The following is a 72,089-nucleotide window of genomic DNA, read 5'->3' on the forward strand; positions in this document are numbered from 1 at the left end:
CTGCAATGAGGGTTTCCAGATGAATCCTTTCTCTAGATTTGCCGCAACATAGTCTGACATGACCTGGGTCTCTGGGATGGAAAGGGGGTAGGTACGACCCCTGGGCAGAGTTGTTACGGGAACAAGGTCAATGGCACAGTCAACGGACCTGTGAGGAGGAAGCACCTCAGCTGATTTTTTTGCAGAACACATCCTGGAAATCGCTATATGTAGCAAGAAGAGCAGAAGATACTGAGGTGGTGGCAACAGGAAGTCTCTCTTTAGGGGCAACCTTAAGTAGGCAGGATGAGAAACAGGAGGAACCCCAAGCCAGGATCTGCCCAGAAGTAACCAAGGAAGGCTCAATACGATAGGGGTTGAGGCCTTAGGTAGGATAAGGAAGGATATCCACTCCTGGTGGAGTATCCCTACTGACATCTTAAGAGGGAGGGTCTGGAAGCGGATAGGGCCCCTTGGAAGAAGATAAATGATGAAGAAACTCCTGCGCTGTCAGAAATACCTATGCTAAGGGGCACTGCTGCAACACCTAAATGGCTGATCCAAACAGACAAAAGTGGTATGAATAAAGTGAGTGGTGATTGCGCTGTGATAAAAAGGGGAAGGGGGGAAGAGGAAGGGGAAGGGGCTAGCTCAAATGTATAGAGAGGTGAGTGAAAAAATAAAAACATTTATTTAAAAAAGTATAATAAGCATGAGGGCTAGTATCATACTAGCACATGAAAAATATTGTAAATACTGAAACAAAAGAAAAGAAAGTTCTCAGTGCAAAAGGGCTAGTATCATACTAGCACATATGCGGTAACTCAGCAAATACTTATTAGAAGAAAAATCTCAGTGCAAAAGGGCTAGTATCATACTAGCACATATGTGGTAACTCAGCAAATAGTTATTGGTGACTCCAAGTAAATAAATAAATGGTGAACAATCCCACCACCTAGTAGTACAAAGTGCTCAAACAATGAGTCATCAGTTCCAAAAAGGCAAAATGAAAAAATTATACAAAATATAACAGTATAATGAAATGTAATAAAGTGCAGTCACATGGGTACTAAATCCGAATAGACTGTGGAAACAAAATTGCCTAAAACATATAAAAAGCTATAAAATGAGTGACAAATACAGTGTGGGTACAAAAAAATATATATATATATATATATATATATATATATATATATATATATATATATATATATATATATATATATTGAACCAAATAAAAATATAAATCAAAAAAAAGTCCATGTGCATGAGGGCTAGTATCATACTAGCACATAAAAAATATTCTAAATACTGAAACGAAAAAAAAAAGGAATCTCAGTGCAAAAGGGCTAGTATCAGCACATATGTGGTAACTCAGCACATTCTTATTAGTGACTCCAAGTAAATAAATAAATGGTGAACAGTCCCACCACCTTGTAGTACAAAGTGCTCAAACAATGAGTCATCAGTTCCAAAAAGGCAAGTCCACAAGCCACAGGAAAGGAAAAAATGTCTTCAGTGGGGACACCTCTGTGCTCGCAAGCAGCTCACCTTACTGCTGCAAGACAACAGCTTGTAATCCATTAACAAATCACCAGACGATAGGATACGAGCTCGGTGCTTGTGGATGCTTTTTACTATAGCCTTCTGCCAAATGTAAGTGTACTATGTTGTTTTTAACCTAATAAACTGATTTATATACGGGATCACGCTATGTGCACTCTCTTCCAACACTCCACATATATTCATCCTATTGTGACGAGCATTGAGGAAATGGGGACGGTTTGAAGACACCCTTTTGAGGTATACGTACTCAGCGTTCGTTGGATTGACGCCCACCATCATTTTACAAAAGTGAGTGCATCCCCCTTCCTCTTCCCCCCTTCCCCTGGAAGAAGGGTGCCATCGATTGCTGAGACCACCAATGGAGTAGTGAGGGGCGAAAGGGTAAGGTTCATGGAAGATACAGTTCTCCAGTCCATAAAATTGCCAGCGTCTCCGGAATCCAGATAAGCCAAGACCGAGTGGGAGGAAGCACCAACATGAAAGAACACCGAAAGGAGATGGAAAAGGTGATTTTTCTGGGTCCAATACTCCCCCTTCCAGATGTAATAGTCCCGAGCGTTTCCTGGACGAAGTGAGCATGTGTCATGAAAATAACCTTTGCCCCCACAATAGAGATACAGGCCCACAGTTCTGTGCCTAGCACGTTCCTGGGGGGATAGCTGTTCAAAGTGGGAAGCCAAATCCTGAAGGAATCGCATCACCTGGGTCTGATTAGATTCCTGGGTCTCGAGTCTGCAGACTATGCCCTGCAGCTGATTATTGGCAGGTAGCGGTACGTCAGCCAGGTCCGAGCAAACTGTGAGGTCATCTGAGTCCAGGTGACAGATGCACACCGCTGGGGTCAGCAGTGCACCACTAAGCTAGTGGACCCTTCGCTGAGTGCTACGGATGTAGCTCTGGGTGGTTCAGGAAAGCAGCTCCACGTGAGCACCAACACTGATCGAACAGTGTCTAAGAGCCAGCAGGTTTTCCCCAGGGCCTCTGATGGTGAGGAGGGCCTCTGCTGCAGCTGACTCCAGCCCGCCCCCAGGGTCTCCCAGCTCACGGCAGGCTCTGGTGGATTGAGAGGAAGCAGCAGTGCAGGGCAACACGAGTCAGAAGGGCAAGCCAGGGGTTGGGCTAACAAGCAGAAAGGGATGGATAGGAGAACACGCCAAAGGTCGGGGCTACAAGCAGACAGGGATAGTCAGAAAACAAGCCAAAGTCGGTACATGGAAACAAACTTAAAGCACACAGCAAAAATACACACTATTGCTCGGGCAAGGTAGGCTTGGAGTGCACGGTGTTAAATAGTGTTTCCTGTTAAAGGCTTGGGTGGAGCCACGCTGAGAGAACATTACTTAAACATGCAGGTGTGAGAGTTCTGTCCATAAAGCTGATACACATACCAGAGGTAAGCAGACAGACAGGGCATGAAACATTACTGCATATTCATGACTAGAGCAGTTTGACATCCAGTCTGAAATAGCCACATTGAAGGCACATATGCTCCAGAATATGAAGATGGTGACTCAACTAACAAAAAGAGCCGTGGTGCAATGTGAAGAGATATCACAGATCATTCCAGCAATGAAATTCTCAGGCTCAGTGATCTGTTACAATTGTGAAGGTGTAGGTCATTACCAACAAGAATACCCAAGTCCGTTGAAGAAGATGGAATGCTGGCGGAAGTCACAGAGGAAAATTGGAGGGCCCTGGGTGAAGCATCTAGGTGGTTGCCAGGCCAGCTCATCTTTCGGAGGGTGCCGCATGAAATCACCAGGCAGGTGCCAGACCAACGCAGTTACTTCAGCTAGCTCTCAGTCAAGACGTGATGCAAGAGTGAAGAGAAGAAGAAAAACCCTTTCTGATACTATAAAGAAACAACTTAGGACCCCTGTATCAACTTATGCCGTTCAAGTGAGAAATGTCCACCAACCTCCAAAACATCACCAGAAACATCATTTTAAACACTGTAGGAGAAAAGAGATGTGAGTCCAGCCAGCCAAACCTGTTACTTCAAATGCTTCTACCAAACTTCCTGAAGGGGCTGTTAGCTCCTTTTGCCTTCAGATGTGATTCCTTGCCAGAGAGTGTGCACCCCCAGTTGCAGCCAGTGTACCAGTGTCAGGGCTCAGGGCTGCAAGAAGCCACAGGACTGTTGTTGTGACCTGCTGACCACATGCTGTTGCCAGAGGATCTGTTCTGCCAGGATTCAAGTGTGCTGCACTTGAATCACATGTAAAACTGTGTGCAGAGACCAAGCTGTGGGCTGTTGCTATGCTGAACACTACTTAATGCAGTGAGGGAGGACAGACTGTGCTTCCATTCCAGTGCATTCCAGTTGCTCCAGTGACCACGTGTTCCAGCTACCTGCTAAAGCTGCAGAGAGCTGGCTCAAGAGGAAGGACTCTTTCACCAGCCACAGAGGAACCCATCAGGACTAGAATCCGTCCTCAGTGGTGAGAGGTTTCCAGCCACAATCTTGTTTACTTTAGTGAGTACTCCCACGGAAGGGCCCAGCTGCCGGAAGACTCTCTACATAGTCCCACTGGCCAATGGTTAGGCAGGGCAACTCTGCATTAGGTAGTAGGTAGGCTGTATTGCCTTTAAAAAATGCCATTTGTATTGCTGTACTGTGTTGGATTGTCGTTAATCTACAATTACAAGCCAGCATCTCTCACTAGCACGTGCCTAGTGCACCAGTTGCTTCCCAGGCGGATGTGGTGAATGAACAGTGACACCCTGTGAATTGTTTTACATTTCACCCATTGGTCAGATCAAAAGAAGACTTCCCTAGCAGCACACGACTCTTTCATTGATAGACAGATGTCTCACTGCCTGTTGTTCCTCTTGAAAAATCTGTCATGATATAGTCAACTTGAAAACATAATGATGACATCTAATATTTTCGGGAACCTTACTAAAGCTGTTCATCACTAGAAGGCCTCATGCATACTGGACATTATAAAAACGGCAGTAGCTTTGCAGTGAGTTTTTCAACATTTTTGCAATAACGTTCTTTAATGTTTTTCGGCTATTTTTAGCATTAGCGTTTTTTTTTTTTCAATGGGATCAAAAACATTAAACGCTGGTGAGCCACGTTTTTGAGCGTTTATCAGCGCTTTTTGACGTTAGAGCATTTTTACAGCTGAAAACTCCTCTCAGAACCCACCAGTTTTGGGTTTTGGCTGTTGAAAAAAACAGCAGCTGTAAAAACATCCAAAAATGTCCAGTGTGTATGAGGCCGAATGTTTGAAAATGTTAGTTAACTGAACATTCGTTTAATTTGTGAGTGGGGTCAAATCGGCATTGGTTTTAGACCACAGTGAAAAGAAAATTTAAAGGGTAACTCCACTTTTGTGGGAAAAAAAATTAGCAAATAAAAAACAATTAATATAGCTTATACAAATGCGACACAAGTCATATTGTAATTGAATTTTATTAAAAATTACCTTTCCTTTTTAATTTGTAGCGCTGTCATTTTCTGTAAAATGCAATGCAGAATGTGTACAGAACACCCTGCAGATATGTCCGTTCCTGCTTTTGTAATTGGCTTACTGATTTACCCAGAAGTCTGCACTAAGTTCCATTTTTAGAATCCTCTGCAACAAACATTTCATTTTTGGTGAGATGCACTCAAACGACTCGTCTAAGGCCGGGTTCACACTAGTACAACACGACTGTTGTACTACTGTCATCCTACTTTGCCCTGCAACATTGGTCCTACTTTGGCCCTACTTCCATCCGACTTGAATGAACAGGATTAGATTTTGCTCCAACTTTGAGATAGTCTGACTTGTCCTTTGACCAATCAAAACAATCCCAGTGTGACATAAATTCCTTTTACTGCTGCTGTAATCACCATCTCAGATGTCACAAGTCTGATGGTTAGGACAAGTTAGGACAAGGATCCAAGTTTGATCCAACTTCAATGATATTCAATGGACTGAAGTAGGACCAAAGTCGGACCATAGTAGTGCAGGAACCTTTTTCAAAGTGGTACCGGCTTGCGTCGACTTGTGATATGTTTAAAAAATAAGATGGCTCTCATAGGTTACCATTGATTTACACACGTCATGCGACATGTTCTCCCAAAGTCGGAGCGCATGTTGTACCAGTCTGAACCCTGTCTTAAGGGAAGCAGACCCTGCAGCTTAACTGATTAATGCCGTGCAGGTGCAGCAGCTGATTGATAATTATAAAACCACTCCCATACAGATTCCCAGAGCACATGGACACAGACAAACAAAATAACAAAGTTAGGAATCTGCAGCAAGGTTTGTTAAAATCCTTACAATGCACATACAGTAGATCATCACCAAGAAGGGAATGTTTTTTTCCTCAACAAAAGTGGAGTAACTCTTTAAAGGAGAAAGATGGAATTTTTTTTTTTTGGATAAATTAAACTCTAAATGCATTTTTTATTGCGGAAAAGTCATCTACACCGATCAGCCATAACATTATGACCACTGACAGGTAAAGGGAATATCTTGTTACAATGGCATCTGAAAATTGGTGGGATATATTAGGCAGCAAGTGAATAAGTTGTCAATGAAGTTGATTGGTGAAAGCAGAGAGAAATGGGCATCGCAATTGTTGTTTATGGGGCTGTGAAGCCCATGGTGACCCATGTCCACAGCCAAAAGCTTCTACAATGGTCACATGAACATCAGAACTGGACTACGAAGAAATGGAAGAAGTTGTACGGTCTGATGAATCATGTTTTTTCTTTTACATCATGTGGATGGCCGGGTGCGTGTGCGTCACTTACCTGGGGAAGAGATGGCACCAGGAAGCGTTATAAGAAGGCAAGTTGGCAGAAGCAGTGTGATGCTTTGGGCAATGTTCTGCTGAGAAACCTTGGATCCTGCCATTCATGTTGATGTTACTCTGGTGTTTACGCTTTAATGGGTCAGGGCTGTTTTAACAAAAGTGGCAATACTCAATATTAGGTGGGTGGTCATAATGTTATGGCTGATCGGTGTATATTGTAATGAAACCTGTTTAATTCCATTCAAATAGCAGATCTGGGGGAAGGGCTTTCAAATTAAATAGACTCAATATTGGCAAGAAGGATTGTTCTGACAAATGATTTTTCTATGAATGTTTAAATGGAAATCTAACCGTGTATGGCCAGCTTAAGTCTACCTTTTGTTCTAAAACGCCTAGAGAAGAGAAAGCTACAATGTTATCTCAAGTCATTCTTATCTAAGGAATGTCATTGGGTCATGAAACTCAACTGGAATGCTGTCTGTCAGCTAAAGAAATTTATGACCATATCCAGGGGGATTGTGTTATGTAATTGAAATTGTTTTTTTGTTTTTCATGTTACATCTAATGCCATGGCATGCTGTTTATACAGCTATAGGATTGGCGTGTATCAATTCATTTCACTGGATTCCAATAAAACACAACCGCAAGGTAACATAATGTAGTCACCAGCTGGGTAGAATTCCTTCTGGTAGATGAGCAGGAGATGCAGAACCTCCCTTGTGATGATGCATATTGCCACAGGGGTCTAATCTTATCTTCCATGCTGTTTGCAGTGTGCCTGCTACCAGTAGGTGGTATTATCAGATGACATGACCTAGGCAGGTTATCAGTGCAATGCAAATGTCACAACAACTCCCAGATTTATTTCACATTCTCTGCACCAGAGACCTGGTCCCACCATTCCAGGCTTGTTAATAGAAGCACTAATGTACAGTGGGCCACAAAAATACCAGGTTTTGTCGGTGTCCTTTATGTGGTCTCAAAGCAAAAGTTTACTTTATTTATGTTGGGGGGGGGTTTTAGGATGACATTATTGATAACAAGGGCTGTGCCATAAAAACTACAGCTGGCAGTGCTTTGGCAGATCCCACTTCTTGGCAAAAGATAGTGTACATAGACATTCTGTGAATGCTGAGATGGAACCTTAAATAGCATTCATAGAATACTTTGGTAAGGATGCCTGCTAGCACATACACAAGGTCCTTTTATCCTAACTATTAATTCCTGTGTGAAAGGAGTGATTCTTCTAAGTTTCAAATCGCCATTTGTCACCTTTAGGACTCAAAAAGCTTCATAGTTTTACTATTTTGGAACTCTAAATAGTGGAGGACAAAACATTCGACAGGGGTGGAAAATCTCACAAAACCCATGTACAGCTTCTTAAATTAGTAAATTTTTACTACCAATTTCCTTTTACCTGTTTTTGGCACCTAATTTAGACTAGACTGGCTCTTAGTAGGGTTAATATACTTACGTATTTAGAATATGATAATGCATGACATGCACATTTGTAATTGTAACTGCTGTATTTCCTATTGATTTCAGTTTGGTAATTATGTTACAAATTAGTTTTCTTTAAAATGTATAGTGCAGGCCAACTGCTTAAAGCTGAACCTGGAGCAGAAACTTCTTTCTTTCTTTCTTTCTTTCTTTCTTTCTTATAGGTACACTAGATGTGAGATATGGTGTTTGTGTCATGTGGCCAGTGGCGGCTGGTGCCCTATTTTTTTGGGGGGACGGCAAACAACACCCCCCCGTTCGGTCGGTTGGTCCAACCCCCCATCCCCCCTGTCACTCGGTCGATCACCTGTCTCTCCGTCCACTCACCAGCCCTGCACTCACCCCATCCAGGTTGCGGGCAGCTTTGGCGGCTTCCCCCTGCGTCTCCTCAGTGCTTCCCCCCACTCCTGGCCAATACGGCCGCTCCTGCTCTCAGCCAATGGGGTCTTAAGACCCACTTCCTGATTGGCCAGGAGGAGAAGCAGGAAGACAATAGCCAATATTAATTTGCTATTGTCACACAACTGTGTGGGCTCAGGGCACAGTGCCTCAGGCTCTAATCACATGCTTCAAAAAAAAAAAAAACCCATTAAAATCCATGTGTCCGGTGCCCTGCATGTAGATTATAGGGGCCAGGCGCATGGAATAGGGGAGCAGTGCCCCTGCATCCCTAATGGGGTGGCCGCCACTGCATGTGGCTGTTTTCAGGTGACAATCTCCTGACTAAAGCTGGCCATACTTGGATAGAAATTAGACCAGTTCAGCAGGGACTTTTGATTCATGTGTATCTACCGATCAACTTTTGTTTAACAGCCCTGATGGGATTTTCACGCTCGATCAGAGTTCTGATCTGTGTATTCTGACAGTGGGGAGGATTCCCCCATCCACATTGAGTGTGTGGATAGGAGAATGAAGTTATTTTTTTAACGTTCAGCCCACTGGTTAAATAAAAAAGACGGACTCATCTATGACCAGCTTAAGCTTTTTGCAGATATGGTTGTCCATCAGCAATCAGAGGAAATGCTGACAAGGTTAGAAAATGTCGTCTGTTCTCCATTGTTTTCCAGTTTTCCAATAAAGAGCAAACAATATGAGGTATTTACATATGCCTCCCCCATCTTCTCCACATAGGTAAAAAGCAAACACTTGTCAAATGTTTACGTTTGGAGACTTGCATGCAGACATGGGTGCTTAAAGGTTAACGGATATGCAGCAGGCATGATATGGCCTCTATGAGCAGATTATGGAATCACACTATATGTACTACTATGGTTAGTATGCAATATATAAAGTGTATGTGTGTTGAACAGCTGCATGACTGCATGACTGAAAAGCCGCTCAATTCCCCCATCAACACTGAAGCCTGGTACACACGGGCCGAATGTCGGCTGTGTGTATGGCAGCCGGCTTCTGTCGAGGGCTCATGACCGAAAACGGTCTGTCGTCCGGCTCCAGATCAGGAGTGTTCTGGCAGGGGGGCGACCTCCTGTCAGAACACAATAGAACAGCAGGGGAGATCACTGTACTAACATTGGATTGTTAGTACAGTGGCTCCGTCAGGTTTTATCTTTAGCTCATCCCATACCATATACTTGGCAGAGACCTGCTGCGTGTCTGCTTATGCACCGAATCCCCACACACATGCAGAGATACACTGCCTCTTGGGATGTATGGCTCAGAAATCCCAGGAGGTGGTGGTTACGTCATCAGCCAAAGAAAAGGGAAGTGTGTATGAAAAAGAAAAGGGTATTTGCAGTATAAAAAAAAAAATAAATCTGCAATTGTGTAAGAGGGAGAGGGGAGGAAACAGGGGGGGGGGGGGTTTATGCAAATGAATAAAGGTCCGCTTTAGGTTAATAATAAGTATTTAGGCATATTTTCTTTGTGCATTATACTGAGTTCTAAAAAATAAATTTATAAAAGATCATATATTTTACATACCGTATGTATAATAGGTATAAATAATAGATAAATATGAAGTACTGCATCATTTCATATCTACTATTTCCAGATAGATTAGGTGAGAATAACATTTACCATATTTATCGGCGTATAACACGTACAGGCGTATAACACGCACATTCATTTTAAGAGGGAAGTTTCAGGAAAAAAACCTACATTTTAAATAAGAAACTTTGAAGCAAAATAAGAGTCAGTGCCCATCTGCAGCCTGACCATTGCCATCAATGCAGCCTGATCAATGCCCATCTGCAGCCTCACAAAAGCCATCAATGCAGCAGCCTCACCATTGCCATCAATGCAGCAGCCTCAACATTGCCATCAATGCAGCAGCCTCACCATTGTCATCAATGCAGCAGCCTCACCATTGTCATCAATGCAGCAGCCTCACCATTGTCATCAATGCAGCAGCCTCACCATTGTCATCAATGCAGCAGCCTTACCATTGTCATCAATGCAGCAGCCTCACCATTGTCATCAATGCAGCAGCTTCACGATTGCCATCAGTGCAGCCTGATCGAACAGAACAGTGGTCCAATGGCGGCCCAGGAGACGGGGCTTCCTATTACAGAGGCCGCCAAGTAAACAGGAGATTCTCACTAAATGTAATCTGACGGCGCTCATCCCGCCCTGCTCTCTGTCCCCTCTGAGGCAGCTAAAATTGAAGTATTGGCGTATAACACGCACACGCTATTTGCACCCGATTTTTATGGTAAAAAAGTGAGTGTTATACGCCAATAAATACAGTATTTTTAATTTTATTCCTGTATGTGACTTCACTCCTTGAATTTCACTCTCTTCTCTGCCTGTGACACCCATACCTCCTATGGACGTTACCAGGACAGGAAGTAATGATCCTTCCTTGTGCTACTTAAAATGAGTTTTTGTATTTTTCTTTGACCCCATTGGATAGATTTCCCCTCACTTCCTGTACTGGCAGGTAGTGAGGGGAAATCATTCCAACAGGGAAACAGACAGCTATTAAAAAAGCCCTTTAACCCTTACCTACCAAAACAAGATAAACTAGACTTTAACAGCTTTGTTGAAAAAAAATCTGTTTTCTACAGGATAGGTGAATCTCGGATTACACACACAGCTTAATGAATCAGAGACTCACTATTTGTACATTAGAAAGTGACAGTCTGAGAGTTAAAATAAATACTACTGGGCCATTTCTTTAGGAAATCCAAAACCTGTGTTATAGGTACCACTTGTATTAAAAATGTTTACTTGTAAGAGAACAATTTTAAAGAAGTAAATAATAAAAAATATAAAACATCGGTTAAAAACCTACAAACTTAAAAAGAAAAACAATACATTGGCCATGATTACTTCCCTTTAAAGGCTGACTATTGTTTTTTTTTTTTTTCAGTTCTCATTTTTAGATGTGACTTTTACATTAGCTTATAGTCCAATAAATGAAAAACGAATACATTTTTCACCGGCATATCCATTTTATTTCAATATAAACAAATAAATCACTATGAGGAGTTCTCAGAGTTCAAGCATTAGACTATGTTTGCTACCATTTCCATTTCTTGTGCAAGGTAATATTATAATAAAGTTTTTCATATTGTAAAATAGGTCTGTGCAAGCATTAACCATCCCATAAAAGACCCTACATGCCAATACCAACAACAACACAAGGATTGCTGTGGCAATGAAAATAGAAATGCAATGAAATTTGAGAATGGACCATTAAACTTTAGTATGTGTATAAAACCCTGTATCCATATACAGTATCTCACAAAAGTGAGTACACCCCTCACATTTTTGTAAATATTTTATTATATCTTTTCATGTGACAACACTGAAGAAATGACACTTTGCTACAATGTAAAGTAGTGAGTGTACAGCTTGTATAACAGTGTAAAATAACTCATCACACAGCCATCAATGTCTAAACCACTGGCAACAAAAGTGAGTACACCCCTAAGTGAAAATGTTTAAATTGGGCCCAATTATCCATTTTCCCTCCCCATTGTCATGTGACTCGTTAGTGTTCTCAGGTGTGAATGGGAAGCAAGTGTGTTAAATTTGGTGTTATCGCTCTCACTCTCTCATACTGGTCACTGGAAGTTCAACATGGCACCTCATGGCAAAGAACTTTCTGAAGATCTGAAAAAAAGAATTGTTGCTTTACATAAAGATGGCCTAGGCCAGTGATGGCGAATCTTGGCACCCCATATGTTTTGGAACTGCATTTCCTATGATGCTCAACTACACTGCAGAGTGCTTGAGCATCATGGGTAGTGTAGTTCTAAAACATCTGGGGTGCCAAGGTTTGCCATCACTGGCCTAGGCTATAAGAAGATTGCCAAGACCCTGAAACTGAGCTGCAGCACAGTGGCCAAGACCACAGAGCGGTTTAACAGGACAGGTTCCACTCAGAACTCATATCCAGAGGTTGTCTTTGGGAAATAGACATATGAGTGCTGCCAACATTGCTGCAGAGGTTGAAGGGGTGGGGGGGGGTCAGCCTGTCAGTGCTCAGACCATACGCCGCACACTGCATCAAATTGGTTTGCATGGCTGTCGTCCCAGAAGGAAGCCTCTTCTAAAGATGATGCACAAGGTAGCCTGCAAACAGTTTGCTGAAGACAAGCAGACTAAGGACATGGATTACTGGAACCATGTCCTGTTGTCTGATGAGACCAAGATAAACTTATTTGGTTCAGATGGTGTCAAGCGTGTGTGATGGCAACCAGGTGAGGAGTACAAAGACAAGTGTGTCTTGCTTACAGTCAAGCATGGTGGTGGGAGTGTCATGGTCTGGGGCTGCATGAGTGCTGCCGGCACTGGGAAGCTACAGTTCATTGAGGGAACTATGAATGCCAACATGTACTGTGACATACTGAAGCAGAGCATGCTCCCCTCCCTTCGGAGACTGGGCTTCAGGGCAGTATTCCAACATGATAACGACCCCAAAGACACCTCCAAGATCACCATTGTCTTGCTAAAGAAGCTGAGGTAAAGGTGATTGACTGACCAAGCATATCTCCAGACCTAAACCCTATTGAGCATCTGTGGGGCAGCCTGAAACAGGAGGTGGAAGAGCGCAAGGTCTCTAACATCCACCAGCAATGTGATGTCTTCATGGAGTGGAAGGGGACTCCTGTGGCAGCCTGTGAAGCTCTGGTGAACTCCATGCCCAAGAGGGTTAAGGCAGTGCTGGAAAATAACGTTGGCCATACAAAATATTGACACTTTGGGTCCAATTTGGAAATATTCACTTAGGGGTGTACTCACTTTTGTTGCCAGCGGTTTAGATACTAATGGCTGTGTGTTGAGTTATTTTGAAGGGACAGCATATTTACACTGTCATACAAGCTGTACACTCACTACTTTACATTGTAGCAAAGTGTCATTTCCTCAGCGTTGTCACATGAAAAGATATAATAAAATATTTACAAAAATAGGAGGGGTGTACTCACTTTTGTGAGTTACTGTATAATCAAAAGATTGTACAATTCTACATTTGTATTACCTACTGCATCTATCTGTACTGTTTATTTGAATAATGACAATAAAAAGAACTGAATAAAAATGTAGTCAAACTGAGACTTATGTCTGGACTGAAGAAATCCTTCATTTTTAACATTAAAATAAAAATGTAGTCAAACTGAGACTTATGTCTGGACTGAAGAAATCCTTCATTTTTAACATTAAAATAAAAATGTAGTCAAACTGAGACTTATGTCGGGACTGAAGAAATCCTTCATTTTTAACACATTTCACATTTTTAAGAATAAATATATTTATTCTATATAAATAGAGTATATGGGATCTGCATCCTGGGATATTCTGTCCCCACATTGTAATTGCCCAGCTTTTCCAGTTATTTGGGAAATATAAGTTATTGCTGAACATTCCCATCTAGAAGTAAGGCTTCAGAATTCTATGAATGAGTTTGGAGTAGCCTTTCCACTGAACCCTAAAGTTTCTCCAAAAGGCTGCTGGGGGGCCCTTGAGCAATAAACCCTAGAGTTCCTCCATAAGTTGCTCGGAGTACCTTGAGTCTTAGATACATAACGACAGACACCGGTGATCATTTTAGCTATTTGTAAAAGGAACATTCTTCCCAATCAACATAAGGAGCATTCTTCCCACTTACCACCACGCTAATGTACTGTAAGCTGTGGATCAGCCATTCTCAACTAGGATTAGGTGGAACCCAAGGGTTCCTCTAGACACAGGTGTCAAACTGGTGGCCTGCCAGCCGTTGTGGAACTACAAGTCCCATGAGGCATTGCAAGGTTGAGCGTTACAAGCATGACTCCCACAGGCAAAGGCATGATGGGACTTGTAGTTCCGCAACAGCTGGAGGGCCACCAGTTTGACACCCCTACTCTAGAGGTTGGTAGGTAACGACACTTGAAAGAGCCAGTGGCATGACACCAATGATCTTTTTAGCTGTCTGCAAGGGTGGCATTTTCACTACCAGTGTAAAGGGAGGGGGGGCATTCTTCACACTAGCCACCAATGTATCTGGTATTTTTCCCACTTACCCCCGTGGACTAGTTTTGATCAGGGGTTCCTTGCGGTTAAAAGGCATGAGAAAGGCTGATGTAGATATAATAATTTTTGGAGGGGGTTACCTAAAACCAGAAAGTTATTTCAAGGGCTTCTCCATGTAAAAAAATGTAGAGAAAGTGTTTAGACTTAGCTCCATTTGGCTAATTCAATATAATGATGTTTTGCATTCAGGCAACCCAAACATGGCTCTTATGGATTACATTTTAAAACTGATCTTCATGTTTAATGTCCCTCCAAATAGTTCGTTTGGGCCAAGCTAACTAACAAGTGCGCTTGCTGAGTGCCCTGTATAAACTGTATGTAGCTTCAGCTACATATATATAAAAATATAATAGATTGTGAGAAGCCTACCTGCCCATGAATGACACCCATGCTATCAGACCTAATACTACTGACAAATACACAGTAAAAAAGTTTGTTTCCTTTTTTATAAAACATAAGAAACATTATTTATGTTAGGTTAGACAGAGATGTTCTGACATGTCGGAAATCACTTCCAAAAAATGGAGTGCTGGCTATCCTTTTGTAGACCTTAGCAGGCCTGCTTTTCACAGGTCAGGCTTTAGTCTGTTGCATCACTTGCAAATATTGGGGCATATATATTAATGATCAATGGATAGACAGTCGTTGTAACTGCTCTATTTTGAGTACTATGATAAGTATAATTGCTGAAAATTAAATAAGACAGAAACTGGTATGTCAGCCAAGTAATATTGCACATATATAATTGCCTTATTCAGCATTTCTTTATGTAACCTGGGATAAATAAAATCTTCATGCCAACATAGTCATCCAGTGTGCATTTCCAGCTGTCACTTAAAATGTAGTAAAAGCACATAAAGTAACTAAAACTGTCAGTTTTGTAAAATGTGAATATTTTAGTTTCAATGATAAATGCATGATCTATATGTAATAATACATTCTACAACTCTGACTGCACTAAATATGTTTCCAAACCATTTTTGATGCTGTGAAGCCTGTCTGACTATTTAAGTGTCATGCACACTGTTATTTTGTAAACGCTCTTTCTCCTGAAAGGAAAAAATCAGTGTTATAAACTCACCTAAGCTTAATTTTTTTCTCAAACCAGTTTAGGTGAGTTTAGCAGTGTTTGGCATTTGGAAGTTTATTTATTTCATTGGCCAGAATTTTAATTTATTCTGGCCATTGAAAGGAATAAATGCTGAGGTGCTAAATGCACCTAAAACGTAGGCGTGTTTAGCCATGTTTGCTGTTTTTATGCCCAAAAGCTCCTCTCCAGAACACGATTCTTCTTCATTCAGGAGAAAGAGCTTTGACTACCACTAAACTTTGCTGCTCCTAAATTCCTCTAAAAGCCTATGTGTGCACGGACACGGGCTTTTATTGAGGTGCATTCAAGGCTTTTACCCAAAAGGCCAAAAGCTCAAAAATGTCAGTTTAGAAGCAGCAGTGTGCATGAGGCCTTATTGATCATGTTTTCAAAAGTGATTTAGTAAATGTGCTACACAATATCTGCCCTGAAAAGCATAGTGTTTATGTGTCCTGACAGATTTATCTTGGGTAACATATTCTAGAGGATTTCATTTAATCCAAGCCAGTGAAGAAACGAAGCACAATGAATGAGTAAATACCTCTTTAAAATAAAATCAGTGATCTGATTTTTTATAATGCTTTGGAGTGGTCTCAATTTATCAATTTAGTTAAGCACAATATAAATTGTAAATAAAACGATATCATTAACATGACAATCTCTGTTAACTTTTCTGACAGCATGTCTTATACGAAACCAGCAAAAATGCCAACTAAACATTGAAGACAGATTGAAGATCTTATGAGGTCTACCACCACTGTCAACTGGCCATTACTGAATTCTGTTATGGTGGGGATGGATGAAATGGGGGCATACCATTGCCAGACAAGAACCTTTAAGCCCTTGACATACATAGAAACATGGAAGGGTAGATGAACTGGATTTTAGGAGAGATCTCCAAGATCTTTGAAACTTGCGAGCAAGTCCACCCAAAACTAATTTAAATGGGGCCTCACTTGCTCTTTAAACTGTTTTTTTTTTAGGAATGCAATTTGAGTCATGAAACACCTCTCCCACACACAGCTGTTTTAAACTGTTTGCCCTAGAAAACACTTGTGACTAGCTATTGCTCTAAACTGTTTGGTTTCAGTGGTAAGGAGCTGATTGGCTGGAATCCAGGTGGGGTGAACTGCGCAGTTACTGGCTCAGAAATAAAGTGTTATTTTATTGCTTGACATAGGAAAAACGTTTTTTTTTTTTTAACTACTGTAGGTAGCTTTTTGCATTTTTTAAATAAGGAAACAATATTACAACAGCAATGAATTTTATAAATTAGAATCCAAATAAGTCCTGCGTTTTGAAAAACTACACACACCTGTGCAGGCAAGGCATGTGCTAGACACAACATAGTCACTAGATGTGTCCCCAGTGTAAACATGCTCACATACACATGGGAGTTCATCGGTCTTCAGTGTTAGGAGAACAAATGGAGTGAACTGTAATAAAGAGTGTGCAATCTCTCTCAGCACTGGCTGAAACCACCTTTCTTTTTAATGAGCAAGCAGGCGTTGTGTTGGTGCTTGATTGTGTGCAGTTTTCTCCTCTTTTTCTTATATTTTCTTATTACTGTAACAGTTAACAAAAGAACTGAAGTGAAGAAAAGACAAAAGCTGAAGAAAATAAGGGGTTTTCTCTGCTGGACAAATGTACAGAAGTGACATGAGTCCTCTTCATTCGTTCTTCTGCATGGGTTCTCCACTTGGCCAGCTGGGAAGCCGTTTGCGGTAATGATTGTAGTGTATTTAGCTACAGAAGCCTTGGCTTTCATGTTGTAAATGGCAGAGCTATAGTAGCCATACTGTGGTTTTGTTTTATCGGTTAGTTTAAAAGCGTAGTATCCTTTGAGGTTGATGTTATCTTGTAGGTAGGCTGGAAGAGAAACCATCGATAAGAGGCAAAGTACAAGTTATAAGTTATTAATTTTTTCTGGCAATAACGCAGTTCAAATATTGTAAGATTGTAGTTGCCCATCTCATTTGGCACTTGGGAGAGTGAGTGGGAGATTTAAATATTTGGCGATACACTAAATTAATTATGAGGAATGGTTCTAATGGTTTAATATAAAGGTGTGAATTGCACAAGATACTGTCGTCATTTAACTAGATTTTCCATTCTGTCTGAATATTTGCTGAAACAATTAAGCAGTCCATGGCCATCACATGGCTGGACTGCGGGGTCATATCATCAGATCTGTACTGAGCAAATGATGCCTAAATTACCAAACCCTTTTCACCAAGTTATGCTTAAATTACTAGACTCCTCTTCCTCTCCCTCTGTTTAACATTTAGGTATGTCGTTAAATGTTATGAATAACTCTTTAAAGCGGAAATAAGGCCATCAGTTTAAATGTTTGCCAAAACAGTTATATTCAAGACATGCCGTGAATAATAACTGTCACAGTTTCTTGTATTTGCAACTTGACTGTCAAGCCATTAAATAGCTGGTTTCATAACTGATCGAATGTGCAAAGCCATGACAACTGCAGATCAAATGGAGGCTAAGTTGGCAGCTTCCTGTAAATGATAGAATGGTTTAGTTCCGCTTTGACATGTAATCAATTTTAAATAAAGGGTCAGTCCACATAAAGATTGTACTGAGTTTTGAATAGACACTGCTAATTTGAAATAATAATTTTCTGTTTTTTAAGATACTAATTCTATCCACCAAGAGCAGGGACAAGGTTTAATGGCATCCAAATCAAAAGTACACCCACCCCACAGATCATGCTACAACCTCTCGTGGAGTTGCGTGGCTAACACAGTTTGAAAAAGAATGTCTGCAGGCCCTGTGGTTGCCAAAATTTAGTTCCTGGATTCTACACTATGGTCAGTTTGGTCTAAATAAACATGATAAAACAAAGATGGGTTTTCATTAACATCACCATCTAGAAACAAACCCCTCAAAAGTATGAATTTTATTCTGTGACCTGTCTCTTTTGTAAAGGTGCTAAAACTATCTTTTTATTACAAAGCAAGGTGGCATTATTTCTAAATGAAATAGTGGCTTTTTTAACCATACGTCTACCAAGATACATTTTTTAAATGGCATATCAGACAAGTTGTGTACTATCTTTGCAGCTGTGAGCCTGGTACCTGGTTTTAGAGTTAGGGAAGGGCTTTCATGTGAAAGAATAATTTTATGGGGCTCTCAAAGGGGCATGTTTGGTATTTATTTACTCAATGCAACCCCATCTTTTATATCTTACCAAAAATTTGGATATGAAACTTAGTTTGCACTAAAATTAATTTTAGTGTATTTTTTTCCTGAAGAGATGTGTTTGATAAATAACTGCAAATATTGTGAGACATAAAAAATTGCAACTACCACCATTTTATTCTTTAGAGTCTCTGCTTTCAGAGAATATATACACTTTGTATATTTGGGAGTTTACACTAATAGCAATACTAATACTAGCAAACTAATATCTAGCAAAAATGCAGATCTTAACAAAGATTGAAAAAATGCATGTCCAGGTGTACATTGCAGGTCACCGTCACAACACATCAAATCATCCACATCCTGCCCTCCTGCAGTGAAGTATGCACAAGTCAAGAGAAGAGGAACTGGGAAGACCATGTTATATGGGCATGTGACATCATCAACAAACCTGGACACAGCCCAGAGCAGACACACCCCTCCCATCCCTCCTCCTGCTCCATGCCATCACAGAAATGTTGCTAAAATGGATTACCCTGCGGACCCTGATGCCATTATTATATCTGAAAAGAAATCGAGGCCCCATTCTTTTAACTGTGGATGAAATAGGGAACATTTTTTTCTGGGGCAGACCCTTAACATTGGAGACTGTCCTTGATAACTGTGGGCGCCTGGTCACCCTACTTTAGCATCAACAGAAAATGAAATATCTAAATTTTTGGAAGACTGATCCATTAATGGTTTACAGGTCATTTTGTACCATTCATGTATATTCTCACACACTTACCTTGTAACAACTGTTTGTTGTATTGTTGTAAATAATACATTCTAAGTTCATCATTGTCTGAAGCTTTGTCATCTATTCCATTTGCTGTAATATAAATGGGCAGGTTTCCATAATTCTTTTTTAACCAGTTTAATAGTCTTCTAATCCCATGTGGTGCTACTGCTAGCCCACTGGATGAAGTGAGACTTGTTACATCAGAAAGAAAGTAAACATCCCGGTCGGCATCAAACCTGCTGTCATTCTTTGGCTCATGGATCACCAGCCTGGTGGTAAAATGGTTTATGGCTAAAAAATCAGCAGAGCCTTTCACCAATTTCTTGTCATCTTCAGTAAAGTGGGGCAAGAAAGACCTGGATGTCCCCTTTTGGTTCTTAGAAAGGATGTATTGTCTCATGAGCAGCGGATAGTCACCAGAACCAAAGATTGGCTCAGCAATCCAGGCAATGTCAAACTGCAGAAAACGCTCAGCTGCTGCAGCGTGAGATTGGAGAAAAGGGTTGGCGGGCTCAGCCCAGTCAGTGTGCAGAGACAATGATATGTGGCCATGTTGGAGAGGCCTGTATTTCTTGTCATACAATCGCCATGCTGTGGCATGGGCTATAAGAGCGTTGTGCACAGCTTGGTAAGTCCTATTGCTACTGCCATGGTAATATTGGCTTAGCCGGTTTGGTTCATTGATTGTGATCCACTGCTTCACCAAGTCACCAAGTTCCTGGAAACATAGATTTGTGTAATTGACAAATGCTTGAACAATTGTCCTGTTTAACCACCCTCCATTTTCTAATAATGGCCCTGGAAGACTTAAAGAGCCATGAGTTGGGTAATAAAGTGTCAGCATGGTCTTGATTCCAAGCTTGGATGCCTCATCTATCATGCAGCGATAATACCTAAGGACTTCTCTGTTAACTGTGGACAGATCTCCTTTCGGCAGAATTAAAGACCAGTTGAGGGCAAATCTATAATGTGTGACTTTCATGTTGGTCAGCAGGGCAAGATGCTTTTTGATGGTGATAAAGTCAGTGCATTGAGGTAGACGAGTCTTTAGTTTCACTCCTTTTACTGCATGAAGGAAGCCATCACCTGTAATGTTCCACACATACAATCTACGATCTACAAATTGTGGTGAGGAGGGAGTCTGCTCTGCCTAGTGGGAAAAGAAAATATATATACAATTTATATTAATGGCACTGTAGCACCATATTTATAAAGGCATCTCAAGTAGTATATATACTGTGAAAAAAAATAGGCTTGTTAAATAAACATGTATATATTTTATCATTTATAAATATATAAAGGAGATAAGCAGGTTTGCCCATCACATGTACATATGGTGATTTATCTTACTATTACAGTGCTGCTTTATTATTCCTGTTCTTTTAGAAAGTTGTATAATGTCTTTCATCCTGTATGCCCAAATGTATTGAAACAGTGTTATTACTGGGTGGCTAATCTGTCAGAACCAAAGAGAATCTCCCTGGCAACCTGTGTATCCTACCTCTCCTCCATTCCAACACTGAAAACTCCATCAAAGTCTTTGGCAATCTCTTTTGGGATTGTCAATTGCCTGTGTCCTCCACTGCATGCTGTGGTTCCTTCCTTAGACCCTTACATTACTGTTGAGTCTTGTAATGACATAGGGGTTGGAGGAAGGAACCACAGCACACAACTAAACAATGCTAATGAGGTTCCCACATCCATTGCTAGTTTTTTTAAACATAGTTTTTCTTTCTCTTTTAGTGAACATCACTGCAGCACAGGACAATAGTGCTTCCCGAGGCTGCACGTGCCCATGCCTAGCAAGACCTAGTGAAGTTGTAGTGGGATGTTTAGTGTAGAGGATGTCCAGTGATGACATACTCGGTACTGGATCTTTTTGGTATTGTCATTTTTGGAAGAGCAGGAGGCCATAATTTAATAACAGATTTCACTGTAGCAGAATGAATGACAGTGGCAAAATCGGTAGCATTAAAGATGACCTTGTAGTGAAAAACAATGTCTGCTTATACTGTCCAGGCCCCCATTAGCAGATAGTAGATTCAAAATCTGTAAAGCATGACATCTCCATCTTTCCCTGTAGATTCCTGGGGGATGCAGAACAGGCTAAATCTCCTGAAAACATGCACCAGTCCATTGGAAAAGCGCTTTCTTGCAAAATTTCAGCTGTTCTGTATTCTTGGGCTTGGGCAGAAAGCAAAGGTAAGGTAAGTATTAAGCTAACTTTATTCTACGTTTTGGACATACTAACCCCTAGTGATTTATACAGGGAGCTTGCAGAGTTTACTTTAAGGAAATGGTAATACATGTTTATTTTTAAGCTGAGGTTTTAGAACCCTGGTGCCCAACCTGCAGCCCTTGGGCACATTTTGTGTGGTCCTTGGGGCCACTGCAAATACTAATCTGGGTTTCCCTTTTGCCCTGTTATAGCAATGATTTCTAGCAGCCTCATGTAAAATGTGCCCAGTCTATGACTGTCTTCTGAAGCATGTCCCCAGCCTCCAACAGCTCCTTTAGCATGTTCACAGTCTCTGACAGTCTCCTGCAGCATGTCGGCAGTCTCTGGCCATCTCTTATATCATGTCTGCAATCTCTGACCATATCTTGTATTATGCTTGCAGTCCATGACCATTTCTTGTATCATGCCTGGAATTTCTAAACATCTCTGACATCTTATGTCCAGAGTCTTTGACAATCTTTTGTATTGTTCCCATAGTCTTTGACTATATCCTGTTGTGTGTCTGCTGTCTCTGACAAATGAATAATCTCTGCTCCCCAGATCAACAAAGTGGACCTCCGCCAATTTAGATCGATTCTAACTTGTAATTGATTTGATCTCAGCAAGGGTGATCACAACATTGGTCTACAGACGTAATCTACAAGCATGTGTATTCAGTGGTATAATGGAAATATAAATTGACAAACTTTCAGTATAGTATATTTTTTTAGGTGTTCATCATTTACTGGATTTACAGAGATGTGTAAGCTTTGATGGTCTGATGCTTCTAGGAAAGGTCAATCAGTGTTCTTTTAAGATGAGCTAACCATAGACATTTGAGGGTGGTGGAGCTTGCAAGCATAATTCAACTGCTCAATTACTTTTCATAAAGCCCATCTCCAATTAAATGCATTTTTGGCTTAAAGATGACAGACAGACAGGGCCAGCCAAGGAGAGAATTTTAGGAACAGACAAAAATCAATAAATAAGTAAATAAATATGATCCATGTATGGCCAGTTTAAGCCTTACCTACTCTGCCCAGAAGGAATAACACTTAAGGCCAGACTATTGCTTTAAATAAATAGATAAAGATAATAGTTTAAACATACAGGCTCACCCAAGAACAACTGTGAGGTTTTTATAACTGCCTTTCTCCCCATTCTAATTCTCTCCCAAATTATAAAAAAGTGATAGCACAGAACAAAAGTAAACAGCAAAAAACAAAACTGACAGCAATTCTAACCCTTCCTGATTCTACCCAAATTAAAGCCTAAGTTTAGGAAAAAATGTTTTTAAAAATCATTACAAGGGACATGATTTACATTTAATCCAAAGGGTCCCTTCTGCCGGTGCCAGCTGTAATAGTTGAATTCCAAAGTTGCCCCCTCCCATACCCTGCAGCCGTAATCTTTCAGTGCAGTGGGGATTATTACCAGCTCTGGACTTGTGACAGACACTCATCAGGAATCCTGACTATGCCCGCCCTTTCAGGTCACCTTCTCCATCCACTGATGCTGTACTATAGCTTCCATGAATGAAAAGTGATCTTAGAAGTGTAGATATTGAAGTGGATAATGTTTATTGGACATATCATGAAACGCACATGGGTACAGAGTAGTGAAACATACCTTCAGTATAGAATCTGTTATTCCCCAGGAGTAGTCACATGGAAACTGTCCTTTGATTGGTGAATCAAGAGTAGCAGAAGGGAATCCATTCTGACTGATGACTTGCTTGTAATACAATGCAGAGGATTTGGGGGTAAGTGCTCTGTCCTTGTTGTTGAAGTCTACATAAAACAATCCACGCCTAATTTTATAGCCTTCTTGCCATTCAAAACTATCCATCAGAGACCATGCGGTATAACCAAAGATCTGTATGCCATCGTGTTTAATAGCTTTAAAAAAAAAGTAAAAGAGGAAGTATGTCAAAGATGCACCATAATATTTTCAGAAAATAATATACTGTATGCAATGTTAGGCAAACATCTTGAATAAGGTAGCTTTAGAATGATGTGACTGTCAATGGCTTAAGTCCCATGACTTTACACTATACCAGTCTCCTAGCGCCAGTATAAGGCTGCCTAGACAGCTGCCTTAAGACACCAGGATAGGGGGGTGGAAATATCAGACTTCTCAGATTCGGATTTTTAAAATACCTGTCTTCTGTTTTCTGCCACTGTGCACCCTCTCCCACGGGGAGCAGCATTGAGGTTTTGGTTTTCCTCGTCTGTCAGCTGCCACTGGCCGGTGGGGGGATGCAGGGAGTGCGTGGCCTCGCCCCCTCATTGCACACTGGTGTTTGGTGGTAGTTCGGCATGGCTTGGGTTTTTGGTGCTGTGTGGAGTCTTTCATTCTGTGCGCCATCACATTGTGGGTGCAGCGTGGGAGGTGTTGGGGCATCTGTGGTCAATGGGGGGATTTGGGGGATGGGTGGACCCGCATCCTCATTGTACGTGATGTTTGCGGGAAGTTGGTTGGGATTTTGGGTGCAACATTGCATCCTTCACTGCATCAGTGGAGTGTGGGGGTGGTTGCATTGTGTGTGTGTGTGTGTGTGGGGGGGTGCGCCTTTGCTCGTGTGCACAGGGTTTCTTGCACTGGCCCTTCCTCCTATTCAGGCACAGCTATCTTATTCACCAGCTGTATGAAGCTTGACTGGAGCAGACAAGTTGAACAACTGTCAGTGTACATGGAGACTTATGCTGGACATCAGAGTGGATATTTTCAGGCAATGACTAACTATATCAAGCAGCTTTAGATCAAAAACAGATTATGGCAGATTGTTTTACAGTTGTACTGAAATTTTAATGCTTTCATGTACACTGACTGCAGTTCTCTCCATAAGACCCAGTAAAACCAACTAGTGCATCTATTCAATTCCATACAGTAAACTGAATAGAGCACAGGTGGTGGCTTTACACTATGTCTTTGAAGATGGCCATGCAGAGCATAGAAGGAGGTAGGCTTGACCACTGAGTGCCAGGGTAGTACAAGTTCTGCATCAATGTCCTGCATATTTTTGGTATACATCTGGTGCTATAGTATTTTCATATAGTGGAAAGGGAGTTTTTTGTCTCATTGTATTTCAGACCTCTGAGCCAGATATTATATATTTTCACATAGGGGACCTAAATATATGTTTACCTACATAAAATATACCGTATTTATCGGCGTATAACATGCACATTCATTTTTAAGAGGGGAATTTCAGGAAAAAAACTTAAATTTTAAATAAGGAACTTTAAAGCAGAACAAGGGTCAGTGCCCATCTGCAGCCTCACCATTGCCATCAATGCAGCCTGATCAATGCCCATCTGCAGCCTCACAAGTGCCATCAACGCAGCCTCATCAGTCCACATCAATGTAGCCTCACCATTGCCATCAATGCAGCAGCCTCACCATTGCCATCAATGCAGCAGCCTCAACATTGCCATCAGTTCAGCTTGATCGATGCCCATCTGCAGCCTAAAAGGGACAAGAGCCGACAGATTACATACAATGAGAATCTCCTATGATAGACAGAACAGTGGTCCAGCGGCGGCCCAGGAGACAGGACTTCCTATTACAGAGGCCGCCAAGTAAACAGGAGATTCGCACTGTATGTAATCTGATAATCTGACGGCGCTCGTCCGGCCCCTCTCCCTGTCCCCTCCGAGGCACATAAAATTGAAGTATCGACGTATAACACGCACACGTTATTTGCACCCGATTTTCAGGGTGAAAAAGTGAGTGTTATACGCCAATAAATACAGTATGTAATCTAGCGCTCAGGTGTATAACTAAAACACATATAATATCCCCTAGCTGCTGGAACCCTTTATCCCCCTGGATAAAGACATAAATGCTGAAAAAATACCATCTATTTATAAATACAAGGGGTTTAACTAATTTATAAAGTGACTGTACTTTTTCTGCATGCAAGTATATATTTAACTACCTTGTAAGACATCGACTATAAACTTCTTCATGATGTATAGCGTAGTAGTGTCTTCAGTTCTGATATTGCTGTTTGAGAACCAGCCATTTTCCATGATCAAGATCCTGGGGCTATTATACTCAAGTTCAATCCAGTTCAATACCCCTCTCAGATAAAGGGAAACTCTAAGTGACTTGTTGTCATCAGTTGAGCGCTTAAAGTTATTTGGTCCAAAAGAGAACGCAAAGAAGTCTGCTGTGCCTTGAATGTAAGCTTTCTCAAGGGAAGAAAACTTGGGCAAAACAGAGCTATACTTTGTCTTCAGACTGTCGGGGTAATCGCCATCACCGTGAATAGGTTTGGCAAAGCTTCCAAGTACAGCTTCCATGGACTCTTGACACATATCAATAGATGAAGCATCAATGTTTTTATTTTCTGGTTCCAACCAGTGAGATCCTAGAGTCACAGACAAGTACCCCCTGTGCTTAGGGCGGAAGTTGGTATTATAAGTATGCCAAACCATAGCATGAGCCTGCAAAACAAAAAAAACAAAAAACAGGATGAAAGTGAGAAATGGACATTTACACTGTTAACCTAATTCTAATAAATACACAAACAGATGATATATTATATATATTGTTTTATTTTAAATCCTTAGAGACCTGAGATCAGTGCTGTGATATGGATATCCAGTGCCCAGGGTGAAGATGCCAAATTGCAAACACCCCATAATATACTTTGTTGTTGGAGTTGTTGGAGACCATTAGAGCTCTCTATTATTACAGCTCTTTTACAGATCAATGCTGACACATCTGAGCCCCCCTAAAAATTACTCAGCTGAGAGAGAAATATTGATCAATGAAGATCACAAGGAAAACCATAAAATATAAAAAGGGATTGCTGGCACATAAAAAGTAAGGCAGCGTAAAGCAACCAAACCATTTAAATACTAGAAACCAGTCTAAAGAATGTTTTCCTTCACTGGCCCTAGTAAACACTTAGGAAAGGAAAACACAACTACTATCAGCAGTGGCCCCAAAGGCCACACAGTAAGTGTCAAAGGACCCCATGCACCCCCTAGGCCACAGGTTTTGCATCAGGGATCTATAGGATGGACACAGTGTTATGCTCCCACCATGTGTGATGTGCATCCTCCACAAATGTTTTTTTTTTGCACATTGAATTAAAGTGGAACTGAAGCATAGCTCCCAACTATCCCTGATTTTGAGGGACTGTCCCTGATTTGTCCCTCTTTCCCCCTCATTTGTCTCTCATTTTGGTCTGATCTATATAATTGTATATAAAATGCACTTTTTATCTTTCAAAATGTGTTTCCCAGTGCTAAACCTTTCATTCAAATTCTAATTTTTTGCATTTGTAAATTTTAAAAGCTAATATAAAGGAATAGTATTGGTAAAAAAAAAAGCCCTTGTGGATTTCATTTTAACTTAATTGAACTTTTTTGGGGTTAATTCTACTTTAAGGGTGTGTGGCGCAGGAGGCGTGTCCTATGCCTACATACATTTGCTAGTAGGTGTCCCTCATTCCCATCTCAAAATGTTGGGAGGTATGACTGAAGTGACATATGCGTATGTCTGTAATAATGTTTTTTGGCCAAAGCATCTTATATTTGGAAGCTTACTGTGGTCAAATAAATGCTGTTATATATCATGTCTAACATAAAAGATTTTGTGCTTATCCTTGCATCAGCTTACATGTGTTTAGACCAGTAATTAGATCTATTGATATGTTTTTATATCAGTCTTTGACCATGCTACATATTCAATGCTTATATTGGCTGCTTTATCTACAAAACAAAAATACACAAAACCGCTTTCATATACACCACAGGTAAAAGCCTGCAGTTGTTAATACAATTTGCAACCTTTATTTATTTATTTATTTATTTATTAAAGGCAATTATATAGCGTCGACAATTTACGCAGCTCTTTACATATATATTGTACATTCACATCAGTCCCTGCCCTTAGTGAGCTTACAATCTAAGGTCCCTAACTCACATTCATACATACACATACTAGGGCCAATTTAGACAGGAGCCAATAAATCTACCAGCATGTATTTGAACTGTGGGAGGAAACCAGAGTGCGTGGAGGAAAACTTCACAGGCAAAGGGAGAACATGCAAACTCTGTGCTGTTAGTGCTGTGTCTGGAATTTGAACCAATGACTCTAGTACTGCTTTCTTTATTTTTTACTTTATAAAACTGCACCTGCATAGAGATATGTGCTGCTCGCATAAATTAGACTATACAGTGTAGAGATTAGCACTGATAGATACATAATCACTTTCTGTATGAAGAGGGCAGCAATAGTATACAGAAAAAAGAAAAAAAGGAACTGCGCTGTACCCTAAAACCATATAAATAAACATATGTGTACAAACTAAAAATGGTGAAATACTTTCGCTAATTGAAATAGTACCTGGCTGTTATCACATGTAAATACACCAATACTATAAGCTATAAGTGAACAAAAAACCAGAAAAAAACATGAAAGTAGGAAAGTGAAAAACATTAAGTCCATAAATGAATGGACAGATAGTCCACTAGGTAGTAAGAAGAAGCCTTTGATCGCTGTTCATAAGGATTGGTGTACAAAAGGGGGAAATAGGAAACCACCCAACATAGTGATCCTCCACCACCTGAAGTGCATGCTTACCAGATGATAAGCTTAAATAAGCTTGATCGAATGAGCTGGAAACCAGATGGACCGGGATCTGAAGCGCCACTCTGTGTGTGTACCAGGCAGCAGATGGACTGGGTGAAGTGAGGACCTGGATATCCGACCAGCATCAAAACATTCCTAGGTACCCTTGCCAGTGATATAGATCAGCGCTTTTCGACATTCTTGTAGTCAATTTGTAAATTGACAATGCTATACAAGTACCTCTCCTCTGGAACTTCCTGTCTTTACTCTACATCCTGATGTAGAGTAAATCTGGTTTCCAGCTCATTCGATCAAGCTTATTTAAGCTTATCATCTGGTAAGCATGCACTTCAGGTGGTGGAGGATCACTGTGTTGGGTGGTTTCCTATTTCCCCCTTTTGTACACCGATCCTTATGAACAGCGATCAAAGGCTTCTTCTCACTACCTAGTGGACTATCTGTCCATTCATTTATGGACTTGGTGTTTTTCACTTTCCAACTTTCATGTTTTTTTCTGGTTTTTGGTTCACTTATAGCTTATAGTATTGGTGTATTTACATGTGATAACAGCCAGGTACTATTTCAATTAGCCAAAGTATTTCACCATTTTTAGTTTGTACACATATGTTTATTTATATGGTTTTAGGGTGCAGCGCAGTTCCTTTTTTTCTTTTTTCTGTATTAATGTGGACATCGCACATTTGAGCTGCAGCTTATTATCACTCCTTTGAGCGCGGTGTTTTTTTCTTTTTTCTAGCAATAGTATACAGCATGGTGAATCCCATGGGACATGCATAATGCACACTGTGACTAACAGCTTACTGATTATGACCCAATTAGGCTATGTAAAAAAACATATTATAACTTTGGAAAATTACACCATGACAGTAGCAAATCTATATACACAGTAAAAAAAAAGTCTGTTTCTTTAAAAGAGAAGTAAGGGGTATCAAAAAATAAATCTGATACTCACTCTGATTTATGCAGCATCGATCAGATCCTGCATCTGTCCACCGAGGCCCCTGTGCACTGAGAACTGAGCTATCAAACACTGCTGATTGCTCAGTTCTCCCCTCCACTCTGAGCAGTGAGCAGTGACTGTCAGTCACAGGCTCCCTGTTCTGTCCCTCCAGCACTCACTGGCGCGCTGGGCTGGGGAGAGACAGGAGTGGCTGGCTCAGTCTCCCAGTGGTGCAGTTGAAAGGCTGAACCAGCTGCCAGTACCAGCATATGGGTGGATCCCAACTGTAAAGTCGGGATCTTTCCCCAACCTGGACCGGTTGAAAACAGGAGAACGAACTGCACTCTTGTGATCCATAGAAGAAAAAGTGCAGCAAAAAGTGCCAAATTAAATGGTCTGGGGAAAGGAAGCAGATTAATTAAATACATCTTAGTACTGCTGAGCAAATATAACATGCAGTACAAGCTTTAATTAAGAGACTATTTTAAATTGTTTTGTCATTATGCAATGTATACAGTATAGTTGAGATCTATTGAGAGGGTTATTCTACCCAAAACTGTTTAATTTAGGGAGAGGGGCATTAGAGGCTTGAATTGTACACTGGCTTCTTGTATTTTGCAGGGACTCCTGTATTGAGATCTTCCCATCTGGGAATTGAGTACCCTGTAAGCAGGTTGAAATGCTGGTTAGTGAGAATAAGTGAGGGGAGGGCTCTGCCCAGGTGGGCGCAGGCTGCATGGGAAGAGACACAGACAAGCCCCAGCATATGTAATGTCCAGCTCCAAAACTTCACAGAGCTGCTGCAGCTGTCAGAGAGAGCCTTACCTGCCTGTAGAAACCTTCCACATGTAGGGGGATTGCTTGAACCTGCAATGCACCCTAAACAACACCAGATGCTGGATAATGCCAAGATGGACTCAACCAGTTATGGACTCTTTCCTTTGCAGGTACACTGGCCAAAATTTGAGCCACGGGTGGCCTGCAAGTACTACCCAGCTAGTCAAAGGTCATTTAAAAATTGTCTGAACCAGGTGGAACAGTGCCTCCTATCAAATGCAGCTACTGTTTGACAGGGCTACTGTGTTCAGGCAGGAATGGGTGCTGCAACTAGATCTGTGGTTCATTTTGTTCTGAATAAATATTCAGACTAATTTTTCATTATTCTGAGATTCAGATATACAGTGGGGACAGAAAGTATTCAGACCCCCTTAAATTTTTCACTCATTGTTATATTGCAGCCATTTGCTAAAATCATTTAAGTTCATTTTTTTTCCTCATTAATGTACACACAGCACCCCATATTGACAGAAAAACACAGAATTGTTGACATTTTTGCAGATTTATTAAAAAAGAAAAACTGAAATATCACATGGTCCTAAGTATTCAGACCCTTTGCTCAGAATTTAGTAGAAGCACCCTTTTGATCTAATATAGCCATGAGTCTTTTTGGGAAAGGTGCAACAAGTTTTTCACACCTGGATTTGGGGATCCTCTGCCATTCCTCCTTGCAGATCCTCTCAAGTTCTGTCAGGTTGGATGGTAAACATTGGTGGACAGCCATTTTTAGGTCTCTCCAGAGAAGCTCAATTGGATTTAAGGCAGGGCTCTGGCTGGGCCATTCAAGAACAGTCACGGAGTTGCTGTGAAGCCACTCCTTCATTATTTTAGCTGTGTACTTAGGGTCATTGTCTTGTTGGAAGGTAAACCTTCGGCCCAGTCTGAGGTCCTGAGAACTATGGAGAAGGTTTTCGTCCAGGATATCCCTGCACTTGGCCGCATTCATCGATTGCAACCAGTTGTCCTGTCCCTGCAGCTGGTTTTCTCCACACATACCGCTTAGAATTAAGGCCAAAAAGTTCTATCTTGGTCTCATCAGACCAAAGAATCTTATTTCTCACCATCTTGGAGTCCTTCAGGTGTTTTTTTAGCAAACTCCATGCAGGCTTTCATGTTTCTAGCACTGAGGAGAGGCTTCCGTCGGGCCACCCTGCCATAAAGCCCCAACTAGTGGAGGGCTGCAGTGATGGTTGACTTTCTACAACTTTCTCCCATCTCCCGACTGCATCTCTGGAGCTCAGCCACAGTGATCTTTGGGTTCTTCTTTACCTCTCTCACCAAGGCTCTTCTCCCCCGGTAGCTCAGTTTGGCCGGAGGGCCCGCTCTAGGAAGGGTTCTGGTCATCCCAAACGTCTTCCATTTAAGGATTATGGAGGCCACTGTGCTCTTAGGAACCTTAAGTGCAGCAGAGAGTTTTTGTAACCTTGGCCAGATCTGCGCCTTGCCACAATTCTGTCTCTGAGCTCTTCAGGCAGTTCCTTTGACCTCATGATTCTCATTTGCTCTGACATGCACTGTGAGCTGTAAGGTCTTATATAGACAGGTGTGTGGATTTCCTAATCAAGTCCAATCAGTATAATCAAACACAGCTGGACTCAAATGAAGGTGTAGAACCATCTCAAGGATGATCAGAAGAAATGGACAGTACCTAAGTTAAATATATGAGTGTCACAGCAAAGGGTCTGAATACTTAGGACCATGTGATATTTCAGTTTTTCTTTTTTAATAAATCTGCAAAAATGTCAACAATTCTGTGTTTTTCTGTCAATATGGAGTGCTGTGTGTACATTAATGAGGAAAAAAATGAACTTAAATGATTTTAGCAAATGGCTGCAATATAACAAAGAGTGAAAAATTTAAGGGGGTCTGAATACTTTCTGTCCCCACTGTATCTGAATACCCGAATTACAATATAGACGAAGTTTACCGAATGCTCTTAATGATGAAATGAAATTCATCTGAATTTCCGAAATTCTAATTTAAATTTGAATAGAATTTGACATCCCTGTCGAATTTGAACTGTAAACATATTTCTGATGTGTGTTATTAGAATACCATTTCAAAATAATGCTGTTTTTGTTAAGCCAGAGGTGATTGAACCACTTCAATACTGGGCACTTTCCCCCCTTCTTGCCCAGGCCAATTTTCAGCTTTCAGCGCTGTCGCTTTTTAAATGACAATTGCGCGGTCATGTTTCACTGTACCCAAACAAAATTTTTATCATTTTGTTCCCACAAATAGAGATTTCTTTTGGTGGTATTTGATCAGCTCTGGGTTTTTATTTTTTGCTAAAGAAATAAAAAAAAGACTGAAAATTTAGAAAAAAAAAGTTTTTCTTCGTTTCTGTTATAAAATTTTATAAATAAGTTAGTTTTCTCCTTCCCTGATGGGCACTAATGAGGCTGCACTGATGGGCACTGATGAGGTGGCACTGATGATGGACACTGATATGCAGCACTGATAGGCGGCATTGATGGGCACTCATAGGTGGCACTGATATGTAGCACTGATGGGCACTCATAGGCGGCACAGATGGGCACTCACAGGTGGCACTGATGGGCACTGAAAGGCTGCACTGATTGGTACTTATGGGTGGCACTGATGGGCACTGATAGGCAGCACTGATATGCACTGATAGGTGGCACTGATGGACACTGATGGGTGGCACTGATGGACACTGATAGATGGCACTGATGGGCATCACTGATATGGAGGCACTGCTGATGGGCACTGCTGGTGGCCATGGGTGGCATACCTGGTGGGCATACCTGGCGGGCATCCCTGGGGGTCCTGGTGGCATCCCTGGTGGTGCTGGGTGGGCATCCTGGGGGGGCTTTGCTGATAATCAATCAGCGCAGACCCCCCTGTCAGGAGAGCCGCCGGTCGGCTCTCCTCTACTCGCGTCTGTCAGAAGACGTAAAACAAATTCCGAATACGATTTTTGAATACGAATTGAATGAATCAACTGAATTTAACTAAACTAAATAACTTTACACACATGAACTTTACTGGCATCCCAGTCTTAGTCCATAAAGTTCAATATTGAGTTGCCCACGCTTTACAGCTATAACAGCTTCAACTCTTTTGAGAAGGCTGTTCACAATGTTTAGGAGTGTGTCTATGGGAATGTTTGACCATTCTTCCAAAACCTTGGTGCACTGGTCCAAATCATTTGGTGGAAGGGGATTATGGTGTGCGCTTGTTTTTCAGGGGTTGGTTCCAGTAAAGGGAACTTCTAAGGCGTCAAGACATTTTGGACAATTTCATGCTCCCAATTTTGTGGGAACCATTTGGAGATGGCCCCTTCCTGTGCCAACATGACTGTGTGCACCAGTGCACAAAGCAAGGTCCATAAAGACATGGATGAGAGAGTTTGGGGTGGAGGAACTTGTCTGGCCTGCACAGAATCCTGACCTCAACCTGATAGAACACCTTTGGGTTCATTTAGAGCAGAGACTGCGAGCCAGGCCTTCCCGTCCAACATCAGTGCCTGACCTCACAAATGTGCTTCTGGAAGAATGGTCAAATATTCCCATAGACACACTCCTAAACCTTGTGAACAGCCTTCCCAGAAGAGTTGAAGCTGTTATAGCTGCAAAGGGTGGGCCAACTCAATATTGAATCATACGGACTAAGACTGGGATGCCATTAAAGTTCATGTGCGGGTAAAGGCAGGCATCCCAATACTTTTTGACATGTAGTGAAAATATATATATATAATTTATTTACTTATTTATTTTTACACATTCTGTAAATCATACTATTTTTCAACCTTTTATGGATAAGTGTATTTATGTATATATATATATATATATATATATATATATATATATATATATATATATATATATATATATATATATATATATATATACACATATATATATATATATATCATAGTATTCAAGATAACCAATGGATTTTTGAAATAAGGAAACACAATAAATGTTCTGTACAATTTTGTCTCATTTAGCACCGCTGGCTACTGTTTAATGCTTTGTCTTTATCAAAGCCAAATGTTTGCTTAATACCAAGCAAGCATACCAAATCAATACAAGCGTTAAGATCTCATCTTGTGAAATTCCCATTCCAGCTGACATTTTCCCCACTATGAATGGGTAAATGAGTTTGGTGGTTAATCTAAAACCACAGATAAATACTTGCTTATCACGCATCATACAGAACGTAAGAGTGTGCCAAGAATGATGCTTTGAAAGAGGTTGATTTATAAAGAATTTGCATAGCCATGCACCCAGTGAAAGTGTGTATACATTCATTATGTGCAAATGGGGCAAAATAACTAGTTTAAATAGGCTTTATCCTGTGCTATTCGAATGTAAATCATTGATTTTAAACAGAACATACTACAGTATATTTGACCGCTAGATATAGCCAAGTATCATAGGAATGTCCTATAATGATTAGCTCCATCTAATGGCCAAATGATACAGTATTTTTTTTATTTTATTTATTTATTTCAGGTACTTATATAGCGCCGTCAATTTACGCAGCGCTTTTACATATACATTGTACATTCACATCAGTCCCTACCCTCAAGGAGCTTACAATCTAAGGTCCCTAACTCACATTCATACATACTAGGGACAATTTAGACAGGATCCAATTAACCTACCAGCATGTCTTTGGAGTGTGGGAGGAAACCGGAGTACCCGGAGGAAACCCACGCAGGCACAGGGAAAACATGCAAACTCCAGGCAGGTAGTGTCGCGGTTGGGATTCGAACCAGCGACCCTTCTTACTGCTAGGCGAGAGTGCTACCACTACACTACTGTGCCGCCCCATTTTTTTGTTTAAAATCAAAGATTTACATTCAAACACACAGGATAAAGCCTAGTTACATTCATATGTTGCCCTATTTGCACAGAATAAATATATAGGTTCTCTCACTTGGTAAATGGCTATGCAAATTCTTTATAAAGCGATCCTTAAGGCTATGTTTCCACTATTGTGTCCCCAAAGTCGCGCGATTTTGCCGCGATTTTTACCGCGATTTTACCGCGACTTTTTACCGCGATTTGAAGCAATGCCTGTATCTATGGACCTCAAGTCGCATCAAACTGGGACCAAAGTAGTGCAGGGACTACTTTGAAGTCGCTGCGACTTGAAGTCGCACAGATATGAATGGTACTCATTGGAAATCATGGGATACAATTTGTCATGCGACTTTTCAGTCCCAAGTCGCATGAAAAGTCGCACTAGTGGAAACATAGCCTTAATGTCACATTTACAACTGTTTTACCGCTGATCACTTTTTTTGTATAGAGGTCTAAAAACAGCATATGTGTCCAGATACCAACAAACAGAATGGGAATTTTCTTTTGTTGTCTGCTGTTGTATGCAGTAATGTACAATTTTTCTTTTGATCCTCATCTATTCGTGAAATTTTACTTGAGTACCAAAACATTTTGTTTTAAAATGCAGCCAAATCCTATAACGTATAACCCAGTTTAAAAAAAAATAATTCCTACTGATGTTCTAGGCTTTGTGATTCACGGAATCTTGAGAATGTCTTCTTCTCAGTCCTATTGGGCAAAGCGTCCTTCCTCCCAGTAATATTCCTATTACATATGACTGGGAGGCACAGCCATGGCTGCACAACCAATTCTTCACAGACAACCAGGCAGACACACAAAGGCAGAGAAGGATTTTGACAGCTAACAGCTGTAAGCCTGGAAGGTGCACTGGCTGAAAGCAACAAAGCATGCCTGTTGGAACAGAACAAACAAAATGCTGGATCTTATCTCTGTGGTCAAGCACTGGAGGGACTGGATGGTTGTAGGCTGGGTCTGGTGAGAATACATTTCTTAAAAAGATAAACTTTTAAAAACTTTTAATCCTGAACCAAACATTAAGGATCATTCCTACACGCTAAATTATAGGAATATACTAAGGATAGTTTCACATGAACTTTATATAGATTTTACTATTTTTAATTCCATCCTTGTGGTGGATTTGGTGCAGACTGGTTCACACTAATGTGATTTTGGATGCGTTCCAGAATGCATTGACTCTCATGACAAGTGAAATAGCATGTTTTTCTTTGAAGGCTGTTCACACATATGCAGTCCTAACACGATGCGATTTCAAAAAGGGTCCTGTGCGTGTTTGATGCAATGCAAGTGTGATTCTAAACTCCATGTAGTTGAATAGAAACCGCACTGAAAATGCATAGGTGTTCAATTACAGTGTGATTCCAGTGCATTTTCTTTTTTTCCATATTTTTTTTCCATAGCCCAGTGCATTTTCTAGTACTCAGTGCTCTGTTTAAGTGAGAGAGAGAGAGAGAAACCAGGCCATTAATAAAAAAATGCAGCTCCATCCAAATCGCATTACAAACACATTGGGATCACAGTTGAACTCGCATGAAATCCCAGTGGCTATAATTCTTCAAATCACACTACATAACTCTTCACCGCATCAGTGTGAACCTAGCCTAAATCTGGTATGTAATGTGGCACTAAAGTGGTTATAAACCCAAGACATTTTTTACCTTCATGCATCCCCCGCATTAAAGTTAAAAATGTCCCAGTACTTGTATCACCCCCCCCCCCCCCACCTCCTTATGTACTTACCTGAGTCCTATCTCAATCCAGTGCTGAGCCCACCTGCAATGGCACTGGTCTGTGTTCCTCTCCTAAGAGGACAAAGTGGCAGGAGTGGGAACCAATGGCTTCTGCTGCTGTCAATTAAATCCTGTCAGGAGGAGATAGGGCAGAGCTGTGCTGTGTGTGTCTATGGATGCATGCAGCCCAGTTCAGGAGCAAGTCTGCAGGTGTGCCCCCATAGCAAATGACTTGCTATGGAGGCATACACAGAAGAGGAAGAGCCGAGAGTGCCGGTGGGGGACCCCAGAAGAGGGGGATCGGGGCTGCTCTGTGCAATACCATTGCGCAGAGCAAGTAAATATAACATAATTGTTATTTTAATTTTAAAAAATTACCTTTACAACTTCTTTAATGCATAATGCCAGATTATCATGGAAATGATCATTAAACCTCAAACGAATCTTCCTTTAGTTGAATGATAGCCTTGTATGGTTATATAGTATCCTCATATGGTAGGCAGGTACCACTCAGTGCTTAGAGACCACACTAGCTCACTGAAGTGGGGCTCTAGCATATCCTGTAAGTCCCATAAAATAAATGTATAGAAGCTTGAAAAATGATTCTTAATAGTTGCTGATGCACCTGCAATGGAGGCCCACAAAAGTTACCAGCAGGATCAAACAAGTCCCTTAATGAGGAAGTAAAGTCTTCCTCTTTAAGTGTACCTACAGGTAAGCCTATAATAAGGTTTAGCTATAGGTACTGTAAATATCTCCTAAACTTGCACCACTTAGGAGATATTTACTATATACACTGCTGCCTAATCAGCGCATGCGCACTGAAAGTGCCGTTTCTTTAGGGCTCGTGCCGTGATTGGCGGCACCCGTCGCATGCCCGGGAGTGGTGTAATTGCGGCTCGGGCCAATCACAGCGCCGGAGCCCGCTAACCTGGAAGTAACTCCAGTGCCGATCCAGGGCTTCGTTCTAAGGTAAGTTTTTCATAATATGCTAGTATGCTCATTAAGCCTTTGTCTTTGTTTTTTTTGGGGGGATTTTTTTTGGAGGTTTACAACCTCTTTAAGACATTTTCATTTTAAATAACATTTTTACCTAATAAACATGACCTTCAAAGATATTTAGAGGAGTATAATCATGATGGAGAACCTGCAAGGGGATCTAAGGGTCTATACGGGGGGTCAGCAACCAGTAGATCGCAGACAGGTGACTGGTAGATCGCAGTCCGGGCTTGCTGACTCTCCATCCCAGAGCATCAAACAGAGTGCAATGCAGAGGGACTACTTGTAAAGTTGGAGCTGTAGTAGGGTGTAAGAGCCACATAAGCTGATGACTCCTCTGTAGTACTGGCTCCTGTCCCGAGTGATACCAACTGCACTCCACCTCTTATCCCGGCTAGCGGTCTCCAGAATGGTCCCAGCAGCAGGAAAAAAGATCTTCAGATCAGTGTGAAGCAATACACTGGGCATATTAGTATACGGCTGTTTTCACACTGATACACTGTGGTTTACCTACACCACGGGTACAGTGCAGTGTACTTGCACTTAGACATAGACTTCTACTATATCCTGCTGTTTTACCACTCCCCAACTTTACGTGTGATAAAGCCCTAAGGGTGCTGCTGCCAAATGCAACTAAGGGCTCATTCACAAGTGTAGCAGCACTGCTGCTTCTCTGAAAAGCGATCTGAGTGTGTGTTGACAGGTGGTGAGGAGGCGATATGTTGCCTCCTCACCACCTGATTTAAACCCATGATTGCCGTGCACTGAACGCGATTGTGACACAGTAGTATGGCAATTAGAGGTTTAAATCAGGTGTGAGGAAGAGACACTGTGCCCGGTGATCTTTGACTTCTCCCGTGTTGCTTAGGGAAATCTGTAAATTTGGCCTTGTGTTTAAAAAATTAGGTCCTACTAGATCACTTTAGGCTGTCCCCTTTTGTATGTGTAGCTATGTAAAACTTAAAAAATAAGTACCTATACTGTTTAAAATCCAATAATACACTGTCTCACCCTGCTCTGCACATGCTCATTATTTTTTGATACTGTGCCAAATTTGTAGAGGCTGATCTGCTGACAGCATAAAGATTTACTGTTGCTCAGGGGCTCTGGGCTTCAGCAAAATGGCAGCCTCTTGTAAGAAGAACCAGGAACAATGCTGTAGACAATTTACAGCACACAATAATTTTGGTAGTATAAATATTAATGTGGAATGTGTGTTCCTTGCTAAAGAACATTGGGGGTTATTTACGAAAGGCAAATCCACTTTGCACTATAAGTACTCTGCAAGCGCACTTGGAAGTGCAGTCATGTAAATCTGAGGGGTAGATCTGAAATGAGGGGAAGCTCTGCTGATTTTATCATCCAATCATGTGCAAACTAAAATGCTGTTTTTTTATTTTCCTTGCATGTCCCCCTCAGATTTACAGTGACTGCACTTCCAAGTGTACTTGCAGGGCACATGTAGTGCAAAGTGGATTTGCCTTCAGTAAATAACCCCCATTGTGTTTATCAAGTTGTTATTTTGTGTAAAGTTCCACTTTAAAAACCCTTTCATTTACCCATTAATACTGGAACAATTTTTAAATAAGTGCACAGAGTACGTTGGAGTGAGAAACATATTAGTGCAGCAGGTGCACACTCAAGGTTCACTGATATGCGTTAGTTTGCAGGCAGTACATAAGCCTTTCTTAACATGTCTGAGTAGAAGACAAGGAATACTGGTTTGCATACAGTACTTATACCTAATATTCCCTAAACAAGGCTGACAAACATTGGGGCTGATTTACCAAAGAAGTTGAAAGTCTTCATGCAATAGATTGAAGATTCACTTCAGTTAAAGAGGTTGTAAACCTCTGAAAAATAAGAAAATAAAAAACCCTGCAAGATAAAGACATAATGAGCTAGTATGCATCGCATACTAGCTCATTATGAAATACTTACCTTAGAACGATGCCCTGCAGTGCCGCCCGCACTCCGCTCCCACGGCCGACATCTTTCCCGGAGTTACTGCTGGGTTCACAGGCTCCGGCGCTGTGATTGGCCGGAGCCAAGAAGACGTCACTACACGGGTCCTGAAGAAGCGGCACCATCGGGCAGTTCCTTCAGTGCGCATGCGCCGATGACATCTGCAGCAGTGTATATAGTAAATATCTCCTAACCCATGCAAGTTTAGGAGATATTTACAGTACCTATGGGTAAGCCTTATTATAGGCTTTCCTGTAGGTACAACTAAAGAGGAAGACTTTATTTCCTCTTTAACCAATTATTTGAAAAGCAAATTATGGAAATGATATATGACATCTTGTCTAATATTTATAAGGTATTGAGTATGTTTGGTTTCAGCTGCTACTCCCGTCTCCATTAGACTGTGTTAGACACAGTGTTTTACATACATATATCACTATAGAGACTAGTGATCTATCTTGAATAGCATTCATCAATACTCAGTGACACTTTGCAGACCTCTAAACACACTCCTACACATTTTCTAAAGGTCTTTCGGTAGCCTTTGGGTAGGTAAAAAAGGACGGATCCTGTTTCAGCAGTTTCATTTTGTTTTTAAAGGTTTTCAAGTAAGAAAAGAAAAAAAAAACAAGGTAACAATATCGTATACAGTAATTAACCTTTAGCATCAGAAGTATACGGGTTAATAAGGACATCAGGAATGGACATACCTCCCAACTTTCCAAGATGGGAATGAGGGACACCTATCAGCAACAGTATGCAGGCATAGGACACACCTTTTGTCACGCCAGAATTATACAAAAAAATAAGATTGGTTAAACCCAAAAGTGCTTATTTTACCACTACTATTCCTTTATATTGGCTTTTGGAATTTACAAATGCAGCAATTTAGAAATCAGATGAAAGGTTTAGCACTGGGAAACGCATTTTGATAGCTAAAAAGGGCATTTTATATACAACTATATAGATCAGACCAAAATGAGCGACAAATGAGGAGGAATGAGGGAAAGAGGGACATTGCTCGAAATCAGGGACAGTCCCTCGAAATCAGGGACAGTTGGGATTTATGTCTATATTATAGCCCAGCAATGGTTAAGGAAAATTGTGCTGAGGGAGCCAACACCTGGAAGTCCATTATTGCGGTGAAAGGCAGCCCAAACTCTAATATTCAACAACGCAACAGGTGCCCTTCAATGTGATCCAACAGTTTGACCCGGCAAAGGGGTCAGGCAAGGCTGTACCCATCCACCAGGTCAGGTGATATTAACCATACTCACTCAGCTATAACCTAGGTGACAATCTTAACCACTTCAATCCCGGCACTTTTACCCCCTTCTTGCCCAGGCCAATTTTAAGCTTTCAGCGTGGTCATACTTTGAATGACAATTGCGCGATCATGCAAAACTGTACCCATACAAAATTTTTATTATTTTGTCCACACAATTAGAGGTTTCATTTGGTGGTATTTATTCACCAGTTTTTTTTTTTTTTTAATCTTTGCTAAATAAAGGAGAAAAAAACCTGAAAATGTTGAAAAAAAAACACGTTCTTCGTTTCTAATAAAAATTTTGCAAATAAATAATCTTTCTTCATAAATTTAGGCCAAAATGTATTCTTCTGCATTTGTTTGGTGACAATAACCCAAATCACTAATAACCCAAATCACTAATCACTATAATAGTTAGTCTGTAGGAAAGTTATAGAGTCCACAAACTATGTTATATCTCTAAAAATTGATCAATCCTGATATACTGACGACTCTCGATCATTTCTTGATGCCCAAAAATGTCAGGACAGTACAGATATCCCCCCAAATGACCTCTTTTTGGAATGTAGACAGTCCAAGGTATTTAGTAAGAGACATGGCAAGTTTTTTTTAAATTGTAATTTTTTGTCATAATTGTTTGGAAAATTAAGAAATTAATTTTTTTTGTTTTTACATACTGACGCCAGTGTCATATACCTGGTGTGCCAGTGATCAGGACCACTGACTGGTGACAGTACGAATAAAAAAAAAAAAAAATCTATTTTTTTTTTTATTATATTTTTTTTCTTTTTTTTTAACGATTTTTTTTAACACACTTTGAAGTGTGAAGGGACGTGATCAGCATTTTTTTTACACATTATTTATGTTTGTTTATAGCAATGAATTTCATTGCTACTGTACAGTATATGCAAGCATTTTACTGAATGAAATCTATTCATTCAGTTTGTTTTGTTTTGTGATAAGCTGTGATTGGCCACAGCTGATCACATGGCATAGATGGGCTGTGATTGGCACAGTCTGTACCATGTGATCACTGTGACCAACCACAGCTAGCAACACAATTGTACACAATGGATGGCTTGAAAGGAAGCCATCCATTGTTTACAACTGTCATGTGACCTGTTGTGATTGGTTACAGCGGTCACATGGTATAGGCAGTGTACACATTAGCAGTAGGATCATCTATTAGGGTTATAACACCCTCCCCCATATCTGTCACGTTAGGTAACCTCCTGGGGGTTCAAACAAGGAAGACGCCACTCCAGGCGAGCAGTCACTACAGTCCGAATGCACTGGGTGCAAGCCACCTCCTGGGCCCCCCCCCCCAAAAAAAATACTATAATCGAGTTTAATTCCATCTTAGGGGCCCATTCACACTGTTGCATTTTAACGTACACATTGCAATGTGCTAAAACTCATGTGCCCAACTTCCCCATAATAAAAATAGTGCCTGTTACCATCTCTATAGCCATAAAAGTCAGCGGCAACACAATGGCTGTTAGCCCTATCTACTACAAACACTAAATTCAAAAACACATTGGAAATGTTGGAGGGCAAAAATGTGCATTTTTTTAGACACATTTTTGCTGCCCGCTAACTGCCACCTTAAAGAGGAGGTCCAGCCTGGGCAAAAAAATTCAAAGTCAGCAGCTGCAAATACTGCAGCTGCTGACTTTTAATATTAGGGTATTTACCTGTCCAGGGAGCCCGCAATGTCATCACCCCAGCCGATTTTCGGATCAACTCCTGAGTGCTGCCGCCGCCATTCCTGGTAAGGGAACGCGGCAGTGAAGCTGGTTCCCTACTACACATGCGCGAAGCTCGCTGTGCTTTCTAATTGGCCCGGCAGTGGGGGAAGGAGAAGGGGGGGCCAAACTTCCGGGGGATTGGTCCATTCCCCCCTCCCACCGCAAAGGTGTCAAATGTGACACTGGAGGGGGGAGAAAGTGTATAAGCAGAAGTTCCACTTTTGGGTGGAACTCCACTAAAAGCTGCATTAGGCAGCGGATGGGGATGTTTTCATGCCGCGGAAGTGATGCTTCGCTTCACGGTCACAGCAGAGTTGACCCAACGTGTCATTCAGCCAGTGGCAAGCCCACTGAAAGCTACACATGCAAGAGCAAAACAAACGCCCCACAACCGCGTGCAATGCACATGACACATGTCTAAATCTACCCTAAGGCTTGGTTCACACCTCTGCGTGTGGCTTCGGGTGCGGTAATCGCATCTTTTCCCACACCTGCAATCACCTGCAACCAAATTGCATTGTTCTTAGCAGACACGCAGGGCTACCATTCATTCTGAATCCCCCACCCCACGCATGTCAGCACGCAGCGTGTTTTTGGGTGCTGGAACCACAGGAAAATCGCATGGTCAAAAAGACTACGATTTCCCTAGCCGCGTTTTTTAAAAGGTGCATGCACCTTTTTTTTGCGGAAATGCAGGCACAGCAGCCCATTCATTTGAATGGGCTGCAGTGCCTGCGCAAACACGGCCTGCACAAAACACGGGAGTGTGCACCTAAGGTAAAAAGAAAAATGTCTATCTTTAGATCCTACAAGTTCAGCCTTGTAATAGTATTCATTTAGTTGGGTGGCTGAGCCAGTGACTGACCACCCAACAAGAAATAAAAGATAGTAAATTAAAGGAATTCTAACATTGTCGGACGTAATGGACTTTGGTATACGGCCAGTGCTCAGATGAAACAAGCTTTCAGAATACAGGTGAAGGTCTGTTTATATTAGCTGTTGCTTACATCCTTGAAAAGCATTTAAACAGACATGTAGCTGTGTGTAGGTCTTCCCATAATCAGTACCAAAAAGGACAAAATAATCTGTCATAGTTAATCATGTATAGATGGCCAGGCTGGTTTTTATGAACAAGGAGCTGATCTGAATTGCACTGATTTGTACAATGTGGATATCTTTAGACCTTTGGGGGAATGCATCAGAGTTAGCACCAATTTAAGTTTCTGACCTTTGGTGGTCAGCCTTGCATGACCTTCAACCATTCTCAGTGCATGCCTGGCTTTTCTATAACCAATAATAATATAAGAAGTTTGGTTTGCAGCAGCATGGCAGTTGATCTCTGTGCTGCTGAGTGATATCATCAATCACAGTGAATCACAGTGTACTGAGGGCTATTGTCACTGACACATCACCATTTTTTATCACAGCCATTCACACACTGCCAGTGCACACTATTATCAGTAAAATCTCCCTCTTCACTCTCATAGAGAAGGTCTGTTAAATAATAAAAAGAAAATAATGTGGGTTTTTTTTGCATATATTTTCTGCTGTTAAATAATTAAATAAAATCATGTTTGTTTTTTTTTTTTTTTTTTGCATATATTTTCTGCTTATTTACTATATTGAGGGCTAAATTAAGAAAAAAAAATTCATCTGTAGACAACAGGTTCATGGCTTATTGTTACATGCTTACAGTGTTAATAGTATACAGAGGAGTGCAGCGCATATCAGGGCTCAAAAAAACATAACAGATATGATAAAAAGTCCATATAAATCCAAAAAACAAGAACAGATGGTGGACTAACAGTCCCAGCAGGCAGAGATTCCACGTGATAAAATTTCAATGCAAGAACCTCCACCTCCAGAGCAATCACTTCACTCACCTCTAAGTGTGGACCACTGACCTAACAGATGGTCAACGCATGTCCCATACGGGTATAACCTCCAGATAGGGTCCACCGACCAAGATCCCAAGGGGTAAGTATGGTAAGAGAAAAGTGCCCACCGGTATTGCAAGATTTTATTTATAAAGAATAGCTACTCACAGGGGCTTCAATATACAGCGCATAACAGAGCAGACACTGAGGGTATAGATATTCAGGATGGCAGCGGGTGACATCAGGATGTGGCTCCTCCCCCATATGCGTTACGTTCACAAGAACTTTGTCAGCCCCACTAATGATAAGAGGTGGTGTGCCAGGAGAGGTTTGCTGGATGCTAATTTGGCCCTCCTTTCCCAGTGCCCAATACCAGCCGGGTGACCCTGTAACCTTACTAGAATTTTCAGTAGCTTTGGCAGGCTCAGTGCTGGCCGCCATGCTAGTAGCGGCCTCCCTATGTGACCTTATGTATTTCTAAGCTGATGTTCAATGAGGTCATTATCACCGAGGTGTCCCTAACTCCCCAATAGGGAAGACCCTTATATTATTGCATAGCAACACGACCACCATTGTTCTCCCTTCCTTTTACCTTATTTCTTGGTTTGTTTATATGTACCTATTTTTTGATACATGTCTATTTTGGCTTTAGTTTTTGACTATCTGGAAGTGTTTGATATGACATGTTATTTTGTCCTAAATAGAGATTATACAAAAAAATAATAAAAAAAACATTGTAACAGTATTATTATAATATGTGTTGTTGTATTGCTTGACGCTGATGCAAACGTAGGCCTCATTCATATGGACAAATCAGCCATGGTATGGCAAGTATTCTGTGGATATCTGTGGCCAGGAGCCCAGGTGTTTGCATCCAAAGCCAATCATCTGTCATTGTATAGGTTATTCTTACAGCTGGTAGCATGGGTGGTAGATGGACCTAAAGTCACATTCTGATTTTAGGTCCACTTTAGATGTTACGGGTCTTGGTAGAGGTTGGGTACATTTTATTTTTAGAAATAGCTGAGGGACAACATTTGAACTTGTTTCAAGCACTAAAAACACCACAACAAGAACAATCTTAACTAGATTGCCAGGATAAATCATTTGGAAATAAGCAGGTCATTCATGTCTGCTGGCACCCTAGTTGGGCACATTTTGAAGCATATTGACAAAAATGAAGATATTGGTTAGAATACAAGTTGAGACTGGCCAGCACTGACTCGAACAAGGTAAATATTGGGTGTCCCTGACACAAGTCCATCATGCATATGAGATAGAGGTCAAGGATAACACTATTGACTGCTGTAAACATGAGATGACAGTCATTCAGTCCAACTGTTTTCAGCCTGATTAGGTAACATCCCTTCTATGGTTGAAGGCAATCACTCCACAGTCACAAGCTCTCTTGGGGAACATTGATTTTGCAGGTTAGAAAACTTGTCTTGTTTTTCATTATTGCTGTCGTCCTCTGCATCAACGTAAACTTAATGGTTTCCAAAGCCAACCTTTTCTCATTTACGGAGTACTCTGCAGTTCTTAGCAGGTGTGTTTCCAAGGCAGTTGGATAACTGCTGTACATCCAACCACTCTCAAATGTCTTTGTGTCTATGAACAGTCTAAAAGTACCCAAAGACTCGAGACTGCTTTTGAACAAATTAACTATTGTGTAACATACAATGCCAAATTTTTTTGCTTTGTTTAATAAATACTTGTTTTCTCCTTTCCTTGTCATTTGTTGCATCTTAGCATTGCTGATCTCCTGTGGTCTATATGCAGCCACTTCCTGCCACACATAAGCACTTCCTGTTCCTTGCCTGTGCAATTTGCATCTGTGCAGCCACTCTCCACTGGTAGAGTGTGTAATATGGGGTAACAATGCAGGAGATCTATTAAAGACAGAGAATTGTAACCTATAACAGGAGGTGCCTGTACAGGAGACCATCATGGCAGGATTAGTAAGTATTCTTAGCTTTTTATGGCTGATTACTCAGAATGAGCATCATGGATGGTAAAAATAAAAGCAACCTGTTCTTCAGTACTACTACCTAGCTTCACATGTGACAGGATTTTTTATATATATATATATATATATATATATATATATATATATATATATATACTGTCTGTATATATATATATATAAATAAATAAAACTCTAACTAAGTGATAATCATAAAATATGTAAAACACCAGCAACCAAAATCACTGCTGCTCTTAACCCTAAAACGTATAATAAAATAAATGAAGTCTATAATACTTTTTTTAATAAAAACATATAGTACATAAAGGTATAAATACAAAGGTGTCCTGTGTTAACTTGAAAAACCAATTCCATTTGTGATACAACATGTTCAATAAACACATGTGAAAAGAAACAAAGTGTCCACCTTAAATTGTGCATTCACTATATCTCCAAGTTTGGATTGCTTGACCATTCGCCATATGCATTTCCTGCTGTTTGGTGTTACCATGTAATGATGTAACATATATGTATATTTAGCTATTTTTATGTCAACTATGGTTCAGCTCAATGCAATGTTTTTATCCTGATTCCACTATGTTTGTAATATTGTCATTTTTATTTGCCATTATGTAATACATTTAGAGATTTATTATTATGTGTATTACTGATTTTTCCAGAGATTGGCCTTGTTTAAAGTCCCCTTGACCATTGTTTTCTCTTGTTCTTTCTCCAGAAAAGGCACACAAACTCAAGCTGTCTCTAATAGCATGGATGGCTGCTCAGGACCAGGGCCCGTTCAAGGATTTTTGTCTATACCGGCGAAGGTGCATTTTGGGGGTGGAGCTAATGGAGCAGCGGTTGCTGGGAAGCCGGCGGTCCTAGCAACCACAACTGCTAGTCTCCTGTCACAGCCACCTTCTTCTATGGTGATCTCTACCATCCCATGACAAATACCGATGGCTGCTAAGGCTGCTGAGGCTGGGGCTCTGGTGTTCAGGGGAGCAAAACGGGAAAGGAAGACAGCTATTCTAAAAATCTGAATCCCCAGATTGTTATTTTACCGCCCGCCCTATCCTGGCACCCTAAGCTTCTGCTCAGGACTCTAAACTGCAGTGTCTCCCCTGTTCAATAGAGTTCAATAGAGTAAAAGTAGGCTCAAGCTGTCTCTCAAAAAAAAAAAAAAAAAATTTTTTTTAAATTTTAAAAAATTTCTGCCTATGTGGATGGCTATTCCAGACTCCAAAGAAAGATGGTTCACCTACAGACAGGAAATTCTCACATAATGCAATACATTTTTATAAGGTAATGTATTGAAATAACTATTATACTTACCAATAACAAGTGAATAAAAGCAGGTATCGAGACACAAATCCCCTTGTAAACCTAAAGCACTGTGCACACAGGAGTTCACAGCCTTTGTAATGGGACTACTCCTGTGTACAAAGCCATTTTATTTTACTGGGGACTGGATCAGGTTTATATCTTGATGCCTGCCTTTATTCACTTATTTGTGAGTATAGTAATTATTTTAATAAATGACTTTATACAAATTTTACACTATGTGAAATTTTTATATCTGTGAACGAATCATCCTCCTTTGGAGTCTGGAACAGCCATCCACATAGGCAGAAAAGGATTTCTTGAGAGATAGCTTGGGCCTGGTTTCCCTCTATTGAGAAGGGGAGACACTGCAGTTTGGAGACCTGAGCAGCCATCTGTGCTACCAGAGGAGGATTCCTTGTGAGACAGCTTGAGCTTGTGTGCCTTTCCTTGAGGAAGAAAGGCATTTTGGAGCCCTTTCACACTAAGGCGCTGCAAAAACTGCCCATAAAATGTCAGTCCCTTTTAGGGTGCATCGCTTTTCAAGCGCTTTTGAGGCAATAGGAGTGACAACATGACCTTAAAAAAAAGAAAAAATAACTATTTTGCGGCACTTTTAAAGTGCTTTTGCAGCGCTTTCGGGCACTTTTGAAGCGCTTCCCATTCATTTCAATGGAGAGGAGTGTTTTTGGGACACTTTTTTAAGCGCTCCAAACATGCCCCAAAGATGCTGCTTGCAGGACTTTTTTCACTGCCCCACCAGCGCACCGACCCAGTGTGAAAACAATGAAATTAATGGAAAGCAGTTTTCAGGAGCTTTTCAGGCGCTATTTTTAAAGCAAAAGCACCTGAAAAGCACCTCAATGTGAAAGGGATCTAAGGGTGCTTTCACACCGAGGCGTCGGCAAAGCGCCGCTATTCTTAGCGACGCTTTAACATCGTTTTAGTGGTGCTATTCGGCTGCTAGCGGGGTGCTTTTAACCCCCACTAGCAGCCAAAAAAGGGTTAAAACCGCAGGCGCTATTTATAGTGCCTGTAAAGCGCCTCAGTGTGAAAGGAGTCTTATGCCACGTACACACAGGTGGAATGTCCGACAGAAAAAGTCCGACGGAAGCTTTTCATCGTCTATTCCGATCGTATGTATGCCTCATTGGAATTTTTTTTTTTTTTTTAAATTCTGACAGACCTAGAAATGGAACATGTTCTAAATATTTCCAATGGAACCAATTCCTATCGGTAAAACCGCTCGTCTGTATGCTGTTCCGACGTACCAAAAACGACGCATGCTCTGAAGCAAGTACGAGACGGAAGCTATTGGCTACTGGCTATTGCACTTCCTTTTTCTAGTCCCATCGTACATGTTGTACGTCACCGCGTTCTGGACGGTCGGACTTTGGTGTGACCATGTGTAGGCAAGACCGATTGAGCGGAATTCCGTCAGAGTTCCGTCAGAGAAACCTTCGAAGTTTATTCCAATGGCAAAACCGGTCGTGTGTACAGGGCATTAGTCTGTTGAGTGTTAATCTGATTATTCTGATGAAAGGGATCACTGTGGATTGTTCTGGTGTGGTGAACAGGAAGACAATCACAGGGTGAAAAGTTTTTTGTTGCAAGATGCATTATATTTTTTCACAGAAGAGAGCAATGAAAGTTTGATGACACTTTGTTTCTAATTGCATTTGCTTATTAAACATTTTGTATCACTATTGAATTCGTTTTTTCATGTAAGCACGGGACACCATTGTATTTTTTATCTTTCTGCATGTTTTCATTGACACAATGTTATTCAGATCACTTTAACTGTTCGTTTTTTTTATTGTGAGATATATACCACTGCACTGTACTATATGGGGCATTATAAACTTCATTTTTTTTTAATGCATATATGCTGCGGTAAGAAAGGTAGGCCCAGCTGCCACAGTTATGTTTCCACAGCAGAATGGTGTTGTGTTCTGAGAGCGGGCTCACGTTATATAGAAGCCGTGCCGCCTGGGAAATAAGGCCCACTTAAAGGGCCACTGGGAGGCAGTGCAGCTTCTGTATGAAGTGAGCGCACTCTCAGCACAGAACCTCATAACGCAGCGGCAGGATATGTGTGATTGGCAAGAGGCTAAAGAAACTACCTATGTAGTACATATGAAGCTAGGTAGTAGTACTGCAGAATAGGTTAAACCAAAGAAAAAACAGCTCTTATTTTTACCATCCACTGTGCTCGTTCTGAGTAACCAGCAGAGGAAATCTGTATTGTTGTTGCCTTCTATATGATTTTCAAACCCACAGCTTGAGGAAGCAGACTATGAAGGTACCTCTATGTTTACATGCTTGTGGAACGGAGCGGTTCACTTAGATGTAAGATAATTATCACCTGGTCTAGTCAACAATAATTAAATAAGAAAACGACTGTTTGTCTGCATACATGGGCTCCTTTTGATCTGTCCCAACATTTCCAAGATGACAGATCTTAGCTGCCTTCAGAGAAGTCTGCACAGGGCATAAACATACTCAGCTGATATTATTTGCCTATAGAATAATGCTGTGTACACATGACCGGACTTTCCGGCAGAAAAGGTCCGACTGAATCATTCCGTCGGACATTCCGATCATGTGTGGGCTTCATCGGACTTTTTCTTTCTAAAATTCTGAGGGACGTAGAAATAGAACATGTTTCAAATCTTTCCGACGGACTCAATTCCTATCGGGAAAACCGTTCGTCTGTGTGCTAGTCCGACGGATCAAAAACGACGCAAGGGCAGCTATTGGCTACTGGCTATTGAACTTCCTTTTTTTAGTCCCATCGTACATCATCGCGTTCTAAACGAACGGATTTTGGTGTGATCATGTGTAGGCAAGTCCGTTTCAGTGAAACTCCATCGGAACTCCGTCGGAAAGACTGTCAGAGTCTACTCTGACAGAAAGTCCGGTCATGTGTATGCGGCATAAGAGTTCTGATTCATTGACCAATCATCTAGCCTCCTTTTTTGTGTCTCCAGGTACATTTTACCTTTAAAGGGTAACTCCACTTTCGTGGGGGAAAAAAATAGCAAATAAAGAAAAAATAATATAGCATGTACAATTGCGATACAAGTCATATTGTAATTGAATGTTATTAAAAATTACCTTTCCTTTTCAATCTGCAGCTGCTGTAATTTTCTATAAATGCAATATGGCTACATGGAGTTGTTCTGTACACACAATGTGTACAGAACGCCCCCCAGAAACATAATTCCTGCTTGTGTGATTGGCTCACCAATTTTCCCAGAAGTCTGCCTAAGACGCAAGTCAGATTTCAGGCATCCCCTGCAACAAAAATGTCATTTTTGGTGAGGTATTTCCAATAGGAACACATCTAAAGGGATGCCGGCCCAGCAGCTTTCCTGCAGCTGCTAATTGATAATTATGAAACCACTCCCATTAGACCCACTTAGAACAGAGGCACAGACAAACACATATGGATTTTTTCAGAATAACAAAAGGTAGGAAATCTGCAACAAAGGTTGTTATAATCCTTGCAATGTACATAGACCACCCAGGGGGGAATGATTTTTCTCAAAAAAAGTGGAGTAACATTTTAACCACTTGCCGCTCGCCATATAGCACAATGACAGCGGCAAAGTGGTTTCAATATCCTGACCAGACATCATATGATGTCCAGCAGGATATCAAGCCACTGCGCACCCCCGGGGGCGCGCATCAAGGCGATCGTTGTTGCAGTGTGTCAGTCTGACATAATGCAACACCGATCTAGGTAAAGAGTCTCTGAAGGAGACTCTTTACCACGTGATCAGCCGTGTCCAATCATGGCTGATCACAGTGTAAATATGAAGAGCCTTTGATCGGCTTTTCCTCACTCACGTCTGTCAGCCGCGAGTAGAGGAGAGCCGATCGGTTGCTCCTCTGACAGGGGGGTCTGTGCTGATTGATTATCAGTGCAGCCCCCCTGAGGATGCCCACACTGGACCACCAGGGATGTCACCACCAGGTATGCCACCCTAGACCACCAGGGATGCCAATCAGTGCCCACAATGGATGCCAATCAGTGCCCACAATGGGCATCACTGATTGGCAGGTATTATTGTTTGGCACTGATTGGCATCCATCCGTACCATCAATTAGTGAACATCAGTGCCCATCCGTGCCACCTATCAGTGCCCATCTGTGCCACCTATTAGTGCTCACCTGTGCCGCCTATCAGTGCCCATCCGTGCTGCCTTTCAGTGCCCATCAGTGCCACCTATGTGTACCCATCAGTAGTGCATATCAGTGCCACCTATCAGTGCCCATCAGTGCCACCTATCAGTGCCCATCAGTGCCGCCTATCAGTGTCCCATCAGTGCTGCATATTAGTGCCCATCATCAGTGCCCATCAGTGCTGCCTTATCAGTGCCCGTCAGTGCAGCCCCATCAGTGCCCATCAGTGAAGGAGAAAACGTACTTATTTACAATGTTTTGTAACAGAAACAAAAACATTTTTTTTCAAAATTTTCTGTCTTTTTTTTATTTGTTTAGAGGAAAATAAAAATACCAGAAGTGATCAAATAAATCTATCTATCTATCTATCTATCTATCTATCTATCTATCTATCTATCTATCTATCTATCTATCTATCTATCTATCTATCTACACAAGTGTCTAGAGCTTTTCTCAACCAGAGGTTGCTTAGCCCTGGTTCACACTGAATGCAGCTTTGAAATTATATGTCTTCCCTTGAAATCGCAGGATCTCAAAGCCATGTGTCAGTATGACTTGGCTGACATCTGTGCATTTTCATGCATAGATGCAATGGCGTCCCTGGGGGGGGGCCTCCAAAACTATGCTGTGCCCCACCATGTGCCCCCCCCCCCCCCAATAAAATTTTTTTTTTTTTTTTACAAAAAGGCAATGTCTTTTTGTTTGCATTCATAGCGGATGCGCCACATCTTACTCGGGCCGCCGCTGGAGTAGCACAGTTTCTATTGAGAGGGAGAGCATCCCCAATCAGCTCTTGCGGGTGATTCCGCCCCCTCCCTTTGCTAGCTGACACTGCATAATGCGAGCGCTCACACAACCATGGCCACCCGATCTGCTCCTTCCCCTACATCCTCATTGGCAGGGAGAAGAGAGAGTTGCAGGAAGGACTCCACCAGGACTCTCAGTTACTGAAAAAACAGACTGATTTCTCCCGTCCTTAGGACAGGAGGACCAGCCTGTAAATTCCAAGAGATGCCAGACCAGCGCTGTCAATAGCAGGGGCAGGACAGCAAGGGGAGGCTGGGGAACCCCACAGTGGCAGAACTCCAGGGCCCGGTGGCAAGACAACCTTTGCAACCCTGATAGTTCTCCCACTGCTTTGGACCCTTATATTTTCTTGGTATGCTGGTGACATATATCTCTTGTTTTCTGCCACCCTGGGGGGGCCCCAATACAGTAGGAAGGGAGCTCACTGCAAAACATGTGAAAGGGCTGTTGTAGGATCGTAGTAAAGGGCCCCAGGATTCATATTTATATATATATATATCATTGCATTTTATAGTTGCCCCCCTACTTTTGTCCCTGTCCCCCCATGTGCCCCCCCTAAATATGAAAGCTGGAGACGCCACTGCATAGATGTCTATGCAACCTGCCAGGTTTTAGGTTTGGACACATGACTAGATAGACAGATAGATAAACAAAGAGTAATGGACAATATGTAGCAAGCCATAACAAGCCAGAACTACTTTTATAAATCGTTGTAGCACTGCAAAGTCGGCGTTGCATCAATTTGAACAGTTCCATTGCCGACATTAGCGTGCAATTTGTCATGCGAATTGCTCTGTCAAATCGCATGACAACTCGCACCGGTGTGAATGAGGACTTAGGCTCTCTTGATCAATGAGCAATTTCTGCCTCCCAGATACGATACTACTGACACCAATGAACTTTTCAGCTGTCTGTAAGGAGGACAATCTTCTCAATAACCAGAAATATAAGGAGCATTTTTCTCATTGGCTACCAGTGTAACAGGACCCATCTCCACTGCCCAACAAATCTACAGGACCCTTCTCCACCCACCACCAATATAACAGAGCAATGCACTGTGACCACCAATGTAAAAAAGCACTTCTCTGACCACCAATGTAAGGGGCATTACATTGACCATCAGTTTAAATGAAGACATCACTGACCATCTACGTAGGAGGGCATTTTTCCACTGACCACCAATGTGAGGTACCACAATTCCCAAAATCTGAGTTTCTTCTCTGGCCATTGGTATTGTTATTATTTAAATAATTTCATTATTGTCACTGAATGTAATTGTGTCGTCTAGAGGAGCGCTGGGAGTCAATTACCCTAAGTATGCCACAATTCTTATTCTTTTATTTATTCTAAGGCTGCTTTCACACTGGGGCGGTAGGGGGCGTCGGCGGTAAAACAGCCCTATTTTTAGCGCTGCTTTACCGCGGTATTCGGTCGCTAGCGGTACGGTTTTAACCCCCGCTGGCAGCCGAAAAAGGGTTAAAACCTCTCGTATAGCGCGGCCATAGCCGCGGTATTGCCGCGGTATAGCCGCGCTGCCCCATTGATTTCAATGGGCAGGAGCGGTGAAGGAGCGGTGAATACACCGCTCCTTCACCGCTCCAAAGATGCAGCTTGCAGGAGTTTTTTTCTTCTCCTGTCAGCGCACCGCTTCAGTGTGAAAGCCCTCGGGCTTTCACACTGAACAAACAGCAGCGGCTGTTTTGGGTCGGTTTGCAGGCGGTATTTTTAGTGCAATAACGCCTGCAAACCGCCCCAGTGTGAAAGGGCTCTTATATTTAAAACCTTCTGTACATACTAACGTTCCCTGAGCTATCGATATAATAATTATAAGAATGATTTTTCAAGGGTTCCTCTGTGTTAAAAAACTGAGAAAGGACAGTCTAGAGTCCGTATAATCTACATTTACCTTGCACTCTGACAACTTATTTACAGTTTGTAACATTTGTTGGCAATATTGTTCTTTTATCTTCCACACAGGACATAATGATTGTCTTTATTTAATAGCAATGTAACCTACAGCTACCACAACGCTTTCTGCAGTATTTGCTCATTTGCAGTATTAAACCCAAAAACAAAAATGTTATATATTTATTTAGCTTCTTTTTTAGGCTTTTTTGTGCTTAAAGTGGTTCTAAAGCCTTATTTTTTTTTTTTTTTTTTTTTTATTTAATGCATTCTATGACTGACTTTGACAGCAACTGGAGCCAATGGTGCTGCTGCTGTGTCTCAGCCAATGAAGAGGGAAAGTCCTGGACAACTGAGGCACTCGTGGACATTGCTGGATAGAGATGGGGCTCCGGTATGTATTAGAGGGGCTGAGCGGGGCTGCTACACACAGAAGGCTTTTTATCTTAATGCATAGAATGTATTAGGGCTCTTTCACGCGGGCGATCTGGTGGACTCCATTTGCTCAGTGGGGGGTCAATCTGCTGATCCCTGCTGAGCAGACGGATGACAGGTCCATGTCCACTCACTGTGCAGAGACGGACCTGTCAGAGCTCCGCTCTCCTCTATGGAGAGATCAGATGAAAACGGACCGCCTGTCTGTTTTCATTCGATCCCAGCCGATCCACCAGACGGATGGAAAATAGGGTCACCACCCCTTTGGATTTCACGGACAGGATTGGATCGAATAGCAGTGAGTGTCAGCAGACATGTCACTGCTGACATTCGCTACCCCATATGAGTGAATAGAGGCTCCAATCAGGTCCACCTGAAAAACTGACAGGCAGACCTGATCGAAAAGCCCGTGTGAAAAGGACTTTACAATCCCTTTAAAGTATCAAACCTAAGTAGTATTAAACCTTAAGTATTTTTTAGCTTAACATTGAACTAAAAAAAAAAAAAACATTCCCCAGTAAATTATTTGTTAAAATTCTTACCCCAGCACTTGCAGTTTACAACTTTCAATGCTACAGGCTCCTGTTCTCTCAGTGCTACATCCCTGAACTTCCTGTTTTCACAGGAAGGTGCTACCAGTGGACAGTGCATTCTCCAGTCAGTATGTTAGCTTGGAGAAGGAGGAGCATGGGAGTTGCTTGCCATCCTAAACTATGGGGCTGTGTGTTTCTATTGATGCACAAAGTGTAGGGAGATACAACTCTAGTCTCTGCATGCAAGGGTGGCTCCATAGAATGCTGCAAGAGAAAGAAGCCACCCTGAAACAGAAAACCTGGGACAACAGTCATGGCACTAGCTTAAACAGGAACATAGGCAAGGATTAAAAGATAAAAAAAAGGTTGCACCGATTTAAACGGTTCCATTACTGCTAGAGGGGTGCGACTTGTCATGCGACTTTGAACTCTCAAGCCGTATGACAAGTCGCATTAGTGTGAACCAGGGCCAACAGCGGTACTAAACCACTGTTTTTCTGTTTTTTAAACCTGCAAGGCAAAGTTATAATGTGCCAGCTTCCATCTTCACCCCGTTTTCTTTCTGGGTTGGCGGGCTCTGGGTGCTTTCATTGGATGGGTATGCTGTTTCTTCAGAGCACATGCACTGATGACATCACACGCAGCTTCATGAGTAAATATCTTCTAAACGGTGCACATTTAGGAGATATTTACTGTACCTATAGGTAAGCCTTATTATAGTTTACTCTCACTTTAATCAGCTGCTGAAAGTGCTTAAAAAATGAGGGTTTAAAGTGGTTTTAAATCCAAAAACAAAAATGACATTTTTTGCAGATCTGAGATGTGGTCGCTGCATTTGTTTTCCTTTTTTTAAAGCTTTTTTTTCCATCTGTTTTGACCTGGTGATCTGATCAGTAACACACCTTCTGTATTAGGGTGCCTACACTCTGGATGAAGGAGTAATAGAGACACCTATGGACATCGGCATTGTTAATCTGGGAGGAGGGTAGTGTTAGATGTACTAACAGATTTAGATGCACTAAGCAAAGCCAAACTTCAGTTAACACTGAAGCAGATACAGCAACTGTTTTTTTTACTTTGGGGATAAAGATTTTACATAAATAAATGCTGATCAGTGTAAGCACCCCTGTCAGTGTTAAATGGTTTATCCCAACCCCCTAACTGCTACATCTTCAGGAGAGCTTGTTCTGTTGAAAATCAGCTTTTCAGCTTTACTGTCAGGATCACTGGGTAAAAAAAAAATTAAAAAAAAAAACAATTTAATGCAGCCATCACATCTAAAGGCTCATAAACACAATAAGAAAATGTCCGTACAACGAACAATCAACCGGCTATCTGATCGTTAGTATAGTGCTTTTGACAGCTGATTCCGACTGTTCGGACAACAAAAACAGAAAGTGCAGACTAGAAAATTGTTCTCATATGTGAACACAATGGGGGTTATTTAGGAAAGGCAAATCCACTTTGCACTACAAGTGCACTTGGAAGTGCAGTCGCTGTAAATCTGAGGGGTAGATCTGAAATCAGGGGAAGCTCTGCTGATTTTATCATCCAATCATGTGCAAGCTAAAATTATGTTTTTTTATTGTCCTTGCATGTCCCCCTCAGATCTACAGCGACTTTACTTCCAAGTGCACTTGTAGTGCAAAGTGGATTTTCCTTTAGTAAATAACCCTCAATGTCTGATTTTCATTTATTTAGTACAGTTTTCATCTGAAAAAAATCAGAAGAGCAAGACTACGCATGTTTGGAAATGAAGGAATACAATACAATACAATTCAACACATTACATTACTTCCGAAGTTGTATTCTGTGGTATGAGAATTTTTGTAAATTAAGTAGCCTCTTCATTTGGACATGAGACTAGTATGCAAAAAAAAAAAAAACAATGATCATTCGTACAATATTCTCATCGTGTGTACAAGGCTTAAGAATTGGTAAAGCTGAATTATAATAAATGTTTTGTTTTGTGATTAAAACCACTTTAATACTACTTTAACCTGTACTGTATTCAGATCAGGGTTTATAAAACAGTAAGAGTTCTTTGCAAATGTTAAAGTAATGAACATACACTAGATAACCTACAAAAACTAGAGTCTAGGTATATCAAAAGACATGAGTCTTTTGAAAGTATGAGCATGTTAACATTTTTATATTTAAATTAATGGTGAATGGCCCTGCCAATAACTGTACAGACTCTTGAGGACACTTGAGATAAACTGAGAAGCACCTAAAGATAGGTAGCAAATATGTCATAAACAAGTAGGTAAAACAGATGACACCAGGGAAACACTTGTCTATACATTGATTTACCTTGATGAGGTTGTGGGTCACTGCTGCCACCTTTACGTCTCCTCCTTTTACCCAAGGCGCATGAGTCCCTGTGCCATACCCATGCCAGGCTACTAGGTAGGGGTTGTGCATGGTGATCCAATATTTCACCCGATCGCCAAACTGCTGGAAGCAGAAAGTTGCATACTCATTGAAGAGATGGATGACACTCTGGTTTGCCCAGCCGCCGTACAGCTCCTGGATGGGCACAGGTAGGTCCCAGTGGTACAGGGTGATGATGGGCTCTTTGCGTTTACTAAGGAGAACATTGATGATATGGTTGTAGTAGAGGACTCCCTGCTCGCTGGGGATGTTATTTCCCTGTGGGAAAAGCCTTGGCCATGACAAGGAGAAATGGTAAAAATCCACCCCTAGGAACTCCAAGGCTGGCAGCTCTTCTCTAGGGAAGCTATCTGAGATGCCTTCACTGTTCCCAGATGTGCGATTTGCCACCCAGGACTGGCGAGATTTCATAAACTGGTCCCATACGGATTGTCCTCTGGTGGAGTGATCTTCTTCCACCTGCAGAGAAGAGCTCCCTACACCCCACAGAAAGTCGCTGGGGAAGGTTCCATGAGTGAAGAGTTGGCTTTCATTTAAGGGGTTCACCTGACTCATCCTCCCCCAGACGTTTCTGCCTTCTCCTGGTCTACCTGCGACTTGCCTTGTGCAAAGCAAAACCACAAAGATCCAGCTGCCTTTCAGCCAAATTGCATCCATGGTCCCCCTCTATGGTCTCCTGGTTTGGGAGCTTCTTTTATGCATTAGGATGAAGAGTCTTCCATTCAATGGTCGAGGGTCTGCAGAGAGAATAGATGTCCCACTGACCCTGCTCTGCTGACTTCTGCAGCCAGCGCTGTCTTATCTCAGCTGCTCTATAGAACTGAATTGTAAAAGTGCTGTCAATGATTAGCTTGAACTGTGTGCTCAGGAGGGGTCGCTGACGGAGGGGGCGGTGAGTCCTTGTATCAGCTCTATTGGTAGCTTGATATTCCTGGCCAATATGTTACCTATCCTCCTAGGAGAACTCACACCTACTGTACCTACTCCTCTGTATTATAATAGCTTATTTAGCTATATGCTACCCTGTGTAACCATCTATAGTGGAAGCCCAAGTTTTAGAATACTATGTTAGATTCTAAGCTTGCTATAAAACTAGAAAGCCCAGCATGATCTCCCAACCTATAATTAGAGGTATAAGCTATAGCTGGTCTTTATATCCAAGCTGTAGGCAGGGCATCAGGCTTCTGCATACATTGCCAATTTCTGAAAGATGTTTTTGGGACTGCAAGGCTAAGCATGCCCTTTTATCATTGAAAAGATTCAGTGGAACTGCAAGACTAAGCATGCATCTTTCTGTGTAACTACAAGAGCAAGTCTACCTGACTAACCTCTGAATATTTGTCACTGAACAAAAAAAAAAAAAAAAAACATGAAATGATGTGGAACTACAATACACAGCTTGCCTCCTTCATCCCTAACTCACAAGGTATACTGAGACTTGTAGTTCCACAAATCACTCTGTCTCCCCAGCCTCCCTAGCACTAGATCTCTAGACTCACATTACCTCTGCATCCCCTGACTCACAAGGCATACTGAGAATGTAGTTCCACAAATGACTGTTTACCCACAGCTTTCCTATCTCTGCATCCCCTGACTTAAAGGTCCACTGCATCTCCTGGCTCACAAAGTACTCTGAGATTTGTAGTTCCACAAATGACTGGGCACCCCCAGCTTGCCTATCTCTGCATCCCCTGACTCACACGTCCTCTGCATCTCTTGGGTCACAAGGCACACCGAGACTTGTAGTTCCACAAATGATTGTGTGCCCCCAGCTTTCCTATCTCTGCATCCCCTGACTCATATTTGCTCTGCATCTCCTGGCTCACAAAGCACACTACTATTTGTAGTTTCACAAATGGCCGGGCGCCCCAAGATTGCCTATCTCTGCATCTCCTGACTTATATCTCCTCTGCACCTCCTGACTCACAAGGCACATTGAGACTTGTAGTTCCACAAATGACTTTGTGCCCCCAGGCCCCAGCTTTTCTATCTCTGCATCCCCTGACTCATATCTATCCCCTCTGCACCTCCTGATTCACAAAGCACACCAAGATGGGAAGTTCCACAAATTAATGTGTGCCCCCAGGTTGCCTATCTCTGCATCTCTTGAATCACATTTCCTCTGCATCTCCTGACTCACAAGGCATTCTGAGACTTGTAGTTCCACAAGTGACTGTATGGCCCCAGCTTTCTTATCTCTGCATCCCCTGACTCAAATGTCCTCTGCATCTCCTTGCTCACAAAGCACACTGAGACTAGTAGTTCCACAGATGGCTGTGTGCTCCCAGCTTCCCTATCTCTGCATCTCTCCTTTAGCCCCAGCAAACACTGTTGCCAACCAAACCCGCCAACATGTCACTGGTAGTAAATAGTCATTTATGACTATAGATAAAACTGGGAACAAACACAGTACAGGTATCATGAAAATAATTATTAATGCAGGGAAATGTAGCTGCTAGGTATTGCAGGTAGCTTTTCTAGAAGAGCTTGTTATGCAATGATGCAAGAGATTACTGTACCTATCTAGGCTTGCAATGTCTGTTTACAGTACATGGTGAAAATGTATCTTTTTGCAATGCAAAGATTTTCCAAATTGTTATCATTGCAGGCATCAGTCATGGTGACACATGTAAATAAAATGTTTTTTTTTTGTGTGTTGTGATGTGCTTGTTTTACATGACTATCACCTCTCTAGTCTCATGTAGACTTCATACCTGTGACAGTGCAAACAGAAACTGATCTACGCCTTATCATACTGGATAAGGGGCGAGAGATAATGATACTGCAAACAGCAAATCTAGGTGCTGCACATACCAGATCATCATTATCCTATTATGCAAAGCATCAAGGTCTGTGTTTGTGCTTCTTAAAGGAACCCTGTAATGAAGAAGTAGAAGGTTCAATGACTGACCTCCACTTATTAAAATGCCAGTTTCTTGGCTTTTCTGCTGATCCAGTAGCTATAGTACCTTCAGTTACTGAGCTGGAACAAGTATGCAGATTGGGTGTCCTGATTTGACAATGATTTTCCTGATTTGCGTGCTTTTTTGCTGTTAATGACTCTGTGCTGAAGTCAGAAACAGCCAGGCAACTTTCATCTTCAGAAGAAATACCCTATTCTGCAAGTGCATTCTCAATATTTTTTAAAGTACAGATTACCTTTAAAATGATCTCCCATAGACAAGACGGATGCCCAGTCCAGCTGGTTGCATTGGGTAACAACCTAAGGGCCTAGAACTCAAGCATGATTGTTCTCAGGAGGACAGAGTTTAAAAAAAAAACAAAAAAACATTTTGCTATTTTCACCCCTCTGTGTTAACAGTGCAGCTTCTGGCAACTCGGCAATCCTTCTCCAAAGTCTCCTCTCCAAAGGAACCATTTTCAGGACATTTGGGAAAGCCAAGCTGACATGATTGTGAGCCTGGAGATTAAAAGCAGAGCCTAAAGCCTCGTACACACAATCAGAAAATCAGATGAAAAAAACATTTTCAAAGCGATTGTACGATAATCTGATCGTTAGTACAGAGCTTTCGAGAGCTGATCATGACAGTTCATCTGAAATTATCCGAAGAGACAAACACTAATTTTTTTCTCGTCCCGTAGCAGATCATACGATTTTCTTTTAATCAGTACAGTTTTCATCTGAAAAAAAAATCGGAAGAGCAAGAGAATACTTTACAATACAATACAATACATCACTTCCGAAGTTGTATTCTGTTGTACGAGAATTCTTGTAAATTGATTATCCTCTTTATTTTCAAGATGAGACTAGCATTATTAAAAAAAAAAGAAAAAAAGATAATTCGTCCGATATTCACATTGTGTGTAATAAATTGTAACTAAACCCACAACAGGAAAATCAGTCTGTATATACAGTAAAGCATGCTCGTTATACTCACTGTGGAACCTAATGGGTTAATCCCCCATTGTGTAAAAAGGATGTTTGATCCTGTATTCTATGATCCTCCCCTTCTTTTACTGTCCCCAATCCATCTGCTGATAGAACAGTGCCCTAGTTTGTGCACATGCTTAGTTTGGTGTGTATTGCTAGAGAATTTTTTTTTTGAGGGTGCATGTGATCAGCACAGGGCCAATCAGCACTGTCCAGACAGAGGGTCAGGGGTCATGCAGCCTTACAGGACAGTCAGGGGAGAATGAAAACTCCTCCTACAAGCTTTACCCAGTGCTCGGCCAACCACTGATAAAAGTCACAAGACTGCTGTATGCTGCTGCTGAGAAAAAGGTAATTAGCAGTTTATATTTACAAAAATAATTGCATTTCCATGTTCTGTGTACTGTGGGAGACCAGATATAGTGAATGCAGGGTCCTGTGTTTAGTAACACTTTAACCACTTGCTTACTGGGTACTTAAACCCCCCTCCTGCTCAGACCAATTTTCAGCTTTCAGCGCTGAAGCACTTTGAATGACAATTGTGCGGTCATATAACACTGTACCCAAATTACATTTTTTATAATTTTTTTCACACAAATAGAGCTTTCTTTTGGTGGTATTTAATCACAGCTGGGGTTTTTATTTTTTGCTAAACAAACAAAAAGATGGAAAATTTTGAAAAAAAAAATCATGTTTCATAGTTTGTTATAAAATTTTGCAAACAGGTAATTTTTTTTCTTCATTGATATGCACTGATGAGGCGGCACTGGTGGGCAATGATAGGCTGCACTAGTGGGCACTGACAGGTTGCACTGATGGGCACTGATAGGCACAGATAAGGCAGCACTGATAGGCACAGATAAGGTGGCAACGATGGGGACAGATAAGGCAGTACTGATGGGCACAGATAAGGCGGCACTGATGGCCACTGATAAGATGGCACTGATGGACCCTGATGGGTGGCACTGATAGGTGGCGCTGATGGGCACTGAAGGGCACTGATAGGTGTTACTGATAGGTACCACTGATAGATGGCACTGATAGGTGGCATTGATACATGGCACTGATGGGCACTGGTAGGTGACACTGATGGGCACTGGTGACACTGATGGGTAGCACTGTTGATGAGGCACTGATTGGTGACACTGATAGGTGGCACTGTGGGCACTGATCGGTGGCACTATGGGCATTGATGGGTGGCACTGTGGGCACTGGTAGGTGGCGCTGGTGGGCACTGGTAGGCAGCACCGTTGTGCACTGGTAGGTGGCACAGGTGGGCACAGATGAGCTGGCGGCAGCTCTCCTTGACTGGGACCGATGTCCCTCTGACAGCCGCCAGCGATCGGCATTCATTTGTTAGAAGGGCTGGATTGTGCTTATATAATTTGTTAATGGGTTATGTACCTATAGACTTTAATTATACAGATATTGCATGACTTTTGTTGTTGTTGTTGTTGTTGAGAAACCGGATACAAATCTGGCAGTATATGATGCACTGTCAACAACAACAAATATAATAGTGAGAGGTTTGTTGTGGGGAAAAGCTATTGGCCAAAATTACATTTTTCATCCAGATGCTTATAGTCTGAAGTCTGTAGGTAGTCATTGATTGAAGTATCGTGCTAGCAAATTCTGAGGCTATTACATTAAAAAAAACTTGTAACTAATTCAGAGGTACAATCTCTTTAACTTTCTGAACTGATCCATTTTGGACTACACAATTGAGATTGTAGCATGTGTTACAATAATCTTCAGTACAAAAGTGTCTTACATCACCAAATGTATCTACAGGACAACCAGATATTTTGAATACTTGGTAATATCTATCAGTGGCTAAATATGAAAAATCCAGAGGTTTAGCCTCAAAGCTGTGAAAGCTGTGCCAGATAATTTCTGAACTTAATGAGAACAGGCAGTCAGAGACGACCATTATCATTCAGAAAGGTTTTCCAACTTGTTATGCCCCGTACACATGGTCGGATTTTCCGCCGGAAAATGTGTGATTTGTTGTCGGAAATTCCGACCGTGTGTAGGCTCCATCGCACATTTTCCATCGGATTTTCCGACACACAAAGTTTGAGAGCAGGATATAAAATTTTCTGACAACAAAATCCGTTGTCGGAAATTCCGATCGTGTACACAAATCCGACGGACAAAGGGCCACGCATGCTCAGAATAAATAAAGAGATAAAAGCTATTGGCCACTGCCCTGTTTATAGTCCCGACGTACGTGTTTTACGTCACCGCGTTTAGAACGATCGGATTTTCCGATAACTTTGTGTGACCGTGTGTATGCAAGACAAGTTTGAGCCAACATCTAGGATTTTGTTGTCGGAATGTCCGAACAAAGTCCAACCGTGTGTACGGGGCATTAGAAAATCTCCCTGTGAGCAGGACTGATCCTTCTGCGTTTTATATGGAGGACTGATCCTTCGGCGTTTTATATGGAGGACTGAAGAGTCAGAAGTAGCACTTAGTGCCAGATTAGGATTGTGGGGTTTCTGGCAATTCTGTGAGTGATGCTCCTCACACTCTGAGACATCTCTCTACTTATGGCCAGCCAGTCTAGAAGCTAAGAACGTGCCAATCCAGATGCTAATACGGACACCCAGCAGGTCCTGAATTGTGGCTCAGTATGGTTATTGTGGTCTCCAAGCTGTGCTATCAGCATTTACTACATCAGTGTGGTAAATACTGTAGTTAATTTGTGAATGAACAATGCAGACAGGATGACACAAGTCCAAGAAGCCATAGTTCAGGCATTGAACCTTCTTACAGACCAACAAACAGCAGAAGGAGCATGCAGACACAGGCTGCCTGACAGGAAGGCAAAACATCAGTAGAAGAGGCCCCCACGACTGGCTACAATTGTATTTATAGTCACAAAAGAACACACTAGCGGATGGGTATTCAAAACAGTGCAGTCTGCTATTATTTGTTAGGCTGTCGGCTTACAGTAACATTAGGTTGACACCTATGTAATTTTTGAGTTTTGCAGTTTGCAGAAATGCACTACAGTCCATTTAACATGGTTTCCTATGGTACATGTTCACATCTATGCGTTTTTCAGCCGGTGCATTTTTGGAAAGTGTCAGTGACTTTTTTTCCGCAGCAGATTGTGTTATGCGTGTAATACACGTGAAATGGACCCACACCAAAGATGCAAGTGTTGCATTTTTACATGTGTTTTGCGTTTTTCATGTTGATGGGGACAAGAGCCTCTTCCCCACAACCCTCCCTGGCCGGTGGTTGTGGGGGGCTGCAGGCAGGGGGCTTATCAGAATTTGGAAGCCCCCCCGATTGAATGAGTATGGGGTAGTTCCCCTACTCATTCACCAAAAATAGAAGTGTAGTGTAAAAAATGATGGTAGGCAGTCCTGTATTTAAAAAAACAAAAATAAAAAATAGTGCCCCCCATGTAGATCCCCCTGCCCCAAAGCACCCCCCCATGTTGAGGGCATGTGGTCTGGTATGGTTCAGGGGTGATCGCTTATCCCCTCCCTTCCCTGACCTGCCGGGCTGCATACTCGAATAAGGGTCTGGTATGGATTTTGGGGGAACCCCACGCCATTTTTAAAAACAATTTTACAGATTGGGGGGGCCCCACGCCATTTTTCCCTGATTTTTTTATTGCCAGCAATTTGTTTCTTACGATGAAGACTCATCAGTTGTTAAGGACGCGGCGGCTGGCTTCTCGGCCCGCTCCTTAACAACCAGATATTCACAGTTTGTTAAAGAGAGAAAAAAATGTAAACCGCATAAAATCTGAATTAAAAAATGCATCAAAAACTCTGGTTTAAAAACACAAAACACACCACAAAATGCACCAGAAAATGCAACAACCACATAGATGTGAACTTGGGGTAAAGGCACTAGCAGCATAAGGGTGGCTACTGACTATAAACATTAAGCTGTAGCGATCTCAGCAGCATAGGCTAGAGGTCTAGCCCTTCTTGCTCCCCATCCCCCAGCTGAAGCTTCCAAGTTCCACCAACCCATTGACCTGGCTATACATTTAATTCCATGGTGTCTGTAAAAAGTTAGAATTTTCTGTAATTTTTTTGGCTGCTGCTATCCAGGTATGGGCATCCTAAAGCATTGCATATTCAGACAGAATATGATTATTTCCAAGAGATTGCACCTTTAGGAACCGCTGAAAATATCCAACAGATCACAGTCTAACCTATCCAATACAGAGGGGCCCAAAAAAATGTATACGCACTACAACAGTTGTTATCTATTTCCTTTTTAAAAACCCAAAATGAATTTTGGCAGCAATGTGTAGTATTATGTTTCCCCTAAAGATGTCAGCAGTTGCACCATTGTTGATGTCATCACGTGACTGTCAGGAGAGAGTCAAAGAAAATGGTGAAGGTACGCTTGACTTTCGAGCAACGCAAGACCATTTTGAAGTGGCATTGTAAATTTGAAGATGGTGTGTGAAGTTCAACAATGGCGACGTGAGTTTGGAACAGAACCACCAACACGACTAACAATCGCATAAATTTGAGATACGTTCGAAGTCAATGGCACTATGTGTGCTGTGCAGAAGCAAAGATCTGAGAGGCATCACTACCACTGAGACTAATGTGATTGTATAATTTAAACATGACTTACAGCTACCCTTGGTGTTTATATAAATCTTGTAATAACATTTTATGAACATAAAAAAATTTATGTTGAAATATATATACATTTTTTTTGGCCCATCTGTATTTTAATGGAGGTTTTCTGTGTCCTTTGATTAAGTAATTCATGCCCCATATGTGATGAGATTGTCACAGGATTTGGCTAACACTGTCAGCATTAAAAAAATACTCAGCCTACTTTGGCTACTCCAACAGAAGCTAAATATCTGAAAATAAATGGTCAAACACTACCCCCCCGCGCGGCACTAACACAGCCCCCCCCACCACCACCCGCTGTCCTCTTACCTTGGATGCGCGAGAGCGTGGCAGGCTCGGGGAAAGCTGCTCCGGTGACCGGTGTCCTCTCCTGGAGCAGCTTCCTTGTTGTCTCCTCTCTCCTCCTCCCAGCGCTAGGCGTCCAATAGAATCACCTGACACTTTGGCCAATCGGGAAACAGGTTTCGTACCTACTTCCCTATTGGCTGGGAGGAGGATCAGTGTTGCAACAGCGAATTTTCATTCGCTGTTGCAACACACCTGGGTGGGCTGGGTGGGCTCCAGAGTCCACCCTATTTTGAAGCCTATGGCTCTAATCAGGTTCTTCAAAAAATCCTGGCCGCTCTAATTCATATGCCCGGTGACCCAAAAGGGGCCGGACACATGAATAGGGGGCAGCCGCGGCGGCCGTGGATAGATTCATGCTATGCATGAATCTATCCACTGCCTATAGGGGGTGGAGAGGATAGGGAGGGCAGAGCCCGGGTACCCCTAATGGACGGACCGCCCCTGGTACTACCTAGTATCCCTCCAAATTTACAGAGATATCTCATTTCCAGGATGGAAAGTCCATTTGTTTGATGATTACATCTGCTCACATCTGGTGTAATTTTGGCTTTCTGTCAGCACAGTTGTATAGCACCCTCTTCTAGTTAGGCTGCTATGCTAACTTTAGCTTTTGGCTTCACTGCAATCAGTGGAGCAGTAATCTATTGTTTTTGCATGGTCAGGGTTTCCAAGCTGGGTGTTTGATTTCTCTCATCTGCTTCTGAAAGAAGCTTCCAGAATATAGGGCAGGGACAGTCAAATTAACAGTATGAATATTTGTCATGCCCCAGCCAATCCCTGGAAAGAGGCCTCCAGAAGGTGACTGGGGAGGTAATAAATGTTTCGGAGCCCTTTCCAGGGTGTTCTTTACAATTCAGGGATGGTTCCAGTTCTTCTGGGGCTGCTGCTCCTAGGAGATAGCGAGTGAGACAAGAAGTTTAACTCTGGGCCTCAACAGGTGATGGGTTGAGGGCCTGGAGAGGATTTCAAGAGGATTATTTGCTGGAGGGCATCATCCTGTAGTCCTGGTCTGGAGAAGGATCCTTTAACTCCCTCACTGAGGAACTACCTGTGGATACTGGGTGGCAGACAGCTCCTGGGAGATTGTGAGTAAAGACCTTGCTGTGGACTCTTGGATATGCACGTGCTAGAAGGGAACTAAGTACCAAAGGATACTGTATGGGCTGGTACTGCTCTTATGAGTCTTAGATATAGTGTCCATTCCCTGTTAACTCCAGTAACAACTGCTTAGAAAAGATTAGTGAGAAGCTGTCCTCTGTTGTTATTTCTGCTATCGTTTGGAATATGCTCTATTGCTCTCCTGTTCAAGTTATTCTGCAATAAATTATAAAAAGATATCCCCAAGACTGAGCCTGTATTGTAGGTGAGTATGGAACTGTGTCTGTGGCAGGCAGCCTCTGTGCCAGCAAGGGAGACCTAGGTCATGTTCAGCAGCCCCTCCGGGGGTAAGTGCTACAGTTATTAAGGGCTTTGTTGAGAGATAACATTGCTCTGGAGCTAAGGTATTTTTATATCAGAAAATCTGTTTAAATCGCCTACATAGACAGGGTGGTGTGTCTAGCAAAAAACAATTTGGACATAGCATAACCCACATACACACCTACCATGTTGCATACTGCTTCTATTTTGAATTGTATTGGACACATGGACATTCCTATGAACGTGAAAACATTCTGATGTAGCTTTTTTTTATAGAAATTGTAAATGATATGCATGAAAAATGGATGTGTGCCTGCAGTAAGCAAGAAAATCCCTTACATCTAGGGAAATAAGGTAATAATAATGAAGACATTTGTTTGTCAAACTTTCTTGGATGTGTAGTTTATTACTTACTTAGAAAATTGTAAGAATTGTAAGAATTCCTGTGTTTTGCAATATCTTGCAGCATTATAATAACCACTGCACTACATCTACTATGCCTTGTTATGATGAACTTTCACTATGTAAACTTTGCACCTAACATATCTCAGGTATTCTGTGAGTGTAGAAACTAATGGGCAAAGATCACATATTTGCATTCTTGTTAGGTAAATGTACATCTGGTATTTCATGCAGATGTACTGGAGGTGTTTGGTTGGAGACAAGTGCAAAAGGGTCATTGTCCTGAATGAAGCCCCATATTTTTTGCTGCATCAACATATTTTATTTCTAGAAGTTGGCACAAAGGAGACACTGGTCTTTTATTTGTGTTTCCCAAGCTATTCTTATCTGCCTTATTGAATAAAACTTGCTGTTATGGAGCTCAGTAGCTCCAGCAGAAATTAAAACACACACAAGTAAATAAATCAGAGAAGTGACTCGTCAACCTCCTTACAGAGGGCTGCATCTAAAATTCCAGTGAGAAAGAAAGAGTCTGAAAGCAAAAAGCTTCTGCTGTGAGATATTTTTTTAAAACTCATAATGCTCTGCCTCTGTCAATCCCATTCATGGATGCAGTCTGTAGTCAAAGTTCATTTTTCAGAGGAAAAAAAAAAAAAAAAGATATAAACATCAGTTTAAAGCTTAATGGTTTGGGGCAATTATACTTTATCGTTTTTGAGTTGTTAAAGGATACGTTTGGGAACACTGCTAAAAACCCTAAAAACGGGTGGAACATGGAACATGTTCTCACTGCTGTAGCCGCTCCCTGCTGCCCTCTCTCTCTGTGATAGCAGCACGGGGAGAAGTTCCCAAGACTAGCTGTCACTTTTTGAAAACAGTGCGGCGCCCACACAGCCGCATCATGCATTCACAGAGCTCTGTGTATTAATGTACTACAAGTCCCGACATCCTTTGCGGCTGTTGGCTTGTATTTCTCAATGAACTACTACAGCGCTGTTGAGCGCCGTGGTAGCTCATTGAATCTTCCTGTCAGTGTAAAACTGCCTGACCATATGATGTACGGGCACACAGCTCACACTGACAGTCTGCAGGAGATCTGCTGGCATCAGCGATCTGCTGATCGCGGGTGCAATGCTTTCCAGGCTTCTAAAAAAAAAAGTTAATTCACATTTTTTTACCTGCAAAAAAATGTGCATTTATTGTATTTTTTTTTAAAAGGTGAGCTTAACCTTTAACCCCTTCCCGCCCCGCCTATAGCAGAATAATGGCCGGGAAGTGGTTCTGTTATCCTGACTGGGCATCATACGATGTCCAGCAGGATAACATGGTGGCGTGCAGCGCGGCGATTGCGAGTGCGGAGTGTCAGTCTGACACACCACATCTCCAGTCGTGGTAAGAAGCCTCTGACAGAGGCTTCTTACCACGTGATCAGCTGTGACCAATCACAGCTGATCATCGTGTGAACCAGGAAGTGCCGGTAAATGGAATTCCTCGGTTCACACTGACAGGGAGAGCCGATCGGCAGCTCTCCCTGTCAGAGGGGGTCTGTGCTGATAATCAGCACATTGATTATCAGCACAGCCCCATCAGATGTGCCACCACAGCTGCCAAAAAGTGCCCATCAGCTGCCAGTCAGTGCCCCCCCAGGATCGCTTGTTAGTGCCCAATAAAGTGCCAATCAGTGCCAATTAGTGCCCACCGCAGTGCCAGTCAGTGCCCATCACATTGCCAATCAGTGCTCTAAAGTAACACCTGTCAGAACCTCATCAGTACCTCATCATCAGTGCTGCCCAGTGCCACCTGTCTGTGCCAATCAGCATACCTATCAGTGCCAATCAGTGGCGCCTGTCAGTGCCCATCACAGCCGCTTGTCAGTTCCCCTTAATGCCGCCTGTCAATACCCATCAGGTCCACCTATCAGTGCCCATTAGTGCCACCCATCAGCGCCCACCAGTGCCGCCTATCAGTGCCCATCAGTGCCGCCTCATAAGTGCCCATCAGTGAAGGAGAAAATTAAATTTTATAACCAAAAAGAAGAAAAACGTTTTTTTTCAAAAAATTTCGGTCTTTTTTAGTTTGTTAGGCAAGAAATAAAAACCCCAGTGGTGATCAAATACCACCAAAAGAAAGCTCTATTTGTGGGAAGAAAATGATAAAAATTTAGTTTGGGTACAGTGTTGCATGACCGCGCAATTGTCATTAAAAGTGCGACAGCGCTGAAAGATGAAAATTGTCCTGTGCAGGAAGGGGCGAAAGTGCCTGTTATTGAAGTGGTTAAAGGCATTGTACACTTTCAAATGTTTTTTGTTTTTTGTTTTTAACTAGGTATGGCTACTTGCACACGGCCGTAAGAATTTTACCAATCATGTAGACAAAGTTTTCCTGGAACAAATGTTCCTGCATAAATGATCAGTAAAATGCTTGTCTTTAGACATGTTTTTTTAAATGTGTACAATGGTCATTTCTATATCATCCTGGCTTTTTTTCAATACCAGAATGCACTTTTTGGATTTATGCATATACATGCATTTACGCACATTTACATGCGTAAGCATGTAAAATGCATGTCCTCAGACACAAATTTTTCAATTTCTGGTTATGGATCTGAACGCAGAGCAAGTTTACGCACGTGTGCATGTCCCCATTAAAACAATACACCTGCATTCAGATCTGTAAACAAAAAAATGCTCTGAAACATGTTTTTTTTTTTTTTTACGTCCGTGTGCATGAAACTACTGTGTCCAGTTCTGGAGACCTCACTTACACAAAGATATTGAAAAGACAGAACGAGTCCAGAGACGGTTAACAAAAATGGTGAAAGGTGTGGGGGATAAAAGCCACTTCAGGAACTTAAAGAGGAAGTAAACCCTGGTGAACTGACTTTAGAATCAGGTAATCCTGATATTTTTCAATAAAAGGTTGTGTGAGTTTCTGGATCAGGGAGAGTGATACCAACAACACATTGTATGAAATTTCTGCCCAACCGATATGAAGCCAAAATCCATCTCCCATCCACTTCTCTTCTACATTGAAGGTTGAGGCTCCACATTGTTTTGTGCTAGTGCTTTATAAATTGTTGATATTAGGCCTTTCTTAGTTTCTATCATTAGTATCTGGGTAATTATAGAGTGTTAGTATACATTTACATACACATTTTCAATGGTGACAAGAGAATATATTGCATTTGTAAGTTTTGAAAGAACCATTGTTTTGGTATCCCAAACTCATTGTTTACATTTTGGAAAGATTTAAGAGCTTGATTTTGTTAAGGTTGGTAGATATAAATGAAAACCTTCCATCTTCCAAATTATCTATCAATTTCCTTTGTAGGAACATGGAAATTCCTGTTTTTTTTTTTTTTTTAATTGTTTCGGAGTCACTCGCGATCCCTCATCCTACTATGTAGTTGTGAGGACAGGAAATAAAATTGTGAGAGTCCCTCGAACCTTTAGGGAATTGCAAGTTTACAATTTAACTCTAGGACAATGTTTTTTCCAAATTAAGTCTC

General features: G+C 41.6%; 1 protein-coding gene across 1 annotated transcript; it reads right to left on the reverse strand.

Moving 5' to 3' along the window:
* Positions 1-13,134: 13,134 nt before the first annotated feature.
* On the reverse strand, positions 13,135-58,742 carry KLB (klotho beta). Its single transcript, XM_073608698.1, has 5 exons — positions 57,815-58,742; positions 25,463-25,973; positions 23,152-23,420; positions 19,311-20,454; positions 13,135-17,236 (listed from the first exon to the last, which is right to left on the reverse strand). The coding sequence occupies exons 1-5, from the start codon at positions 58,550-58,552 to the stop codon at positions 16,830-16,832; spliced, it is 3,069 nt and encodes a 1,022-aa protein (XP_073464799.1). The 5' UTR covers positions 58,553-58,742; the 3' UTR covers positions 13,135-16,829.
* Between the last annotated feature and the right edge of the window lie 13,347 nt (positions 58,743-72,089).

Source organism: Aquarana catesbeiana, linkage group LG01 (assembly GCF_042186555.1).
Source record: "Aquarana catesbeiana isolate 2022-GZ linkage group LG01, ASM4218655v1, whole genome shotgun sequence".
Taxonomy (NCBI): Eukaryota; Metazoa; Chordata; class Amphibia; order Anura; family Ranidae; genus Aquarana; species Aquarana catesbeiana.

Coding starts and splice junctions, on each gene's coding strand:
- KLB (XM_073608698.1), bottom strand. CDS start 58,552: ATGGATGCAATTTGGCTGAAAGGCAGCTGGATCTTTGTGGTTTTGCTT. Junction 20,455..23,151: donor TAACAGATTCTATACTGAAG/GTATGTTTCACT, acceptor TTTTCCCACTAG/GCAGAGCAGACTCCCTCCTC. Junction 17,237..19,310: donor CAACAAACAGTTGTTACAAG/GTAAGTGTGTGA, acceptor TTTCTCTTCCAG/CCTACCTACAAGATAACATC.